Source organism: Zingiber officinale, chromosome 3A (assembly GCF_018446385.1).
Source record: "Zingiber officinale cultivar Zhangliang chromosome 3A, Zo_v1.1, whole genome shotgun sequence".
Classification (NCBI taxonomy): Eukaryota; Viridiplantae; Streptophyta; class Magnoliopsida; order Zingiberales; family Zingiberaceae; genus Zingiber; species Zingiber officinale.
In genome coordinates this window covers 97,390,124-97,462,212 of record NC_055990.1, presented here as the reverse complement: position 1 = coordinate 97,462,212, position 72,089 = coordinate 97,390,124, and the positions used below count along the sequence as shown (strand labels likewise).

Sequence of the window (72,089 nt, the reverse complement as noted above, 5' to 3'; positions counted from 1 at the left end):
GCGCACATAAGGTGTTTGGTTAAATGCCAAGCTAGTGCAAGTACAAGAAATTAATAGTTAAAGAAAGTATTTTACTTTAGAAATGCATGTACTGGACACAAGGTCCATGGGTGGGCTCCTAGATCGCCCCTAGGCTCCTAGACTGCCTAGTAGTACCTTGATAGGTTCGGGATTAGCTACCTTGGATCTTATTAAGGATGCGCACAAAGTGGTAGGCCCAAGCAAGTGATTATTATTTTCACTAGTTATGTAATATAACGTTTTCAAAATTCATTGTTTGCTTTAGTGGAAGCATCCCTATGGTTGAGAACCTGAGTTATAAAGCGCAGTATTGAGGAACTCTCTAATAAGCCAAGATTCTGGTTTTCATTACATTACCAGCATGTTTTTAAGTTGATGTTTTGCATGATAAACCTATTTAAAAATACATGTCATGCACATATTTTCAAATTATGCGTTTTAGCGTGAGTTACTGTCAAGTGCATGTTGTGTTTTCCCTAAGTAGTTTTAAAAGCATGTTTCCATTGTTGTATTTTCCTCAAGCAGTTTTTAAAGCCTGTTCTCTTTAAATGCATTGTTTTGTGAGTAGCTGGTACTTACTAAGCATCCACTTATAGATTTGCATTTCCTTATACTGCAGATAAAGGAAAAGGAGGCAGCAAGAGCAGTGTTTGTCTGCGTGTGTGTGACGGAACAATGGAAGGAGATCGGAGAACTTGTAATTGTGTGGAACATGTTAGAACTTGAGTATTTTCTTCTCTCCGCTTTACATAAAATACTGTCACTAATTGTTTAGGATGAATTTATTGGTTTGGCAGAATTTAGAGTGGCAAGGATAAGTGAAAAAGGAGAGAACAAACTCTTTTGGTAGAGCAAGGTGTGACCCTTCGCACGGCCCGTGGCACGACCGTGCGGGTTCACACGGCCTCCCACTGCCTGCTTTCGGCTAAGGTGACACGGCCGTGTGGAATCACACGGCTGTGCACCTCTTCCCCTCGGCCAAGGTGACACGGCCGTGTCGAGTTAGGATAGATCTATGGTGAGGAGGATGTAATAGGTAGGAATGCCGAAATTTACGATATACAGAAAAGGGTAATGTTAGTAGGTGACTTGGCAATGGATGAAGTCCTGGAGGCGCGATCTCTTGGCAAAGGAAGACCCGATAACAATGACAAGGCTGATGGAAGCTTCAGAAGGCAAGACGTGAAGGATGGGGAGGCATCAGAGGGATGCAAGCTGATGGAGGAGGCTAGAAGGCTAGGTCTAGGTTGGTTGGGCGAGGACGAGTGCTGAGTCAATGTACTCGGGGATTAAATCCTAGGATTAGGGTTTACTGTAGCGTTACTATAACAGTACTGTAGCAGTCGCCTGGTGTTTTCATCCGTCGACTGGTGCAGTTGACCGGGCAGTCGACTAGGAGCGAACAGAATGCTTCTGTTCGTTCGCTTAGTATGGAGCAGTCGACTGATGGAAGTATCAGTCGATTGGTATCGAGCCGTTGGGTTGTAACGGTCGAATCTCCACAGAAGGCAGTCGACTGATGGTTTTGGTAGTCGACTGGCAGGCGGAGTTTTCCAACTCGTGGCCTATATAGCCAAACATTGGAAGTTTGGTTATGGTTGACGAAAATAGAGGTGGTTAACCCCTATTAGAGTTTCCAAGGTCTTCTTGAGTGATCAAGAGCTTGTGCGAGTTTGTGGCGAGGTTTTTCCACCCGTGGTACTTGAGCTAGCCGGAGGTTTTCCGGGGAGTCATCCACCGACGACGGATCAGGATTGTCCACCTTACGGACAACCGTGAAGTAGGAGCTTTATCTCCGAACCACGTTAAATCAACGTGTTAGGTTTGTTTTCTCTTGTTAGTATTTGTTTTTGTATTCCACTGTGCATACTAACCATTGTAGGAAACAAACATTGGGTGAGTCGCTATTCCCCCCCCCCCCCCCCCCCTCTTCTAGCGGTGTCAAGGTCCCAACGCTTATTACCTCATTCGAGTAACTTTAAACTTCGCTATCATGCAAGCACTATGGCATCGTATTGCAATCCCATGGATGTCGGCTCCTCCCCTGTGCTTGTTCCTCCGTGCTGAAACTCTAATTAGCATATGCAAGTCCTCTTCACTTTCTACCCTTTTTCTTTCTTTTGTGTAGACTCTTTCTCCTCCTTCCATCTAGCTCCTCTACATTGAAACCGTGTTGAAACAGCATCAAAATGCAGTTGGTAAAGATAAATCTTCTTTCCCCTTTCCCCTTCTCCTTCGCCCCACTTCCAACATCAATTCCGTATTGACTGATACTGTTTTGAGCCAATCGTGATTTGAAACCATGCTCGACTCAATCTTTGATCTTATTTATATTTTATCTCATTTCAAACTAGATTGTGATTTGTGTTGCAATATCAATTTGACAAATAAGATTAAGTGGGTAAAAGGAGTTGAAAAAGATTTCTAGTTAGTACCTGGAATATCATATTCAAATGTACAAATAATAAATAGAATCGATTTAGGGTCAGGATCGGATCGTAGAATCGTACGATCCTACCAAAAACCCTTAAAATTTTATCATACATGATTAATAATTAGAAAAAATACCTAAAAAACTCATTTACATATAAATAAATAACTAATTTTGTATATATCTGCAATTATTTACACTCAACACATCAAATTACATTACTACATGTACAAATTTAAATTAACTTGTAATTTAACTATCATTCTCGCATAGTAATAATATTTATATTTTCATATCATAAAATGAAAGAATATAAAATATCTATTAACACAATAATAATAACACATACAATGTCAAAAATATTTCCTTGATTTATAAGATAATTCAATTTAAATGTCAACAAAGCATCTAACGTATATAACAGAAGCTATTGAATCCTTTGATTCAAATATGAATGTCGGAAATAATCTTCTAAAGACTGGTTGATGCCACACAATACTAGACAATAGACATCCAAAAACTTATTATTTTGAGAAAAATAAATGACAGAAAATTATTGATAAAAACTAACTCAAAAATAATTAAACATATATTTAAATAATTTAAAACTCTAATAAGATGAAAAAAGATAATGGTTAAGGATAAACTTTGAAATTTATTAAAGATCTCTGAACGAGCTTTAATTTGATATATTATAGGCCCCGTGGTTCAATCCGAGTCAAAAGTTATGACCTCTCAAAGCTTCCACCGATCCTACTCCGATTCTACTCCGATTCTGCTCCGATTCTACCGATTCTGCTCCGATCCTACCGATCCTGCTGCGATCCTACTGCAAAAACGATTCTGCACGATCCTGAATCGATTTTGGGTTTCCGGATCGTAGAATCGTACGATCCTACGATCCGGATCGCGATTTTGCAAACTATGGTCAAGTTAACTTTATTATTCGAAGAAAGGCAAAGTAAATTTGACAATTGGCAATTACATACATGTTGGGGCATCACAGATTGTTCACAATTAACTATAAGTTGTTGGGGCATAATAGATTGCTCTTTTCTGAATCCTACCTAACCAATCACTAGGCTAGATACTATTGATTTGTGCTCAGCCCAAAAGTTGTTTTTTTATCTTTTCCTCGAGTTGCGCCCATTTGGACCTCATATTGAGATTATTTAATTGTTGAAAAATTATCCATCTTTTGAAAATAGGATTGTTATAGTAGGAGTAACCATCTTGACAAATATGATGACAATTTTTTTGTGGTATGAGATAAATGTTTATGTACACCAAGTAAAGGGCTAGATGGTGAGGCTTATACTAGATTAGTGTAGGGAATAATAAATGAAGCTTGATGAATCTCACAAAGGGTTGAGAAATGTTTGCTGGACAGATGTTGGCAAGATCGAGATCCCACATAGGAATGGGAAAGTTGTAGGATCATAAGATCCTACAACTAAATCAAAACCAAAATGTTTTAGAAATTTATTTGGCATATATATGAACTTTTAAGTCTCAACATAGAATTAGTAAGAAAATTTTAATCACTATTATTCCAATGTCAGAAGCATTTATAAAATTAATCATATAGTAAACATATGAAAAGAGTAGAATATGATTCCAAGTGTTTTATCATTATATTTCAAGGAACAATTTCAATAGGGTAATGTTAACTATCTATCTAACGACAATAGTTAGAGTGAATTCTTCTACACAGGCTTTATGAAGAAATCTTATATAATTAAAAAAATTTCCTAATGCTATGACACAAAAGGTATTTTCTACACCAAATGTCTATCATTAAAATGTCTAATCGAATGGAAATATATTATCTAGATCAAATTGTATGTTCATAAAACCCTAGCCTAATACAGACATGGATTGCTTTGTTCAGTTTGGATCCTATGATCATAAGAACCGGACCACAATCTTAACTACGATGGCTGGATGAGTCTCATAGATGAAGATAATTGTGCCTACCATGACATAGTTAAAATTAAAGTGTTTTGGTATCAAATTATAAAAAAGAAAGTATGGCTCAATATATTGCAGTTTTAGTTTCTATAATTTCAGAAGAAAAATTAGAACATTGCAACTGATGTAAACGAGCTATCCATGAATTTGGCCCAAAATCAATTGAGAGGTTGACAGGAAGAATTTGACCCTAGTACTTGTGTGAAATTCAATTGTTTTCCAGACCATGATGGATCGGCTTATATAGATAACCGAGCTATTTTAAAAGTTTGATTAGGTCACTTGCATTCTTCTTCGAATGCTTATTCACTGATGTAGTTATCAATTTCACATCATTGGATGCCGGCAAATGCTGACATTGCCTTCTGTTCATGTATTGAATTGGTATTTTGTAGCAATTTACCTCATCCATAACATGAATATAAAGTGATGATGCAGTGCTTTGTGTTGATTTTAATAGTCTTAAATGCTAGCATCTCATTGTTTATTAATGTAAACATGCCTGGTTACTTAGTAGTTGTATAGTTGCTATTTGTCTTAGATTAACTTTCTGTCTTTTTTAAAGTTTATTTAGTACCTCAGTCTTCATAATACAAAATTAAATGGTGTATAACGGATTGCCTATTGGAGAATGCTCTTTTATGTTTGGGTTTTTATGGTTTTTTATGTTCATTCTTGGTTACAGTTTGGCATATTAGAATAGGTCAATGCTTGAGGCACCTTGAACGAGCACATTCTTAAGGTGTAGCCAGCATTGTGTTTTCTCGTGACGTTAGCTAGCTATTGAGTACGGTACAAGGTTCTTCTCACAATCAATTTTCAACCAATACCCATAATTTCTCTTAACATCCTACCATATCATTTTATCTTAAGGAATATTGCAACTGAGCATTTGCTTAGAGATTTTCTGAGTTATTTTTTATTTTTAACAGTGTACAGTAATGCTACTTAACTAATTAAATTTGAGCTAGAAAATAAAGCAATTTTCTCTGCTTGTTGATTTCTTCCAAAAGCTTTATTTAAGCTACCCTACATTGTAACTGCGAACAAAAACAAACGAAATGAAAAGAAGAGGTGGGGGGAGGCAAGGGCATGGAGGTGCAATCAGCAAGAGGGACAATAAAGAGTCCAATGTAGTCTTGAGGTTAGGCCCTAATTTTTACTTGGATATGTGCCACCTTGTGCTCAGATTGTCTACCTTTTGCCTTCCTCGGCATGAAGTGTGGAGGTTGTAGTAGAGCTACCTGAGAGAAGATGGAAGTCAAGGGTCCCCACTTTAATTTTATGCTAGTAAATTAAAAAGTAAAAGGATCCAAATAGATATGGGAGGAATTAACCGGTGAAAGTCAGCTGCTAGTAGCATTGTGAAACTTTGCCAGCTCTCTTGGTTATCGATCATTAATTTGTTCGCTTGTTTCTACCTATTTTGATGAGTGGATTCAATAAAGATAAAAGTATATTGATCACATGATTTAGCCATGAAGAAGGAAAAAAAGGTGTCATATAGTTGTCCAATAGTTGATATCATCCTTATGATGATACTTTATTATGCTGCTTTTACATTTGGTGTGGCTTCGATATATTAGCATAATATGCTGTACTTTTTTATACAGATTCTTCTCTTAGATGACAAATGTATGCAAAGATGCTCCTTATTTCGGACAATATGTTGCTTTTTCAATTTTTTTATTTGTACAATTCTTAAATAGAAGATGCCATGCTCTCTTAATTTACAAATATAATTTGGAGTTCATCTTTGCATCCATAACCATTTATTCATCTCTCAACCTTGTGATACAAGTCCGTAACTTTCTCATCAAGTAGATTAATGTATCACATTTTTTTTACTCCCTCTCAATATTTACCCAATCAATCTTTTTGCTACTGTTTTCAAGTGTTTTGAAATTATAAATCTGAATTTTTTTATTAAATATTTTTTTTTCATCTTAACTAACATATAGTCATTGTTCTTCTTCCATATATGTTTTCATAGATAATTTTTCCTTTTGAATTTCTATATGAGATTAAGTTTTAATAGATATTTACAATGTTGCTTCATCGTACTTTTGATTATACTTTTGAATAAATTGTATTGCTTTGGACTGGCTCTATTTGGAGCATGTTGCTGCCATCCTATAGTTTTAACTATAAATCCTTTGTTGACAGTTCATTTAATATTTTCATCTTAAATTTCTATACAGCCTTCATGTAACCTTTCACTTTTTCTTCAACATTTAACTCATTTGATATTGCTATTAGTTCTTTGACATCTCATTTATCTCTTAAATACCTTATTTAATTCTCACTCATGATGCTGTTTCTATAGACTCTTTAGATACAAATTCTTTTTCCTTTAGTAGTTGCATTCAGGATATCTATAACCCATTTTTTTAGAATGTGTCTTGCTTACTTTAATTTTGTGGTTAACAGCTAATAGACCTTATTAGTATCTTACTAGTATGATTATTTTCAACTACTTGTAACAATTCCTCACTACGCTTTTGTCAGCATAACACTAGTTTCTTTCTATCTCTTATTTTTGGTATTTTCCATGTGAAAAGGTAACTAATCTATGCTAAATTGAGACTAATTTAAGGACTACTGAAAATTATGGACAATGTTGTAAAGAATGAACATGCTAAGTCTTCACATAAACCAGTCTATCTTGTTGGAGAATTATTTGGTGGATGCTTGGCTCTTGCTGTTGCAGCTTGCAATCCTGATATTGACTTAGCACTGGTACTAATTAATCCAGGTTTATTCTAGCACTTAATATAATTAAGTTGTCCTCTTAATGTTCAATGATTGTAACTTTTTTATTCATTGAACAACATCTTTTGGCAAATCGCAATTGCAGCACATGTATATCAACCTGTCTGGATCGCCTCTGTGTATTGTTTTACAGAAGGTCCTCTGCCAAAAGGGGACCATTTATTGGTTATGCAAAGCAGTCCCCTTATTGCCTAGGCAACAATTTGGATCTCATTTTGGAACACTAGATTTCTTTTATCATTATAATTAACTATTTAACCTGTCGACTCTTGAAATATAGCTCTAATTACAAAAAACATGTATATAAACATACATTTCTGGGTGAAGTACTGTTCCTTAAAAGAAAACTCTTATTGCAAACCCATTTATATTTTTAACACTTTTGTCTTAGTCTTTGTTATGTAGGAGAAAACAACGCTTCTCTGATAGAATGTGCTCACTAAGTAATTAGAATTAGTTCTCATCTCTTTCCTTTACCAAAGTTTTTTGTTTGGCTTGTTTATAAATCTTAAATCAGTTAGTGTCTTTATCATTTTAAGAATTTTGTGTATTACTCTTCACTCACTATTTATCCTTTTCTTCCACGTCACACCTTTGCTTGTTTGTTCTAAATGTAAAGCTAAGTGGAGATCAAAATATGTTCTCAGAAAAGAAACAAAGCATTTGAAAATTCTAAGTCAAAGAAATAGTAAAAAAACAAATAAAATCAAGCAGACCCTCAAAACCTTCTAATCTCTACATTTGCATGTTAGACATATAATTTGACAGAAACTGTTAGCTTGAAGTGGTAATTTCTTCCTGACTGAGGATATTTATGCTTTTCATGTTTAAGAAACTTCAATAGCATAGTGAATTTTAAGCATCAGAAAAGAGTTGCTTATGTATCATCTGCGGGTGGTATCTTGCTGGACACCCCAACTCCTCATGAATTTTAAGCAGTTTTTGCACAAGCAAACGAAGTGTTTTCTCCAATACATGAACTACACCAAGCTTGAGTCTAGGATACCAAGTTTCTTCTGTTATGCTTTCTTAACATCAGAATTTTAATTCCAATGATGCATCGGGTTTCTGATAATTGATATATTTATACTTTCTTTTGCTAAGGTCATAATGGATGTGGAAAAAGTTCCATCTCCTGGGTTCTTGGAGGTCATGACCATTTGTAATATCCGCAAATCAATGATTAATTAAGAGGGTTCATTCAATTTAATTAAGAGTTTATTAATATAGATATATTTAAATTAATTAAGTTAACATATAATTATGGAATTTAGATTAATCAATAGGATATATTATATATAAAATGTATAATTAAATAAGAATAATATATATATATATATATATATATATAGAATTAATATATTATGTAACGTGTAGTAAATATAGAAATAAAATATAAATAATATATGATGTATAATATAAAATATATGATATAAATTATATGGTTAGAAACGTGTATATAAGAAATTATAATATGATATATGTAGGAATAATAAACGTGTAATGTAATATGTAATATAATATGTATATAAAAAATGTGTAGATAATAACTAAAACATTTAATATGAGAATTATATTACTATGTGTATATATGGATATATATATATGGGAAAATTTGATCCATATAAATAATATAGGAAATATAAAGTATATAGCATAAATAATGGAAATAGGAAAATTATAAGATATATATAGGAGATTTTAATTGTAGATATGGATATATCTTCAACGTGAAATTATATATATATACATGGATATATATAAATATGAAATTAGTATATGGATATAAATATGTATGAAATTAATGCAATTAATGACTTAGTATATAAAATGGAAGACGACAACCTTGGATGTTGCCGTCGGCCTTAAGAAGGTTCCCTGCCCCCTTTTGTTTCTCCACCAGTGCTAAAGCTTTAAGGGAAGACAAGGAGTTAGGAGCTAAGTACTTAAGGCATGTTCTCAACCATGTTATTGTTTTATTTAGCTTCTATATCTTGTGAATTTCAGGTACCTTAGATTGGGTTGATGTGTCACGCCCCGGGAGAGCTCCTGCTAGAGGAAATTCCGGCAGTATCTCTCCTGTATGGGTGACAATCTGAAATTTATCTACAAAGCCCTCAGGCCCCTCAATCCTCGACCAACACGGCTGGAACATATACAATAAATTAAATAAACATCCACGCAGTTTATATCATACAGCCTCCGGCTGACAATCAACACTTCACAACCATGTAGTTTAATTACAAAACAGCCTCCGACTGTCATCACAATACGAAAAAATGGAAAACAAATATCCAAACCTACCTCTTTTGTCGTCTGGCAGGCACGTAGCAAACCCCACCAAGCAAGCAGAAAGTCTAACTAGTCCAATGCCTTAAGAAAAATCATACAAAATCCAGGATGCAAAACCAATACAAGTCTGGAACATAGCTTCTAAGCAAATAAACAGGAAACCAAAAGACCAAAACGAAAATTCTTGAGACAAGGGGACTAGCAACTTGAACCTCCTGACGACCTCAACCTGAAATAGGAAAATAAAGCAACGGTGTGAGTTCAACGACTCAGCAGGTATCATGCTGACATGCATAGTACAATATAACTATTAATAATAATCATGCGATATAGTTTCCCGAACAATAATAGGAAATGTGAACTGAAAAGGCTGAAGAAACTGTACTCACCAGGACCTCCTATCCGGATATAAGGGTCGTCAGACCAGACACAAAATGTCTCCTGTATGCATGTCAATCATATGCAACCACAAAAAATACAACATACAAAATGCAGCAATCACAAACAATAAATGCAATCCATGCATATGATGTAAATGACATGGTCACCCCTGACGCCAGTCAGCCATCTCACATGCGATGGTGAGACCGAGTGGGTAGGGCTATACAACTGTGCACTCTGCCATCACTACTCCTAAGTGACCGAGTGGGCAGGATGCTGTCGGAGTACACCTATCCTCCTACCCTAAACAGAGTAGGGGAGCCTAAGCTCTCATCTCCCTGTATCATAGTCAAGGGGAGGGATCCCTGCCCGCTACACGCTGCAGTTATCGCTATCCATGAGCGGACCAGCGGAGCCCTGACAAAGCAAACTGCACATACCCTGCCTGATGTACCACTAACCTATGAGTGGTTGTGTGTGCAAATCATGTAACTAGTGATGTGCTCAACAAAAATGGAACCGACAATCGCTCAACATGCAATCATGCAAGATGGTGCATGACACTACAACATGTAAATCCTGACACCTTCATAATATATACAAAAAGGTAAAGAAATCCAACAAGGATCTAAGTATTATGAAACTAGGTACACATGTCAGGTATGTCTAATAACTAGTCCTATACACAATAAGACAATGTATGTCACTACTTATATGATCATAAGTATAGGGCAAGAACAAAAGAATATAAGTCTAAATGCATAACATATAATAACAAACAAAGGCATGCTTTAGGTATCAAGTAGTGACATACCAATGGTACCTAAAAAAATACAACCATTACTACTAGCTATAAATTACTACGCATATCATAATGACAATATCAAAAGAGATAAGTCAAAGGTACCCATGTAAAATATCGAAAAAGGGCAAATCACCATAAAGGAATTTTACGGAATTTTTAGAAATTTTCTGGGAATTTTTCGGAGCTTGTATGACGAGTTTAAGGGAATCAAATATTAGGCCCCGACAAAGCCAGTTTAGGCTACCCCATTTAAACGAGGAAAAGTTTGGTTTTTCTTTTTCCTTTTTATTTTCTTTTTCCTTCTCCCCACACGTCGTGCCCTAACCGTTCCTTTCCCAATCGGCGCCGCACGCGACGGTTTCTACTTCCTCGCGATTCCGTGGCCGAGGATTTTTGCATCTTCTTCTGCTTCTTTCCCTTCTTCTTCCCTCCCTCCGCTGCTGAGATCAGGACGCACCGCTCGCCCTTGTGCGCTGATGCCGCGTGATCTGTTTTCCAACAGCCCCCTTTCTTCCGTCTCGCTGAGCATCTCCTCTTCTCCCGATCGCGATCTTCTTCTTCCCCTAGTCGCAGACGACACCAGGACCCCCATAGTCGCAGACACCAGGAGATCGCCTGAAACCGAGCCTCTCCCTCTTCATGAGTTGCTGCTGCACCACCGGCGGGCCTCACCATGCCCTAGTTTTCTTCATGTCTTCTTCCCTGGACGATCGACGACTCTTCCCTCAGTCGATCCCTTCCCTTCAGCCGGGGTGCCCTCACGACCTCAAGCTACTCAGCGTGCCCCCTAGATCGCTGACGTCGATTGGGGCTTAGAGCACAGAGGTGAGGATCCGGATCTGGCGACAATCTCTGGAGGCGGCTAATCAAGCTAAGGTAGTGACGAGAAGTTTATGGATTCGAGGATCTTGTTTGATTTGGTTTTTCGGCTTGTGACCTTCCTGTTCTACACTAGGAGGAAGATCTTGGATCGGTTCTTGCTGTTTTCCCCTAATCAGAGCTTGGACTCCTTCCTTGCGGAGGAAATTTAGGGCTACTGGTTGGACGTAAGTGCCATACCTAGCTATGGATTTGGGCTTGATTCTCTGTTTGGGTGTTGATTGCTTGATCTCACCTTGATCCGGAATCACAGCAGATCGGCTCACTTTGTACCAGCAGGGGCTGAATGCTCTCGATCAATAAGCACGGCTGTGAAGTTACTTGTTCTTGTTCCAACAGCTGCTTACCTTGAATTCCAGCAGCAAACAACCCTTCACCAGCAGCAATCAACGGCTGTGAATACGGCTGTGAATTGAGGTAAGGAGTAGGGTAATGAAATGAATATTGTTTATGTGTTTGAATTAGGTATGAGGTAGACTTCATGATTAGTATAATTGATTTAGGTTTGGATTATTAATCTAATGGGTTGATTGGGGATTAGGTAACTAACCCTAATTAACCGTTGGATTAGGTAGGTTGAGGTTTAGGGTTTAGGGTTTATCCCTAAATTGTTCTTAAGGATTTTATTTAGCTATTCATTTGAGTTGTAGCTAAATAAAAATGTATATATATTGGTGATACAGGACTTTGACGCGAGACGAGCATCTCGACGTTGGATTTGGACCGGATTGGACCTTTCTATTGGAGGCGGGTACCTTGACTTATCTATTTTGATATGTCATGTTGATATGCTTAGTAATATTTAACAAGTTGTAATATTTATGTTTATTTTTGCATCGGTATGTCATTATCTATTACCTGAGCATGCTGTATTTATTTTCTGCTACATTCATGTTCCATTGATTATTATATATGACCTTAAGGTAATGACATACCATGCCTTATTATGTTTAGGACATTGATTTATTTTACCATACCTGACTTGTGTACCTAGATCATATTATTTGATCCATATATCTTTTGGTACCCATTTTGGTAGAGATGGATAGGATCAGGATATTTTTATGCTTAGTGGCATACATCATCTCGCATGATTGCATGCTGTGCGATTGTTGGCTCCATTATTGTTGAGCACATCGTCAGTTACATGGATCTGCACACACAACCACTCATGGGTTAGTGATTTTTATCAGGCAGGGTGTGTTGCAGCAGGTTGCTCTGTCAACGGCTCCGTTAGTCTACTCATGGGTAGTGTGACGCAGCGTAGTAGCAGGGCAGGGATCCCTCCTCTGGACTGGCTCAGGGAGTGTGACGTTGCTCTGTCAGAGCATTGAGCTTCCTCACTTATGATTTGGAGTAAGGAGGATAGGTGTACTCCGACAGCATCCCGTCCACTCGGTCACTCAAGAGCAGTGATGGCAGAGTGCACGGTTGTCACAGCCCTACCCACTCGATCTCACCATCTTGTGTGAGACGGTTGACTGGCGTCAGGGGTGACCAGGACATGTTGCATCATATGCACTGATTACATTTATTGCTTGAGTTTGCTGCACTTTATATGCTGCATATTTGGTGGATTCATATGTTTGACATGCATACAGGATTTATGGTATTCTCGGTCTGACGACCTTGTTATCCCTATACCCAGGTCCTGGTTAGTACAGATACTCCTGCTCCTTATAGTTTTGTATTTTTCATATGATATATATTTAGGAGACTGTACGTATATTTATTATTAGTTGTTATTTCTTACTATGCATGTCAGTAGTTACCCGCTGAGGAGTTGACTCACTCCGTTGATATTACTATTTTATGTTGAGGCTGTCCGGAGGATTTCCAGTCGCTAGTTCCCCCTCCAGATTGCGAGGATTTCGGTTTTGGATTTTTTCTGTGGTTTTCTTATTATGTTATCATCTATGTTTCTAGACTTGTATCTTTATGGCACTTTGGATCTTGTATGGTCCTTTATTATCGATGGGTTTTCATTTGGATGTATGCTGATGATTTGAGTTTTATGGGTGTAGTTGAGTAGGATATAAGATTTGAGTTTTATGGGTGTAGTTAAGTAAGATATTTGAGATGATTTCATTATCGTTGCTTAGGTTAGGGTTTACTATTATACTGCGTGGTTTTCACTTTTATTTTATTGTATGTTTCCGGCCGTATTGGCCGTGTATGGTTATGTTGTAGAAAAGTCTCAGATTGTCACCCGTATAACGGAGATGCTGTCGAAATTTCCTCTGGCAGGGACTCCCCCGAGGCGTGACAACTCACCTTAAAACGAAGATCGTATTGGAACAAATTCCACGTTGAGGCGCTCGCCTCGAATCAAAGTCCTGCAAATCACATAATGTATTTAGCTAATTACATACGAAGTAAATAGCTAAATAAACTCTCCACCTAATTAGAGCAACTCTCGTCGAACATGATTATGGATTAATCCATCAAAGTGGTTAGATTAAATTAAATCCTCAATTAACCATAGGCATACCATAAACTTTCTAGATTAAGGTTACCAATCATGAGCTTTCCCCCAAAGTAGTAATTGAATGGGTTCAAGTTAACTTTTGGAAATCCCTTTGCAAGAAAATTATCCTCTTGACATCCTAATAATAGCCAACCCAATCAATATATCACAACCGTATTCTAACTCCTAATCAATGTTAACACAGGACAAAAAAGCTTAGGTTAAAGTATTAATTACCTTCGGCTTCTCTTCCTACAGCTGATACGACTCACGACACTGATGAGGCGACCATGATTGGCTTGGCTGGGCACAGCTGATGAGGATGGTGGCAACTGGTGAGTTGAGCTACCGATAGAAGCAAACGACAGTAATGGTCGCGAGCTACTGTGGTGGCTGGAGCAGAGAAACGACGATGGTAGATTTAGGTTTAGTGCATACCTTAAATCTGGTCGATGGAAACCCTAAACCAGCGATGGAAAGGAGGGTTCACGCGACTTGGATCGAGCGGGAAAGGGAATTCCATAGGTGAACTCGAGCCAAAGTCGAATCTCCACTGCTCGGTGGCGATCCACTGGAGGAAAGGTAGGTCGGCGGTGAAGACCAAACTAGGGCAAAGTAGACAACGCTAGGGCACGGAAGAGGGAGGCGGTGGTGGCTTCGGCTTCCGACAAGTGCTTGGCATCCGCGATGAGAAGAGGAGGCGGTGTTGCGGCTTCAAGGTTGCAAGGGCGTCGTCGGTTGAGGAGAAGAGGAAGGAGATGATGCAAGGGAGAGGGCTAGTGGCTGGATCCGCGTCGGCGATGAAGAGGAGAAGGGAGAAGAAGGTTCGGCGTCGAGAGATGAGGGCACGAGAGAGAAGAAAAAGAAAAGAAATAGAAAATAACTTAGGTTAGATAATTAAACCTAAAGTTAAATTCCTCAATCAAGAACAAAAAAAATTATGTTATTGACTTATGGGCATTCATATTCAAGTAAAGTTATTGCATTTTCACTGACAAGGTGGATCCCCTTCCTTGTGTCCATAACTGGAGAAACCACTAAAGGTTCTACCACAAAGAGTTTCTTTAATGTTAAAGTGATGGTGCACTTTTTTTGTCACATTTACTGCTTTGACACTCTTCACCTTGCACAAATTATTTGTTGTTCTCATTAATTAAAATGCTTTTTCCATACCTATCTGACAATTTATTTGGGAAAGATTTACTCTTAAAAATTAGAAATCATCAACCATCTTATAGATTTGATTGAATGGCCATTACCTCAAATATCATCATTGAAGGGCTCAATTTAATAATTTTCCTTGCAACCTTATCCAATTAAGTTCATCTTAGAGGAAATATTTATTTTTAAAAACATTTCCTCGAATGGAGCAAAGAAGAAATGTTTAAAAATAAATAAATATTTCCTCGAAGATGAACTTAACTTGATGAGGTTGCAAGCCAAATTATTTTGTAGGGATATGTCCATGATGATTGATTAAACAATGGTACTTAATTGAACAATAGCTGTGATTTGGTTTCATGACTTATGGTCCATGTTAAATATTTAATTTAGTATTCTTTAATACTAAAAACATAGAGAAGTGCTCAGGTTATAGATTTCTGATTTTTTGTTTGGCTTGAGCTTTTGGAATAAGTGATTACCCAATTAATTTTAATGTGGTATTATTAGTGTTCAAATTCTGTGTCCACAAAAAAATCTTATCATGATGTGTTTGAGCCAATCAGTGAAGTATACTCATTTGTGTTGAGTGTTTAAACATATAGATGTATAATTAGTCATTCTCTTCGTAGCTTGAAATTTTGAGATAAGTGGTTATCCAATTAAGTTTAACATGATTTATGACTCGTGCTTGGTTAAAAACCTGAAGTGAGCCCAATTTGAGTTATTCTATTTGTTGGATTCTTCTACATGTCCCCTCCCCTTTTGATAAACAGGGTACTAGGGATGTCAATGGGCAGGGCGGGGGCGGGTTTGCCATTCCCATCTCTGCCCCGTTCTCATTTTTTTCGGGTTCGGGGATTCCCCGAACCCGAACCCACGGGGATCAAATCCCCATCCCCACCCCCATACCCGCCTCATTCCTAAATTTAATTTATATTATTATTATTATTTAATAATTATTATTAATGATAATATTAATATTAATATCAATATTAATAATATTATTATTAATAATATTTTCAAAAATTTTAATATTAATATTAACACTATTATTAATATTTTAAAAAAAATCATATTATTATTTATTAATATTAATAATAATAATATTCGGGGTGGGTTCGGGGATAGGGATAGTATTCCCATACCCGCCCCGAACTCGCCCCATTCCCGAAAAATCGAGGATCCCCATCCCCATTTCAGGTTTTCCCCGCGGGGACCCAAATCCGCGGGGAAAATTGTCATCCCTGCAGGGTACGAGGTTATTAGTAGCTGCTTTGCTTATTGGGTCTAGGACATGGATCTCTAACCATATTGCTTCTTTGAATGGTATGGTTACGGCAGCCCGGTGCACGAAGCTCCCGCCATACGGGGTCCCGGGGAGGATCCATTGTACGCAGCCTTACCCTGCTTTTTTGCAAAAGGCTGTTTCTAGGATTTGAACTCCTGACCTTTTCAAATCCTAGATGGTATGGTTATGTTACTTAACTTCTCAGTCCATAAACAAAAGTTCTCTTTATATTTGGAATTAATTTTACAGGACCACTGTAAAATATGCCCTAAAATAGGACAAATCAGCCTTTATTCAATGGTTGGTGTAAGTGTTTGCACCCATGTTAAGGTATATCTCTCACTTGTAACTATGTATTTCAAGTATTAAATTAATCTTTTAACAAATAATTTAGAGATTTTGTCTCATTCTCATTGATTATCTAGTAGCAATTGGTTGTAGCTTAACAATATGATAAAACAAGAAAAAATAAATTAAGTTGGTATATGTTATAAGAAACCAATGCATTATATAATTAGACAAATTAATCAATTAAAGTTAAGGTATCATGGTTAAAATGAAGAGCAAAGGAAATTATATTTAATGTTATTAAAATCTAAAAGTGAGTTAAAAATCTGGATATTGTGTCTAAATCAATTAGAGTTAAGGTATGATGGTTAAATTGAAGACCAACAAAAATTATATGTAATGCTATTAAAATTTAATAGTGAAAAATCACCCTTACTATTGAATTGAATGCTAGGATAGGTTCATATTGCTTATTTTAAATCTATTTAAAAGACTGGTTGTTGTTGCTGCTACTGTGTTTCATTATCATAGAATTGGATCTTTGAAAAAAAAAAAATTTGCATAACAACACTCCTAACTAGTATGTCTGTCTAAATTTTTTGTTACGCGTGTTGTATTATGTTTAAGTTGAAGTAATGGGATTTAAAGGTATAATTCTAGCATTGCAAATTTTTATTGCTTTCTAGAATTAGTTATTATTTCCGTGAATACGATTTTGTAATTGTAAGTTGGACCCCTGTAGTTAGGAGGCAAGTGAATGTGCTATATGTTTCTATAAAGGCAATATCTTGGTAATTTACAAACATTTGTGGGTTGTGTTAATAGCCTTAATACTTTTCATACTATCACATCTGAAAGTCACTTGTTAAGTGGATATATCCCATATGCTATAAAGTTGTTGTTTGGGTTTTAAGTTTTTAGTGTACTATTTAAGAAATGCAAATGATTCATTGACCATGTAATAGTACGGAGTATTCCCAGGAATTTGCTTTTTGCAATGGAATACTGATCAAACATTTTTCTATTTGATCTTCCATACTCATTGTTGTGGTATCATGGATCTTGTTATTATTATTATATTTCCGATCGAAGGATCGAGCTCCTCTCCTCGATCGCGATGGGATGGGTCTTTTGACACTTCTTTATTCATGATATTCTCGGGGTATTCTCGGTCTTTTCCTTATTATCCTCTCGTCCGAAGGATATACAACTTTTAGTATTCATGGCCTTCTGAGGGTATTCTTGGTTTTCTTCTTATTATTCTTCTGACCGAGTGATCAAGTTCCTCTCCTCTTCCCAATCGGGAAAGGATGGAATTTCTATTGTTTGTGGCATTCTCGTGGCTTCTTCAATCTTCCTATTGTTATCCTCTCAACTGAGGGATCGAGCCCCTCTCCCTCTTGGTATGAAAGAGACATCTGAATATTCTTGGTCTTCTTTGGATTCTTGGTATTCTTATAATTATCCTCTCGACCGAGGGATTTAGATTATAATAATCATTATTTAGGTATCTCGGGCATTTTTATTGACCATGGGATCATGATCCTCTCTCCGGTCGGATTATAATCAGTATTATGCTATTTTGGTCATTCTTATGCTTTATGGCGGTGGGATTGAACTATTCTCCTTGGACAGATTATAATCGGTATTTAAGGATTCTAGGCATTCTTATATTTATTATCTTCATGGCCTTGGGGATTTAGTTTTTCTCGTCGGTCAGATTATAATCAATATCCAGGTATTCTGGACATTCTTATTCTTTACTGTGGGAGTAAGCTTGTCTCCCCGATAGGATTATACTTAGGCATTCCAACAATCTTCTTATTATTATCTTCATGGTCGTGAGATCGAGTTTCTCTCCCTAATCGGATTATAATCGGATTATCTTCATGACCATGAGATCGAGCTCCTCTCCTCAGTCAGATTATAATCAGTATTCAGGTATTCCGGACATTCTTATTCTTGATCGTGAGATCGAGCTCCTTTCCCCAATTGAATTATAATCGGTTAAATTACTTAACGAGTTTAATTGAATCATGTTTTCTATGTTATAGATAAACTTCTTCCTCCTATTTTGCAAAATGACTCGGTTGATAGTCATTGTTTAATCTACTAATGCTTGTTTTATAGACTTGCTAGATACCAAAGTTAGCAAAGACCTATGAGATGGAATTGAATGATTAAAGGGTACTCAAAAGTAAATTTTCTAGTAGGTTATACTAGAAAATATAACATATGTAAGCTCCCAAATTATAGATAAATTTTGGACCCATTAATTGTAGGATTATTTGTAAATAAAAAAAGAAAGCACACTATAACATGTCTGACATGAATTTTGAAACTTCATCTTGTGAAGAACAATAGAACTTGAGCACAATATTACAATTTAATCAATTGTTACATTTCTTAAATTCAAAATCTGTTGATGTCTAATCAAAATTGATATTTCTAGCATCATTTGCTAGTCAAACATCGAAAGACAACTTTTATTCTTACTTTGAAGGTACTTCTTTCCACCCCCAGGGAGTAGCACTGATGGTGGGCACATGACATCTTTAGCGTAATGGTCAGGGGTCGATTCTCAGGAACCGACGACCTGGAGTTTAACCCACCATGCGCCTGACACCTATGTACCTGCATGTACCTCCCTCCATATCTGTGGGGCTGACACTAGGAGATTGTTAATGTAGCGGATCTACATTTTTGAATGTACTTCTTTCCATTTTTTACTTGCTCTTTTGCTAGGTACTTCATTTTCTCAGTGAAGGATATGGATGAATGGCCCCAAAATCTAGAAATTTTCACCATGATCAAGACCTAGTCCAATTAACAAAAAGACTTAGGCCTTGTGCTGAAGTGTTGTATATTATATTATTTGAGAACTATAAAGATGGTAATTCTATTCTTATTCCTTTAATTTTCTCAATTTATAATTTATATCTTTTCCATGATTCATGTTATTATTTGTTTTGTATTCTCATCTCTTGTCTCTTGTAGTTGTTTCCATTCTGAACGCGTTGCCTTTAGAAACTATAATTTCTCATGCAATGCTTCTAAAAGATGTTGCATATACTGCTACCAGGCATGTCTACTATGAGTTCTCCAATTTCCTCAACTTCAGTGACGGGTAATGATATCGAATACACACTTTATTTTGGTTTAGCTTCTTACTAGTCAGCTACGCAATGCACAATATATCTCTATGTTGACAAGTTCTCTTTTGGTTGAGTACTTTGACATAGGCATCTCACCTAGAGGCTTTGATTCAAATGTTCCTTGCATGATCCTTTAATTAATTGGCTAAATGATTTTGTTTTCTAATAAAGAGTTGTCTGGGCGGTTATATTATCATGTATTAACCTCTCATATAAAATTTATGTGCAAATATGACTTTCCAAAAATAATGGGTAGGTCACTAGGAGACGCAGTGCATGTGGAAGGGACTTGGAGAATGGGGAGAAGAAACCAACTGATCCTCAGTTGACTGGAATTGGTTGACTTCAACACTGGCATGGGAAGAATCAAATATCATGAAGACTCTAATCCATGAAAAGGTAATGGAAATTATGGTTAGAATTACATATCCCAAATAGTCTCCACTATATATGATATGAATTGTGAATCATATGATTTTGACAAATATAATAATTAATAAAGCCTTACCAAAATGTTTAGTGAAAATCACAAGAGTATTTGTTTGCCCCACAACTATATTTTGCCCTCTTGAAATGTGAATAATTCTCACCATTTTTTCATGCCGACAAGCCACCTTGTGAAAATAAAGAGTATTTACATCACCATCCTTGATCCATCTAGTTTTGGCCCATAGTGACAAATGGGCAGATTATTCCCGTGGAGGTAATCAAAATAGGTTTTGAGGCACTGATATTTAACATGCTCATGTGAAGTTCATGCACATAAGCTCCAATTGCTTCATATGATCAAAGCATTTGTCGAGTACTAGATTCCTCTAATATAGCATTCCACATTGCAACTCACATTTTCAGGTAGACTTGTAAACTATGGAGGTTGCAAACCCAACTGGATTCTGGGTGCCTCACCACCAAACAGGATGACTGTGTAGAGAGGACTCGCAACCTGATATATGGTGTATGAGTTCAAATTAGATGATGTTTCCTACATCTAATTCTCCCTGGGCTATATAACAGTCAAAACCCCTTGCACCATGTCTTCATTTATTAAGTTTATGTTGATAATGAGTAGCTCTGTAGCTCATTTTGGTTCTATATGTTTACAAAGACAATGAGGCCAAAGTCTTTTTTTGGATTGTTTGTTTATTCTGTTTTGTAAGATGACATCTATGCCACAATTGACTAGCAGTTAGGTTTTGGGTAAATGTTGAGGAGGGAGGTTGTTCTGAAACAATGCCAATAGCTGTGTCACTCTCCATAAACATGAGAATTGACATGCTTTTCTTTGCTCTTTTTTTCTACACATCTATTTTTCTTCTATTCTACAGAAAGGCTGCTACTGCCCATGTCAAGCTTCTCTATAATTCCATCAACATTACCACTTGAGAATATATGTTCTCCATGCTGCCCCGTCACATTTTGCTCAGGGGTTGGCTGCTTAACCCCATTCATGAAAGATTTTCCTTGCCCTCTGCCTGTTCTCAAGGATTTCTTTTTAGGTTTGCCAGTCCTAACTATATTTGTGTTTTCTACCTCCGCATCACCCTCTAGCTCTTCCTCTGATTCGTTACATATGCCTTGCGTTTGAACAGGAGCCACCACGTCATTTAGGTGCTCCCCAAACTGTTGTATCATCACTTAGTCAGTCTGATTGCTGTCATGCTGCTTCTGAGTTTCAGTTGCAATCAGCTTGCTGTAATGATGCTGCTGCTGGGTTCCAGAGTCAGTGTGTCTGCTGTTTGCCAAGGTTGTGTTTGCATTCCTCACCTCTCCATCTCCCTTTAGAGTTTGTTGTGCCACCTCTGCTACTACCAGCTCCAATCCTATAGGCTACATTGTTCAGCATGATGACCAAGCTGGCGACATTTGGTGCATATCTTCAATATAGATTCAAAGCACAGCTTCAATTTAATGTCTCGGCCATCCGGTAAGGTAGTAAGGTTGCTCTCAGGCAACGGTTTCGTAGTATCTATTTCAACTAGAACCATTGCATAGCTGATACTCTCCCTCATTTTGGTGAAACGATGGAAGGATTCCAATTTATGATGTCAATTGACTAACAATCAATTGGCAAATCATAGATTGGCATCCATAATGGTATTTGATTTTGGGCTTCCAGCTGAAAGGTAAAAAAGTACTGCTGCATGTTTTTCAAATAAAGGGGACAACCATGACCATCACCTTGTAAGACCTTGTCACCCTACTTTTTTTGTCTCAAATTTAAAGATCAAACATAGTGTGTGATGTGTTAACATCTTGTGTGGCACACACTCCATATGTCGACCGTCTCTTTTACGGCTTTCCATCCCAAAAAGCGCCCTAGGAAATGCCCGATGAGGCGGAATCCTAACATTTCCTCCATTGGCTCAACATCTACTAATGTAAGTTTGACACACTCTCTTTCTGGTTGCATCAGATGAAGGTTGTATCAATTGAACACAAATTGTTGTTGGTGAACAAGTCCGAGTCCGACCTCCTCTTTGGCTATGCATATATCCCTCTATTGGATCTACTGCCTCCGACATTGACGCTTGCTTCCCCTGCCTCCAACCATTAGCCAACTCTTTAGCTTGGGTTTTGTGGGTGAACAAACTTCGTTGTTGGCTTCCCATGTTCTTGCTGGTTTGATCAGTGCATTGCTTATCAATTATTGTTGATCGGTATGCCGGAGTTGGCTATTAATGTGTATGCACGTTTTTCGTATGCTCACAATTTTCACATATTAGTATTTTTTTTTAATATTTTTGCTCATGATTGAAATAACTGCTTTGTTACCCTGTTCAAAAATTGAATGTAATTTTATGATGAAAGACAATTTATGATTTTGTTTTTCTTGTGCTGCTATTTCTAAGGTTTTGGAATGCTTTGAACTCTATCTTGACAACTATTGTTTTTACCTTGTCTCCGCTTCTGTTGGCCTTCTTTTGATCAACTTATTTTGATCACAAATGACAAGTAACCCATATTTTAAGTTGTTTATGTGGTATTTTGTTTGTTGCCTCATCTAGATACAGAGAGACTATTCAACAAGTTTAGTCATTCCTCTTCTTTCAACTTGGTGTTAGAGCAAGACTCTAACATGATACCATGTGAACTATCGGTTTTCATTTTTTTCATTATAAGAAACAGACACATTGTTTCTTTTTGAGAATTTCTTTTGTTTTATGTTATTTTGGTACTTTGTCTAACACCTTAGCATCACTCATGATTTATTATATATCCGGAAATAAAATGTGCAATGGAATTGACACTCTTTTGTTTGTTACTTTCTTTTAGCATTATTACTTAAGGTTGCTCCCGTGAGCATTGTGCATGTGTAATTCTATGAGAATTTTGATACTTTTTAGCTATTTTTTTGTTTATGCATGGCTATTTTCTACTGCGAGTACTTTGGGGTTTTTTTTTTATACCTTCTCATTCGTGAATTTGTCCAAGTTATTAATAATCATATTATTATTTTTTTCACATAACACTATATTATGTAACAGTGCAGTGTTATAAATTTCAAAATAATATTTTTTCATAAATTTCTTGGGTTATTACACATTTTAGGTTACTGTTTAATGAAAGTTCATATTAGTTGTAATTGTGTGCTTGGTGACTGTAATTTACATGCAGTTTAGTAGAGCACCTTTTTTAGGTATTTTGTTACAATAATTGTCAGATAGTGCTAGGCCATGAGAGAATTTGATGCCATGATTCTATGCTCAAGTTGGATGGAATTGGGATGATAGTAATGTCTTGGTGATATTGACACAACTTAGTATGCAACCTATTGATATTTATAATCTTTTAGTTGGTTAATGTTCCTATGTTAAAATGCTCAAATGGTTTTTTTTTTTGTCTTGTTGGACATGTATTGGAATGCTGTCCACAATTGCTTTCTTTACGTGTTTACATCTGCATGTTGTCTTGAATTCAACACTAGTGGCATTTTAATTTCTCTTTCAGATGCTCGCATTTGTTTCCGAAGGATGATGATTCACTCTATGATGGATTTCTAGCAAGACATTTGGATGAGGTACATTTTATTATTACATATATTTTTTATAAACCTGATGTTGAGTGCTGACCATGTGAATCTATTAAACAACAATAATCAATTATTCCCAATCACTTGGAGTTAGCTAAATGCTATTTTGTTTGGTATTGAAGGCTATGCCACTATTAATATCGACAATTTTTTTTATCACTTTTATTGCAAAGAGAGTCTTCTTTGTTCCTCTTCTCACCTTCAACTCTAACTAATTCTGCTTGTCTAACTATCGTATGTATTGGTTCACTTTGAATACGTCCATCTTTATCAATGTCCTTTCATTTTACTAATCTGGTGATGCTACACTTTCGATTCTAGGTTGTATTTTTGATTCTTTCATCATTAACATTCTCACAGATTCATTTAACCATTATCCTCTATTAAAATCTTTCAAAGTACAAAAACATATATTCTTACATGTTAACAGATTTTCTACATATACTACCTGCTTTTTATTTAGTTAATCAATGAAATTTTTAGTCTTTCACTTCTTAATCTGTTGATCGAAAAAGCAGCATTCCTTTTTTGTTCCGTACTATTTTTTGTCTGATTTTTTGGGTATATTTTGGCTGTTCCTTTAAGATATTAAAATTGACATAGAAAATTTAGATGCTAGCAAAATATTTAGGTGAAATTATGGTTTTATACAGGTTAACAAGATTGGCAAAATTAATCTTGCTTCAACTGGTGAAGATCTAATGGATAATGAAAAGCAAGATGTTGCTATTGATCTATTTGCTTCTTTGGATACGGAGAGTTAAGCAATCAAAGAATGGGTGCGAAAAGTTGGAAATAACCAAAAACTTGGTTTATTAATGGGCTTCCTTTCTGTTGATGATTGGTAAATATGTTGTGCAGAGATGATGAATTTCTTGATAATTTTATTTTTTTCCCTAAATTGATATTTATATGGATATAAGCACATGTTCTTTCCGATACCACTTATTGAGACAAAGGTTTTTTTTTTTGCTATTGTTGTTGTTGTATAAGCACATGTTCTTTAGTATTTTTCTTTTGTATGTCAAAGATGCATTTTATTGGACATCTTTTATGCTGATTTGGTAAAATTTTGACAATACTGGTGTTTAACACTATAGGCATTAGGCAACACCCGACATTGCAGAACTGGGGTCATAATGTGTACCTTTATTTCAATGCCTGTACTACTTATAGACTAGGGTTAATATTTGAATTAGTCTTAACTTAGGTTTGTTTCACATAATCTTCATTTTGTTTCATGACACGAACTTCCAATTTTCATCTATCAATCTTCTTAAAATGTGAGTGTGGCATAGTATTATTCTCCACAGGAGTCGAATGGGATGGAGTTTACTAATGTGAGGATTTCTAATATCCTTGGATCTGTTGAGATAAGTGAAGCCAATCTTCCATAGATGGAGAGGATATGCAAAGTTGATTAGTCATTAGAGGGAGTTGTATCCTATTTATGTTCATTTGTTCCTATTTGTGCAATTGTTTGTATGTTTTATTCATCTGTTATCATGTATATAATTGTTTACAAAGCTGCAACTATATAAATTTATACTTTCTCTACTCCAACATGGACTTCCTACAAAGCTAAAACACGATCATCTCTTCACTACCACACAAGTAATTGTTGGAAATGTGAATGGAATAAAGAGATGGAAGAGAATAGAAGCTCCATTGTGAATAAGACTTTAGTCTCACATTGGGAATTTCAAGGTATATTGGTTGGTTTATATTGATTCACATGCATTGATGATGTAAACAAATGCATGGGAGAGACTCTTTCTTACGCATGGGTGAAAATCGAGGGCCCAGATTGCACTTAATCAAGTTGACTCGTGTGCGAGCACGACCTACGCGTGTCGAATGCCAGACCAGTCGAGGCAAAATTTGCCCAAGTAGAACAACCAACATTTTGCCACATAAGTCTTTTTGCTGCTTATTTAAGTGTGTAACGGATGTATTAAATTAAAAATTAATGCTAAATTTAAATGACCGAGTGAAATGTTGGCATTTCACAACTCGGCTAGTAATGATCATTAATCGATCATTAAACATTGCTTATTAGTCTGAGATCCTATATAAGGTGGCCACAATCATAGGCAAAAGACATAACAAAAAGTTGAAGTTCTCCAACTACGTTCCCCCTCCTCTGTCGTGCATATCTTGCTCGACAAAGTACCCTTGATAGCAGTTGGGTACCTCTTAGTTCGTCATGACCACCAGTGCTTGGTGTGTATCACGATTAACTGTTGTAAACTGGGAACTGAGAAAACCTCGAAGCACAACCAGAGGTGGGGCGAATCTATTTCAATGAAACTGCGTTCGTCGCAGGCCTTGACCACACGTATGCTCGGCCGCTTTGCCCACTCAGGACGCTGTGTCGCTCATGCTATTCTGCGTTTCCCCACTCGGCTGCTATACCCGGTGGGCTACTCTGCCCGACCGGCCACTAGGCCTGATCTACTGCTCGATCGCACTACTCGGTCTGCTTCTCTGCCTAATCGGCCACTCAGTTTGATCAACCTAATTTGCTGATAACTGTACTACTCTGTCGGCTTCTCGACCCGGTCGGCTACTCGGCCTAATCAACTTTATCTGCTGCTCTGCCTGTTGGGCGTTACAGGAGACGAAGGGAAACGGAGTCCTTTCGTCTCTCTCGTTGCTGCAAACTGCTGCAAACGCCAAGGAGACGAAGGGGCATCCTTTCCCCTTCGTCTTCCTTAGTCTTCTTATAAAGGTGCGTCCAAGCCTTTGAGAAGAGGACGAGGGTGCAGAGGTTTTGAAAGGTGATCAAAGAGGAGCGCAGCGAAGTGTGAGGTGATCAGCGAGCAAAGGAGAACGTCCAGAGGCTGGGATTTGGCTTGTGAACTTTGAAGTGCTTTCCGGTTGCCCCGTGATCGTGCTTCCGACAGCGGCAGCCTCTTCGTCAATCGGCGTCTTCAATTGCGATTTCTTCGGTAGATCACTGTGAGTGGTTACCGCTTTCGTTTCGTTTTTGTTTCATGCTCTCAAAAAGATACAACAATGGTATCACAACATATATTTGAAAGCATGAAATTCGACGCGGAAAAGCTCGTATTTTTTCTTCTTCTGTCGCGAAGAAGAAGATGAACAATGAATACTATTCATCAATTGAATCGATTCAAAATCGCACAGAATTCTTCGATCGATTCATGGATCGATTGAAGAGAAATAAAAAACGCGAACAGCGTAGTTGAATCGATTCATGAATCGATTGAAGTGCACAATTTATTTCTTTAATAGTTGAATCAATTCAATTCCAAGTTTGAATCGATTAAAGATCGAAGGAAAAAGGCATGAACAGTAGTGTTTTCGAAGCATAGTGTTGCATGTGCATGTAAGTTTTTTTTTTTCCTTCACATATATAAACCGTGGATGTTTAAATTTTAATTAAATATATTTATTAATTATTTAAATACATAAGGAAATGTATTTATTAATTAATAAATAAATATTTAATTAATTTATTGTTCAATTTACTGAAATTGGAACCAGACCAACTTGTCCGATCAAACCCAGGTCTGGTTTAAATTATTAGTTGATTTAAGCAGACCAGTTTGATTCAATGATACCTAAAGCTGGTTCAAATTATTTGTTGGTTTAACCAGCTCGGTTTATTATTGAATTAATTAGGGTGATCTTGATTATAGAAGTTGGGTTGATCAAATATGACCGGATTAATTCTGTTGTGTCAGATTTGATCATAAAAAAAATTAGATTTGTTCTAATGGGTCAGACTTGGATGAATCAAACGGACCTAAGTTTGATCAATAAGTCTGAAATTGACTCAAATGAGCTTAAACAATAACAAAACATAGGTTAAAAATCCCTGTCCAATTAGATTAGTTCTAATGAGGACAATAGAATAAGTTTAACATCCGGACTTCTGATTGACTGGTCTAATGGGTCAGTCAACTTAAACTCCTGAAAATCGAGAAGATATATTTTTCTTGATTTATAATGATGGTATGTCTGTATAAATTTAATTAAACTGGTTTTGTACTGGTTAGTCTATTTTGTACTGACTTATTTAAATTCAATTTTTCAGATGGCACGGACGATTACCATATTGACTTGTCGCGAAGTGCGGCGAAACCAGCTCCGAGAGGAGATTTAGGAGATAGAGTATAAGTCTGCTTATGGAATCGACGGACATGTTAGACGACTTGATAGACTATTTTGGAAACTTGAGCAAGAAGAGTTTCCAGTCCTAGACAGTTATAGGATCTGGACATTGATGCATTCATTGCTAGAGTATTCTAGGGTAATAGCAGACTATGTATGGGGACGTTATGAAGGACGCGTCACATATTCAGTACTGTATAAGGAACTACTTCATTATATGGGTGAAGAAGAGCTTGAAGAGTCTAAAGAGGACCAGGAAATGCTCGAGGAAGATCCAGAAATGGATCTGATGGAGAATCCTGAAGCTGCCCCATCTGAGATTATCCCAAATGAGTCCAGGTTAATAGGGATAATGTTGGCTGCTACACTAGTGTTTGTCCTAGTGGGAGTAGTGTTGGCCTATCTAGTTTTTTAGTGTTCTGTTTACTATCGTTATGTACGAACAGTATTAACTCATTTAGTTTTGAGTCGTGTAATAATTTCTGTCGTTATGTACGAACAGAATTATATAATGAAAAGTTATGTTATATATTAACAAACTTGGAAATGATTAGTTCATTTCATGACATGATTAGTTCATGTGAATATGATTCGTTCATATATCCATATGATTAGTTCATATAAAAATGATTAGTTCATTTTAATAATGATTCGTTCATTAGATGGGATATATGTAATATGATTGATCAATGTTGATTAGATTAGAACATACAAATGATGAGTGGAAACAATGTTATCACATGATTTTGTAAACTAATTCTAATTTACACTGAGTCAATAAATAATTGCATATATATGAATTACACTAAAATAATGAATAATGTGTTTATTTATGTAGATCGTGGCAACTAAAAACATCATAGCTGAACTCAATAAGGGTGAGAAATTATATGGGGATAACTACAAAATCTGGCACCTCAAGATACAATACGTTCTTAAGGAACAAGAAGTTCTAGAGGTTGTAAATTAAATCATGGAGGAACCGATTGATGGTTCTACAGTATAGCATAGACGTGACCTTGATGCCTATAAGGCATGGAAAAGGAAGGACTCCATTGCTAAGGGTATATTGATTAGTTCAATGGTGGATGACCTGGTATTTGAGTATGAGCCATTACCATTTGCTCATGCTGTCTGGGTAGCCCTTAGAGAGAAGTACAGTGGAGTCAGTCTGAGTAAGCTCCGTCAGCTAACTATCAAGTTTGATAGCTGTAAAAAGCACTCGAATGTTACCATGGCCCAACATCTCAGGGAGATGGGTAACATGATTTGAGAGTTTAAGACTGCTGGTTATGCGTTGACCGATGAACAACAAGTTCAAGTAGTTATCCGTTCCCTTCCTGATTCTTGGGAAACAATGAAATAGGATCTGACCCACAGTGAGAGTATCTAGACGTTCACCGATGTCTCACGCCATGTTGAACTTGAGGCGGAGAGGATTGAATCCGCAAGGATTTCTGGTCAAGCTTTTGCAGCTGAAGGTTCTAGTTCCAAGAATAAGAAAAGATGGTTTAAGAAAGGAAAGGGAAAAGGAAAGGAGGCAAGTGTTGTTGCTGTTAAAAACCAAATCAAGAAGAAAGGAAAGAGATATGGACAAAGACCTATGAGTAAGTTGACTTGCTTCAATTGTGGCAAGAAGGGTCATTTTGCTCGGGAGTGTGCTGAGCCTAAAAAGGTAGATCCAACTTTGTCTTCTTTCCACGAGCGATATGTTGCAAGTACAATGTTGTTAGCTGATTCGTATCCTTTGTGGATTGTAGATTTCGGAGCAACGAACCACGTAGCACGATCGAGCTACATATGTGGAGTGCCGTCGGGTACCAGCTGATAACAAATGGATATATGTAGGAAACAATGCAAGAATTGATGTCAAAGGAATTGACACTTGCAAGCTCAACCTATGTGGTGGAGGCACTTTGTTTCTACATGATGTCCTGTATGCTCCCCTGAGATTCGACTGAATCTAATTCTATCATTTGTCTTCTTAATTTAGGTTACAATGTAAATTTTTATAGCCATCGTGTGGTACTTCAAATTAACTCTGTGTTAATTGGATATGGTTATGTAACAAATGGTTTTATGGTTCTTGATGTAGAACCAAATAATAATGGTGGTTGTTTTTCAAACATTGCTCTTACTAGTAATGCTGATGTTAATGATGAAATTTGACATGCTAGATTGGGACATATAGGACAAGAACGAATGAATATATTAGCTAAGGAGGGCCTTTTAGGCACTCATGCTAAGATTAACTTGTCTATATGTGAGCATTGTCTTGCTGGAAAGACGACAAGGAAACCATTTGGTAAGGCTATTAGAGTTGAATCACCATTGCAATTAATTCATTCGGATATTTGTGGTCCGATGAATATGAAGGCTAGAAATGGAAGTTCTTATTTCATTATATTTATTGATGACTTCACGCGTTTTGGTCATGTGTATTTGATTTCTCACAAATCTGAAGCATTGGATTGCTTTATTTGTTACTTGAATGAAGTTGAGAATCAATTGGAACGTAAGGTTAAAACCTTGCGCACTGACCGTGGAGGTGAATATTTGTCTGATCAGTTCAAGACAATGTGTAATGAGAAAGGGATTATTAGATAGCTAACTATCCCTAGAACTCCACAGCAAAATGGGGTTGCTAAAAGAAGAAATAGGACTCTTCTTGAAATGGTTAGGTCTATGATGGTGCAGGCTAATTTTCCAATCTCCTATTGGAGAGATGCATTATTAGTTGCTGCCTATATACTTAACAAAGTGCCTTCAAAGTAAGTTTCATCTACCCCACATGAACGTGAACAGGCAGAAAGCCGGATTTAAGTAATCTGGCTCGGTTCTTGACCGAGGCCCCTCATAAGCTTGTTGAGGATGTTGATGTTCACACCATCAGTACAGTGGAGGCATGGACCCATTCTGAGTTCCTTTGCTGAAATTACATCCTCAACTATCTTACTGACTCATTGTACACTGTGTATAGCATAAAAAGAATGGCTAAGGAGCTGTGGGAGTCCCTCGAAAAGAAGTACAAGACGGAGGATGCAGGGGCCAAGAAATTTATTATGGGCTAATTCTTGGACTACAACATGGTTTGACTCTAAGACGGTGATCAACCAAGTCTAGGAGCTTCAGGTGATCTTGCATGAGATTCACTCAGAAGGAATGGTTTTGAGTGAAACTTCCAGGTGGCTACTATCATTGAGAAGTTGCCTCCAGGCTGGAAGGACTTCAAGAATTACCTGAAGCACAAGCGGAAGGAGATGAATGTGGAGGAACTCATTGTTAAACTTCACATCGAAGAAGCCAGCAAGAGTTCATAGATAAAGTTGTTCTCTCAGGCTACTGTGAAAACCAATATGGTCAAGCACAGTTAAAACTTAAAACGAAAGAACCCCAAGACTTCTAAGATGGGACCCAGAGGAGGCATAAGCAAGAAATTCTCTAGGAAGTGCTTCAATTGTGATCAAGTCGGTCACAAATCTTTGGAATGTAGAAAGCTGAAGAAGCAGGAGGCAAACCTGAACGAGGGACCAGAAATGGATGACCTTTGCGTTGTTGTCTCCGAACTGAACCTAGTTGGATCGAACCCACGGCAATGGTGGATTGTTACTGGAGCTACCAGACATGTCTACTGCAATAATGAGTTGCTCCACAACTTTAAAGAAGTCAAAGGTGGGGACAAGTTGTTCATGGGGAACTCAGTAACCTTGGACATCATAGGCCAAGGAAAAGTGGTGCTGAAGATGACCTCAGGTAAGGACCTTACTCTAAATAATGTGTTGTATATTCCGGAGATTCAGAAGAATCTAGTGTCCAGATCACTGTTAAGCAAGCATGACTTTCGCATTATTTTTGAGTCAGACATAGTTGTACTATCCAAGAATGAAATGTTAGTAAGAAGGGGCTATGTATCTGATGGGCTATTCAAGCTCAATGTAATGGTCATTAGCCTAAGATAAATAAAGATGAAAGTTCTTCCACTTATATGCTTGAGTCTTCATATTTGTGGCAAGACATGTTAACTACGATGTGTTGTGTAGATTAATAAACATGCAAAGCATATCTACATTCTACCTTGACCCAAACCACAAGTGTGAAACTTGTGTTAAAGCGAAAATGACTAGGTCATCCTTTCAACATGTTAAGAGAAACAACGAACCACTCGAGCTAATTCACACCGACGTATGCGATCTCAAAGGTATAGCAACACGTGGTGGAAATAAATACTTCATCACTTTTATAATGATAACACAAAATATTATTATGTGTATCTTCTCAAAAGTAAGGTTGATAAGGGCAGTTATTTCTTATACCCTAATGCTATAATAGGAACTGGCTCATAAATTATACTACTGCAAATTGCTTTACATTAGAAGTTCTCAAATACAACTCCAGTTAATATTAATTAACCTAAATTTCTTATTAGAATCTCTCATATAATAGATATTTTTTTTATCATTGCTCAGATGCAAGATGAATTGATGGTTTATATTTAAAAAAAATTAAATGCTATCATAAATTTACTATCTTAGAGAAGTTAGATTTAGTCTAAAATGAGGGGCAACAAAGGTTAAGATAGAATGAACAAAGGTCAAAGATGATCAGTATATAGTCATACAAGATGAAGGCATTGGAACTCGAAGGTGTAAGGGATAGGAAGCCATATACAGATATAACTAGTAACATACCTTCACATAGAGTTCAATAGAAGGATGAAGTCCATATAACTAGCCCCATAACATTATTTAATGATAATGATTTCTTTGGTCTCCCTACTGTAATTAGTGTGGTGATTGTGTAACCAACTATCACACTACATTATTGTTTTGATTTTTGATTATTTTGAGTTTGCTGTGATTTATTGATTTATAGTGTTTTCAACTCAGTGGTAGTAGTCTCCTTTAAATACAAATCATAAAATCTACATTTTAAAGACAACTAATAAGAACTCTACCAAGGCAGAGAAAGTATCTTCTATTTTTCAGAAAATGGTCTTATATAAAATGCTTCAACCTTCACTGGAATTGCTTTCAGAAAGAATCTTTTGCATCAAATACCTTCTTTCATTAATTTTACTGTTACAACTTGTGCATATTGCATGAACATCTGATGTGATGTGAATCTGTCACCCAAGTCATAATTTTTAGACAATAGAGTTATAGATTTACAGATGTTGTTATTCATTTGTTATTAGGTATCGGCACATCACAATGTTCAATGGCGATGAGTACTTTCTTTTTACAAAAAGAATAAACTATTTACCTAGAGAATCCTATTTCCTTGATGTTGGATCTTGGATCTCAATTTTCACTTGCATCATTGCAGGTCTATTATTATTATCCATTTTCTGCTCTTTCTGATCCGGTTAAACTCTACAATGATCTTAGATGGAACATTAGTAGACCCCAAGGTTTTGAAGCAGTGATGCGTGTTAGATGTAGCTGGGTAAACTTGATTCTGCATTTAAAATTTCCTTACAACCTCTACCATGTTTGCTAGAAATTTTCCATAACCACAACTATTGCCTAAATGTTTTATTTTAATAGGGTCTTGAAGTTCAAGAATACTCTGGAAAATTTTGCAAAAGTGTTCCTAGTGATATTGATCTTCCTGGTGAATATTATCTTTCTAACTTATGTTAGCTAATTTCTATTTTTTATTACGTTAATGATTCTCCTAAAGCTACAACAACATCAAGCTAAATTCTGCTTTTGAGCATGATGATAAAAGTACTAGATTTGTTTCTAGAAACAATATGGCACATGGAATAATAACTACTATTTCTGATGAAGCATACATGTATAAAGCTCTGAACCATATTGCAATAATCTGTTGGACATTTGTCTGTTCTGTTCTTGTTTTTCATCGGTATTAACAAAACAGAAGAAGCTATATCTATAATAGTTAAACCAGATTTCCCAAAACATTGAAAAAAATTATAATGTTTTAAATTTTTTAAGCCCATATCAACTAACTGCATCAGATGTGTGCCCAACTAAGTTACCACCACAATTCGTGCATGTTAAGCATGCATTTTTAAAGCATTAAGTTATAATAGACCTATGCCAAATTGATAGTGAGGAATCCTTCCATATTTGTGTCACATTGCAATCCAAGAATTGATAAGCTATATGTTTGATAGCCAAATTTGGGTACAAGTGTCAAATAGGTGTGTGGATCATTGTATCTAGAATTGGAGTATCTTATACTGACTATCTTAACATTCAAGGCATTGATTATTTTATTTCTGTGTTATTTATCATTGCTCTATTCAAGCCTTTCTTATCCGAACAAAACCATAACGGTCACATTTAAACATGAGGGCAAGCTCTAGGTGAATTCAGAATGTACATTTCAGGTTTGTGGTAGAACCTACATGAATACTAGGATTAATTGGTGTATCTCCCAAGTCCTGACCTACTTTTGTTAATGATGTCTTGCTACTAAAGACATGATAACTTCTAATACTTATAGTATCACTCGGTCATGTTATTTCTGCAGTGTGCACTTCTTTATACCACTGTGTATGGGCAACGAAGGATTTGCGTTATTAATCTCTCCCTTACTTGCACTGATAATATCAGCAGTTTGCAGCAGTTTGTGCCAATCCACTAATTTGGATGCTCAGTTTACTTGTTTGCTCAAGCAAGGTAAAGTTCTACTATCAATAATCTTCACTAGTGCCTCTTGCTTACTGGAATTATGCAATAAAACATGCTATAATTTTGTTAATTCTGAAGTTTATAAGTGTATGTTTTTGCTTGTTTAGTTTTGAAACTGCAAGTCTACTGTATAAAATATATAATATTTAATTCAGATTTTGCTAAATATTTTGCATTTGTAAATATATATACTGAAAGTGCAAGTCTACTATGCTTGCAGCTGCATGCAGCATCCCTGTGAGCCCTCTTTCTCAAGTAAGGCAACAAATCACTAATATCTGTATCAACATCCTGCATTCCCATAGAAAATTTTGTGCAACAATATCACTATTTGCAAGGATGAAGTCTATGTCGACATCCATTGAATCGAAAAGGAACTTGGTAATGCAAAGTTATCTAGATACTTTTGCTATCTTGCGTACACGTAGATATTATTTTTGATTCGAGCTTTTGATGTTTCATGGGATTTTGACTTTTTTATAACTAATTTTGAAGGATTATGACTTTTATTCCTTATTTTTAGTGATCCATTGTAAAATACGGCATCCAAATAATAATAAAATAATAAGGTTATTTGAGGAATAATCTTAACGAAATTTTTAGGAATTTTTCTGAGATTTAATCGGAGCTTGTATGACATATGTTAAGGGGATAAATTATTGGGCTAGGGGAAAGCCTTTTTAAGCTATCCTATTTGAACGAGGAAATGTTTGATTTTTTTTTAATTTCTTTTCTTTTTCTTTTCTTTTTCTCTCTTTTCCTTTGTTTCTTACCGTGCCCTAAGCCCGACGCCGACCCCTTTTTTCCTCCTCCTCCACGGTTTCTTCTTCCCGAGCCTCCTCATCTCCCCCAAACCGACGGCGCCGCATCGCGTCGCTTCCTCTTCTTTCTCGTGATTAAAGCATTGGCCAAAGGGAAACCGGGCACATCTCCTTCTCGATTTTCTTCTCTTCTCCTCTCCTCTCCTTCCCAACGCACTACCTCTGCCCTAAGCGTCTTCACCGCGAACTGCCAAATTGCACCGACGTTGTGCAATCCATCGCCAGCCGAGCCCTAGATCCGTTCGACCCGCGTCGTCACCAGCCGAGCCCTAGATCTGTCCGACTCGCGTTGTCGCCACTGTGTGCTGACAGCCGGCGTCGCCGTTCATCCACCCGAGCAGCCGACGTCGAGGTCCCTTCTTTTTCTTCTCCCGTCTCCCTCACTGTGGTCACATCTTTGTTGCTACCCCTAGCCCTAAATCTGATCTCTGTCCACGAGCAGGGAGTTGTTCCCAGCCGGCCCCTTTTTGTGCTACTCCGATCAGGAGTCCTCGGAGAGTCACCTCCTGATCACCTTGGTTCATCACTGCCTTTCCTTTGCGCGAGGTCGAGTTGGTGATGTTGCAGCCACCTGTTGAGTGAGAGTCGCTGTTGGAGTAGCGAATAGCCATTGGAGAAGGAGAAGGAGGCAGGGAGGGCTGCAGGTTCAGTCAGTAGCATTACTGCTCTGCTGAATTTAGGCTGGCAAGTGCTGAGTTGGAGTACTTGACAGTGGGCAGTAGTTTTGCCTAATTCTTACTGTAACTTCTGACTTCTCTAATCGAGAGTCAACAGAGGTATTTCTAGATTTGAATGAGTTACTAGAATTGATTTAAATTTAGCTTGATATGAATTGTTGGAGGTAAATCCCTTATTTTGTCTTAACGATACAAATTTATTAAAGGATTGGGTTTAGTCCAAATGATGGCACGACTAGAGTTAATGGAGATAACCCTAGTTGATTGATGGATTAGATTTAGTTGGGGATTTGGGCTAGCTAATTAATTTATAAGTAATTAGCTAAATCTGTATATCATGTATTATAGGACTTTGATTCGAGACCAGTGTCTCGACGTGGGATCTTTCAGATACGATCTCCATTTTTTAGGCGGGTACCTTGACTTATCTTTTAGATATTGTCATTTGATATGCATAGTGAATTTTAATGAGTAGTAATAATTATGTTATATCTGCATCGGTATGTCATTGCTTGATTCCTTCAGCATGCTTATTTATTATCTGTTTTGCATCCATTACCCTCTTGATTATTTATGCTCATAGAGGTAGTGACATACCATGCCTTGTGATATACCGGACTAGACATTTACCATATTTGATACATGTACCTAGATCTTCTTGTTTGAGCCATTTTTTTTTTGTACATGTTTTATGGAGGTAGATATGGTTAGGATTTTCATGCTTAGTGTCGCGCACCATCTCGCATGATTGCATGCTGAGCGATTGTCGACTCCATTATTGTTGAGCACATCGCCAGTTACATAGATCTGCACACACAACCACTCATTGGTTAGTGGTTTTTATTCTGGCAGGGTGGGTTGCAGCAGGTTGCTTTGTCAGTGCTCCGCTGATCCACTCATGGGTAGCGTAACGCAGCGTGGTAGCAGAACAGGGATCCCTCCTCTGGACTGTCTCAGGGAGATGAGAGCGTCACAGTCCTACCCACTCGGTCTCACCATCGTATGTGAGATGGCTGACTAGCGTCAGGGGTGACCATGACATGTCATTTGCATCATATGCATGATTGCATTTATTGCTTGTGTCTGCTGCACTTTGTTTGCTGCATATTTAGTGGATGCATATGATTGACATGCATACAGGAGATATGACATTTTCGGTCTGACGACCTTATTATTATGATAGGAGGTCCTGGTGAGTACAGCTTCTCCCATTTCCTTCCGTTTTGCATTTTTCATTATTATTCTAGGAAACTGTACGCATAATTATTACTATTAGTTATTTCCTACTATGCATGTCAGCTTGGTATCTACTGAGTGTTGGACTCACCCCGTTGATATATTTTCTATTTCAGGTTGCAGCTGTGATGAGGTTCCAGTCGCTAGTTCCCACTAGGTGTCGAGGTGGTTTTATATTATCGGACTTGTGTTTCCTTGTTAGCGAACTACATACTTGTGATGTATGTGTTTTACACTTTGGATTTTATATCGTGCTCGGGTATGATGCCCATGCTTCCGTTGTGAAGGTTTTCCGTTGTGTTGTGTTTTCCTCGTTGTAGAGTAGGTTTTTACCATTATAACTGCGTGGTTGTGTCAGCCGGAGGCTGAATTATATAAACTACGTGGAATGCTTATCTTATTTCATTATATATGTTCCGATCGTGTTGGCCGAGATTTATGAGCCCTGAGGGCTTTGTAGTCAGTTCCAGATTGTCATCCGTACAGGGGAGATGCTATCGAAATTTCCTCTGGCAGGGACTCCCCCGGGGCATGACATCCATATCATGTTTTTCCAACAAGACCATAGTATCCTTGAACTTTTTTTCTTTTGTTAGTTAATTAGGGAGGCATACTGTAATCTCTATCATAGTTACTATATTTTACTAGTGTATGTTATTGCTAACTTTGTTATATTTGGTAATGCAAGACAAATATCCTTATTCTCTTTCTTAACCAAGATGTCAATCTTCTTCTGCCCTATGTTCTTCAACAAAATTGAATGACCATTCTCAAGATTCAAGACAATCTTGTGATTCCCCACCAAGGGTCATCTTCCCAAGTTCTTCATCCTCAGTCTCGAGTGACTCATCCTTTAGCCCTATTCAGAGATTGGTACCTTTATTATTTGAGGTAAATCTTCCATTACATTTTTTTTTTATTGTGATTCTAGTTATACTTTTTGTTGTCGTAATCTTGGTAGTTTTTTCTATATCCGATTAGAGTTATTCTAGGTTTGTTTTGGCATTGGCTATTTATTTTCCTTTGAGATTTGAATGTAAGTTTTTATATTTTCATTTGATTGGGGAATTGGACAGTTGATATGTAGCTTGTTTCTTCTTAATCAGGGGTCCTAGATTTTTTTGGGGATGTGATCTTTCGTCGGAGACATAATATAGGTAATGTAATCCCCCTTATAAATCTGCCATGAATTTGATTTTTTTTTTTTTTTGGATCCATTGCTATTCATCGAAGGAATTGAAATTATTTTCCCTTCCATTGTGATGTTATTTCCCCAATTAGGTTGCCGTAGGAGGTGTTGGTTTTGTGTCTTATCATTTTAGTCTTGTATATATTTCTTGAAATCTCATCGACCAAGTTATGCAGAAAATTAGGTAAAGAACTTGGCATGCCTATTTATTTACAATAGCAAGAGGTAGATTTTATTTCTAGAACGAATCAAGAAATTGCCCAAAATGTTAGGGTCCTCTAAGTGAATCAAAACTCTTACTACCATTGTCATAGCGCTCCTTATGTAGTTCTGCTTATTTTTGGTTGTTTCGCTAAAATTTTCTAGTTAATAACAAGATAACATCTTTTGAATGTTTTAGAGTTTATCCATTTATACCTAATTCTAATATTTTTTTTTCTTTGCGAAAAAAGTAGTTCGGCGAATTTAAAGAATGTTTACCCATCATAGATTAAAAACCATACCTTTTTGTAATAGTGATGGAGATGTAGTACAAAAGCTAGACTATATGTCTAGTAATGATAAGGGTTGCATATAGAAGAATGTAATACTTTACAACAAAGTGTGTTTATGATTGAAGAATGATAAACCGAAGTTCACATCATCATCATCATCATCATCAACTAGTGTCATAACTTCCTACATAACGGTCATCACTAACCCAAAATGTGACTCATTAGCATTTCTCAAATATGCATGTGAATGTTTTTTTAGCTTGGCCAATCTATCCCATGAAAAAAATTCCTTCATCTCTTGAGCATCTTGATCCTACTATCTTTGTTTTTGAATATGATTCCTTTATGAGCCAACCATAGTCAATTTTGACTAACCGCGTTTAATATTAAATTTCCTTCTTATTAAATTTCTCCGCCTCCAATCATTTTGGACCTTATGGCTAAGCTTAAGAAGATGGCTTGAAGATGTAGTTGCTCACCATATCAAGCATAATTAGACAAGAACATTTGACCTTGTTTTGAAACGTCCCTTACTCCTTACTCAAGACCTCCAAAACTAAAATACCTCATTTATTATTGTCAACATGCATCACATATGAACCTCACAATTTAACATATACTTTTCAAATGGAAATTCATAAGACTCTAACAACATGCACAAAGTCTCCAACTCATATCAACATAACAAATCAGGAAACAAAATTTATTAACATGCTCCTAGGGACCCTCGGACAGTGTGCTTTGTATTCCATCTCATCTTCTTGGCTACTCCACCTCCACATCCCCTATCACATCTATGGTGCCATTTTCTCCACCTGCATCATTTACAATGTGAGTCCACAGACCCCGCAAGTATATCTTCCACAAGTAGGTATGTGATAGGCATAAAAAGCAAGAATTTTAAAACTAGAAAATATAGGACTTGAACTTGCTTCGGCAATAAAACCAACTCAAGCATTTCTTACTAAGATTTAAATTCAAAGGAAAATATCAAACATGGTATAGCCTACACGGTAAGGAAACTCCAACATAACCAACTAAGAGTATACATGGTGCATTTGTGGCAACCCTTATTAGAGCACATTCATTCGGTCCATGATCATGAACTTTTAAAGGAACAGTCTAGGATATTATATATTCGCATACCTAAAGCCAATATCCCTTGAATCAATTTCTTTTTTCTTTTTTTTTTTATTTGGAAGGCCCTCCCCGGAGCTCATCCGAGGGCACCTATCTCGTACTATCACCATACAAGCACCTAAACCCCAGTACATTGGACATAACGTACTTCTTTCACACCATGCAAGCATATATGCATATTACTTAGTCAAACCTTATGGCATAAACATGATATCTCTACATGTGGTCATAGTTCTATCATACCAGGTTTCACAAGTTACATGTATAGTAATTAAGCCTATTTTCATAAGAAGAGCTACTTAAACTCCAAACACCTCATGAAAAGCTTCGGCATTTTGAGGTGGCAAGGAGAAACAACCACTAATGAAATATGAGCAGTGGTATAGCAAGAATTCTGATAGGAAAGAAAACTAAAACCGAATTGCAAATCCCACAATTTACATGCATAGTAATTAAGCCTATTTTCATAAGAAGAGCTACTTAAAACACCAAACATTTCATGAACAGCTTCGGCATTTCGAGATAGCAAGGAGAAACTACCACTAATGAAATCTGAATAGAGGTATAGCAAGTTTTCTGTTATGAAAGTAAACTAAAATTGAATTGCAATCCCACCCTCTTTGTTCCACATTTTCATCTATCATGAAGTAACGAACAAGATCTCCGATTCGAATCACAATCTCCCAAATCAAACCCCCACTTTTAGATCTACCCAAGAACACAAAATTGACCTGTCTTGAAGAAACAAGATAGATACAAGATGGTTCGCAACCTACTTAATCTATCCCGAGGAAATCCAGAGTTATAACAAAAAACAAGAACACAACAAATCACAAATCACCTTCTACATCTTACTAAAACTCATCAAGACAAGAAAAACAAATTCTCATTTCAATCGTATGTATTGAAGCAAAAGGAATCTGGAGCAAAACACAGAAAATCGAGCAAAAATCCCTAGCGCGGAATAGGAGAACATCCAAACCCTTATTCTTGCCTACCTAAAGAAAACCCTATCCCATACCTACAAAGGGGAAAGCTACTTGCCTTCCCTTTTTGGTGTCGTTGACCAACTGGCAGTGCTAAAGTTCGCCACTGGCTCCGCGAACTACTCCGACAAAGTGGCGGCGTCGGATCGATGGCGATGGGCGGCGCCACGTCAATGGAGAGTGGTAACGGGGAATTGGTAGAAGGTGAGCGGCGGAAGGGTTAGACGAATAAGACCTAGGGTCTAATATAATCCTTAGAATTATATACTCAATCAACTCCCAACTTGATTGGGTGTTCAAACTAGATATGTCCCCCTAAAACATGTCATACGAGTTCTTTTAAAATCCAAAAAATATTCTATAAATTCCTAAAAAATTTTATAAGTTATTTTCTTTTAATTAACATCCATTATTTTATTTCCATCTGACTCGTGAGACCTTACATGTTTTCACAAAATGAATACCAAAAGAGAGTGGTTCCACTGCTTGTTAAAATTATATAATAATTGAATTATAAATGTTCCCATTAAAGACCAACACCAAGTAATAGAATCTTCCTTGTTAAGAATCATTTGGATTGAACTATTTCTAGATCAACAATAAAATCAAGTTCTTTTCTAGAGAATTGTCCATGTAGCTCAACCTCCATATTTTAATTTTTTATAATTTTATTCTTAGTATTGCATTTATCATAGAAGTATTTGATTTACGCTTTAGTAGTAGATTCTTATGTCATGTATCCTCCTAAGCCTGATATTTGTCAGATTATTGACTTATATTTTGCTGAAAGAAATAAAACTATTATTTCACTTTGTGTAAACTCTTCTAGATATAGCACCTTTTATAGTTTGGGCAAGAATCATTCTAATATGTTTTGCAAGACTAAACATGGTTTGAAATTTTATACCATGTTGGGGTGAATGATTGAAATGTATGATTCCGATAAAATCGCCGAAACTCGATACAACTTAGCATCATGGCTTAAAATCTCAAGTCGATACTCTAATGCTCCAATATTGAGTTTCAATGATTTAATAGAATGATATGATTTGACAATTTCGCCCAACATGATACAATTTTTTAAATCATGCTCTGCATAGACAATGTCTCCTTCCTATGCTTCATCTTCTTCCTTCTTCAATTCTAATCCATTATCGACATAATGCATCAAAATATCGACACAATACTAAAACAATATTATTTTAGTGAAAAATCAAAACTTCAACACGACTCAAGATTTTGAACCTTAATTGGAATTAAGTACTAAATATCAAACTCTTTAAATCGTTTGGATCAACCAATCTTCACCGCCAGTGACTAAGATTAGTTACATGTGTAACTCAATATAAAGAACTCTTAAACTTCCAAGATTTTTTAGTTGAGTCACCAAGTTCCATCTTAAGACAACAAATTCTGGAAATATGAACATGAGTTTGTGTGTCCATAAGAATCTTTTTCTCATCTATCAACCTTATGCATCACCTAAGTAGGTAAAAAATATATGCTAGATTGATGTAAAATTAAACTGCTGAAGACACTTTTAATAATTGTTAATATACTTCTATTTCTTGTTGACAGTTGCTTCCCTTGATAGTGATGTAATGTTGTTGTTAGTCTTTAAATACGTGATTGCTTGTATTCTCTACTAAAAGCGCAAATATTTTATAGGAAATTCTTGAACTCGAGTTGTATACACATCTAAAACAAGTGCTTAATGACTTGTCCCTTTATCCAAGTAGGCAAGTGTGGGTTTTCCATAGTTTATCCATTAGCCCACTAAAACAAGAGAATGAACTAGGACAATATTTCTTTTGGATCAGCCTTGACAAACGAGGAAGATAAAAAAAAAATACTTTGTTAACAATAATAAAATAAGATAAAATTTATTTAAATATAGATGATGATATAGTAGGAGCAGATAGAGTCCAATGACATAGAAGGATCCATATAACCAACTTCACTTAGTGGGATAACAGTTGATTGTTGTTGTTGTATTAGCCTTGACAAGAAACAATGTATCGTCAACCAGTTGAATTACCAAAGGAGGTTGCTACTAACTAGCAAAAAATAAAATAAAATAAAATAAAATAAAAATTAAATGATGCTCCTTATGTTTACCATGTTTAAGGATCTTTGTAAACTCATTGTGGGCAATGTGAATAAATGAAGAGAAAAGAGTTTGTGTGCATAATGTGTCAAAAAACAATTATAAAGGTTTTTTTTAAAAAAAAATCTATCTTCAATACAACTTCTTTATTATTCTTTTGACACTAATTTATTATTTCAATTATAGTCATAAAGCTATGCTTCTACACCTTAAGGAAAGCAAAGCAATTAGGAGGCACTATATCACTAATTAATTGTTGAAGTCTAAGTGCCAACACTTTAGAGATGACTTTAATAATACATTTTCTACTGCAATTGGGTATGATTTCACTCCACATTTTATGTAAGTTTAGTAAGTCCATGAATAGTAGCTTCAGTCTCGGCATGAGTGAACGACTCAACCAATGAAAAAAAAGAAACATTTTTATGATATTTCAATCTCCTGTATGTAAAACAACTAAGGGATTAAATTGTCTTTATATAATTCTTTTAAAATGATTTGTAGAACCATCAAGTATATACCTTTGATCAGTTTCCATTAGATCTTCAATTTGCAATTAGGTAATAGAGGGTTTAATATTATTACTATGAGTTATACAATGAAGATATGAAGCATTTTCACCAACTTCCCAAGTGCACTTATCAAATCTCCATCTGATTGTAGTTGCCTAGTTTAGCCCATATGATCATTTTAAGTCAACATTGATTTGACAAGTGTTTCATTCAAAGAATTGACCATATCTGTTAGCTATTTTATCAGATTCCTTTGAGGGGTATCCCTCATCAAGTCACCTATTAAGTTGAGAGAAACCTATATCCACTTATATTATCTTTCCAAGTAAGCTATCCTTTGTAATGGATTTAAATTTCTAAAAATTTTAATTTTCGTTAAAGTATATCATAGTTCCTCGTATAGCAATATTCTAGTGTTTAGTTACTACATTTCTTTTTATTTCAATTTCCTTATTGATGCAACTATGTGAAGTATTTCACAACCTACTTGTCAAATTCCTTCTCTTCCAAGTATAATCAGATAGCTAGTTTAATGGTTCAGACTTTGGAATTTGGAAGAAATGTGTCATGATATTTATAGTGAAAAAACCCCGTCATTTTCATGAAAGCTAGTATGCTCATTGCTTTAAATACTATGTTAGATTTAGATAACAAAAGATGCTAATCTGGAAAGTTTACAATAGTTTGAATATTTCTATTCTTTGTTCACTAGTTTTGTGCTTTGACACCATTATGTTGTTTGTTTCATCTTGCAATTCTCATATAATTTTGGTACTCTTTGGCAAGCATTTATTTTGGTTCACATAATTAGCTTTGATGGTTTTAGCATCAACTCTTGTTATGCAGGTTGTTTGACCTCTTAATCAAGTTCTTTGTTCTATTGCTGGTCAAGATATTGTTCACATGAATGACAATGATAATGTTAACTCCGACGATTTTAAAAACACTATACTATTGATGAGTTTGAGTTTTAGAACCTAGGAAATCTAGAGGACAATGGGAAACTAGGGCTACAATTATGATGCAAACCTCTAAAAATGCTCTTACTGTTAGAGTGGTCACATTATTTGCAAGTTGAACAAGAAATCAGAGAATTTTTGGCAATTTATTTAACTAGACATGTTCTAGAATAAGTTTTGTCCTAACATCATTCATCCTAAGATTTTTAGTCTGGTTTCTTTTTATTAAAGTAAATTTCTTGTTAACAATTTTGGTATTGTCTCTGCAGAACACAACGACAAAGGAAAATGAAACCCTTTTAGCCATCATAACAGCTTATGTACAGGGCGAGGATGTAGCCGCTAGAGGAAGAATGTTACTATACACTTTTGTTAACAATGTTGACAGTTTTCAGAATGTGGAATTATTAAGTAAAATAGAAAGTCAATTTTCATTAACAAAATAAAACTTTACTTTCTGAACTTGGTGTAATTTTGTTTTTAGTTTTACTGTTTTTTTGTCTGACAGATTTTCGAGGTTTACTTGAAAGAGTTAAAGGGTGTTGTGTCTGCCATAGCTTCTCTCCAAGGTCATTTGTTGGTTTCATCTGGCCCTAAGATCTCCTTGCACAAATGGACTGGTACTGAGTTGAATGTTATCGCTTTCTATGATGCTCCTCTTTATGTAATGGAATAGAAAACATTGTAAGTATGCTTTCTTTTTAGACTGGAACCTAACTATATCAGAAAGCTCGTAGGCATTTGTTTCTGTTCCAAAATTTTGGTACAAAATTGCTTGAGTCATATAAACTTTATATTTAGTATTCTGTCTTCAGTTTTCTGTACCTCTATCATTTAAGTTGGGTTATTGTTATTTCTGATTATTACAATGTCTATCTGCTATCATTATTCCTCGAATTATGACCCATTTTTGAAGAACTAATTAAAACTCGCAGGATTCATCTCCCTTTTAATTTTTATTGCATGGGCTATAGAAATGTGATCATTGCGATTCATGAAAAATATGAATTTTGCAGGTCAAAAATTTTATCTAGTGGGAGATATTCACAAAAAGCATCTATTTTTAAATTGGAAAGAGCAGGGTGCTCATTATTAGCCAAGGATTTGCTTCTCTTGATTGTTATGCAACTAAGTTTCTGATAGATGGAAGTACATTGAGCCTTGTAGTTTCATATGATAAAAAAAATATTCAGGTAAGGTGCTCGCTCAACTAGTGCTAGTAGTATGTTGGATATTTGATTAACATTGTTAACTAACTAGGCACTTCCCTTTTTCCATAGCTTTTTTGTTTGTAATGCAACATAAGTGCAATTTGAACATGTATATGATAATTTCCTAATTAAATTTTTTACTATTCTGCTAGTCAGACATACTTACGAGCGTGTTCACTGGTATATGACTCCTATCAAAGACATCTATGATGTGCATGTGTTTGTTGTATATTTTTCACAGAACTTGTAGTCAAGCACCTGAGCTTGTTCAATGCTTTAATATTCTGTTGCAGATATTCTATAATGCTCCAATAACATTAGGGTTGGAAAGGGCAGAAGCTTTTGTCTAGAGTTGAATTTCATGCTGGGCCCACGTGACAAAATTCTTGAAGCTGTAGATGCTCTCCATCTCTTCTAATCAAACCAATATAACTCCTGGTCATGACAAGACCAACTGGTTCACCCTTCTATTCAGTACACTAGATGTGAGCATTGGTTGTATTGCACCATTGGATGAACCATTCCACAGACTTCAAACCCTGCAAAAAAAAAAAACTAGTAGATGTTCCCCATACATGTGGCCTGAATCCAAAATCATTTCAGTAGTTCCATTCAAATGGAAAGGCACATCGTCCTATCCAGATAATATGGTTGATTGTGAGCTTCTTTCCTAGTAAGGATTCTTTTCTTCATGCTTATGATGAGAATAACTGGTAAATTAGTTTCAAAGATGTTAGGTAACTATGGCTACTTTTTATATGAAAATTAGTGCTGCTCAAAGTTCCTTTTTCTTGTGTTTTGATGATGGCTTGTTAATCTATAATTTTTCAGGTATAGATTTATTTGATTGATGTATAGATAATATTTTCTTTCAGATCAGATTTCTATTCAAGTAACGTACATGATTAGGGTTGACAAAAATCTCTTGAAACATGTAGGAAAGCAATTTTGTTACCTAATTATTCTTATCAAATTAAGTTTTAAGAGTAAATGCTATTTATTACCCATGAGAAAGCAATTGCAGTGTATAATATATACAAGGAAATAACATTTTGATGAGCCTTATTTAGCAACACAGCTTGGAGATTGGGAAATAGGATTAGGAAGGAGTTTGTGTTGTTTCTGATTGGGTAGTGTTGAGTGCCCGAGTTACATGCCATGTTCTATAGGCAGCAAATTGTTCCTTATAGAAATGAGTGGATAAAATTGTTGATTTGGAGCTGCAAATTAGCCATAGATTTGGTTTGGTGTGATTCTTACTTGCCATTCTAAATGTTGTACAATCTTTTCCCATTTATAGGTACGAAATGCTGCCACTAGACAAATGGATTATCACGACTCGTTCACAAATTCTTTTAAATTTAAGTGATCTTTCACTTGGCACAAGTTTCTTGTGATTGAATGTGCATTTTAAATTTTTGAGAACTTCTCTTGCATCAATCTAATGTAATGAACTAACTTTTCCGATGGGATACTTTGCCCAGTGGCATGCTAAAAGGAGGACAACTTAGTATTCTAACTGATCAAGTGTAATTTGACAACGAGCCCCAGTGATCAAGAATGTTTTATTGTGGACCACTACTATCAGACCCGATACTTTTGAGTATACTGCCAGGGTAATATGCTAAAATGCTATTGCCATGTGTGTAAGTCTGAGTAAGGTGCATTTTCTTTGGATAGAAATACTTATCAAATACATTTATTTGTTTAGGATAAGTCAGTTGATGTTCGCTAGGGTGTGGAGTCATGTATTGTTGAAGTTCTTAGAGTCTATGGACACAAGGCATTATGTGAACCTTTTTAAAAACATTTGTTCTAATTTTCTTGATGACAATGATGACATGGAATATCACCACATTTTTCCTTCTAATTTTGCATACTACCAAATGTATGAAGGATGTGAAGGGACCTACTTTGACAATTGTACTTGAGTGTAAGGCATCTAGAGTGATTGAAGGTATTTTTCCAGACTTCATATCTCTTAAAAACCCAACCTCAACTCTATTTGATTTCTATCCTACTTTGTTGCCTTCAGAATTTTCAGATTCTACAAGAGTGATTGTGTTGGTGATTCTACTTCTAAGTCTACTAGAAGAATGGAAAGCTAGTATCAAATGTTGGCAATGAGTGTAGACCTAGCTATAAGATGACTTCAATGGTGTGCTCTTCTCTCTAGTTGTAAGATAACTTTAAAGCAGACTATGCTTACTTTTGATATTATTTGAAATCTATCCTACTTTGTTGCCTTAAGAATTTTCAAATTCTACAGGAGTGATTGCTCTAGTGGTCTGACTTCCAAGTCTACCATGAAGAGTGGAAAGCTAGTATCAAATGTTGGCAATGAGTGTAGACCTGGTAGTAAGATGACATCAATGGTGTGATTTTCTCCCTAGTTGTAAGATAACTTTAAAGTAGACAATGCTTACTTTTGATATTATTGTTTTGCTAAGGAAATGTTCCGACAAGGACTTTCAAACCTGACCCCTTTTGTTCTATACAAGATGTTGTCCGGTCACAACCTTTATTTAACATTAGAGACTCCAATAAAGTTTAATAAGGGAAAATTATTTATATTTGTGCTAATAATTCTAGCATGTATTCATTGCTTAAAATTTTCTTTCTGAATACTTTGCAGGAAGATAGGGAGAAACTTATTCCTCGAAGATTTAAATTTGAGGAGGTAGGAGCTGGAGGTTTGTTTCTCAAAAGATCTGAAGTTATTTTTATTTATTCTTTTGACATTGGAGCTTGCATAAGACCACCCTAGTGATGGAAGAAAATGTTTGATAAGAAATTCCTATTGACATTGGATATATTTATATATTATAAGCTAAAAAACTTGAAGAAGTAATTAAAATTGTAATATGACATTGTGATCTACTTTAGTTCTTTGACCTCTTAAACAAGAGTAAATCCATCCATATCTTTGCAGCACTCTTGAAGGAGAGCCTTGGCGCAATGGTAAAGTTGTTATCGTGTGACCTAGAGGTCATGGGTTTGAGTTTCGTAAATAGCCTCTTGCAAAGTAAGGTAAGGCTGCATACAATAGGCACTTCCTCGGGACCCCTTATTTGGAGGAGCTTTGTGCACTGGGTTACCCTTACTATCTTTGCAATACTCTTCCTTTCCTTATTTCCTTCCTCACCACAAGTAGACATGTTCTTAGCGAAGAAGAGGAAAGGAATGATTTGTGGGTTTTATAAATGTTTGCGTAGAGAAAATGGCAAAAATGACTAGTAGCCAGTAACCCAGTGGTGTCTAGCTATTGGGTCATAGTACTGTTATAACTAGGGGTGTAAACGAATCGAATCGAGCTGAATATGCAGAAAATTTAAGGCTCGAATTCAGCTCGAAATAGGTATCAAGCTCGATTCGAAGCTCGAAAAATTCAAAATGTTTGGTTCGAGTTCGGTTCGAATTAGGGCTCGGGTTCAAGTTCAGCTCAAAATATTCGAATATGTTTGCGAACTATTCGAATAATTGCTCGAAAATAGGTTCGAAAGGCTTGAAATTTATTTATTTAATATATATTCAACTTATATTAATAAATATTAAGACTTGCGAGCGGCTCGAACAATATAATTTGGGCTTGTGTTCGGCTCGAAAAAAAGTTCAAACATGTTCAAGTTCGGCTCGAATTCAATAGATTCGAATATGAATTGAATATTTTTCGAGCCGGCTCGAAAAGCTCGTGAGCCAGCTTGATTCGTTTGCAGCCCTAGTTATAACCACAAAATTTCACCTATCTAACTCTGCATGTGCCATTATTCTGGATAAGTATATCTCACTACAAGTACAATGTCCTATTTTTCTTCTCATCCATCTATAATTTACTTATTTTCATTTTCATTTTTTATTGTTTGATATTGTTCTTACAACGTTTATCTATCAATTGATTCGTCATTTAATTCAATACTTCATTGTTCATAAGATGGAAAATTTGTTGAGCAGAAAATAGATGAAACTACTGTAAACAATGTCTTGGAGAAGTCTCTTTACGGAAATAGGTACATGTATAAAAACTGATTTGAGAGCGAAAGACTCTCAAACCGAATGTCAAAAGATACATCATAGTTAGGAATTTATCCTCTCAGTCGAGGTAAAACTCCATCATCAACATACAATTCACTTACTTGCTCATGCACCCAATATAACATACACCATCACAACATGAGCAAAATCAAACCAAACACCTAATCTTACACTCACACAACACCATGAATGAATTACAAATGGTGAGCACGTGTTGTGGAAAACAAATCCATGTCAAAAAGCAAAACCAAGGTGTGAAGCAAATGAACCTCAGCCATATCAAGTCACGGACAGATGCAAAACCAAGGTACGAAGCAATTGAAACTCAGCCATATCAAGTCACGGGCAGAAGCAAACTAAGGTGTGAAGCAATAGCAGGAACAGTGGGTTCACATCCGTCCACAGATTAAGCCATCTTGTACACCTTGGATTAGAAGAGACGGTGAACTTCAAATAATAAGCATCATAGATCGTGATCGACAAGCAAAGCATCTCATCATAAATCGTCGCCCCACTTTTAGCAAGTGATCAGCTATCAACGGATTTACCATGTCTTTACCGCGAGCCGTTTGCTGCGGACTAGGTAGATCCTTATGGTGGATCTACGAACCCTTTTGAGCTTTTTGGCAAAACCCCAACCATCAACGGATTTGGTGTTGTCCTTACCGCGAGCCGTTTGCTGCGGACTAGATAGATCATTATGGTGGATCTATTCACCCTCTTGGATTTTTTGGCAAAACCCCAGCCATCAACAGATTTGGTCATGTCTTTACCGCGAGCCGTTTGCTGCGGACTAGATAGATCATTATGGTGGATCTATACACCCTCACAGACTTTTTGGCAAAGTCCCAGCCATCAACAAATTTGGTCATGTCTTTACCGCGAGCCGTTTGCTGCGAACTAGATAGATCAATTAGGATGGATCTATTCACCACTATTCTCTTCCATGTCTTATATAAAAATAAAAACAAATAAAAGACATGCATTAAATTCTAACAAACCAATCAAAAATCGCCACTTTTAAATTAGCCAAGCATGCAACGTTAAAGATCTGTGCAAGTCCACCTTTGCACCAATTTAATATTTTCCAACATAAAATCCATGCAATAGGTGAAAATAAAATTAGACATGCATACCTTTGCCATCAGCAACACAATCCAGCATTTGGCAGAAACCGAACACTAGGCAAACTTCGGACAACAAGAAAAATTCGAACATTAAGCACAGTGAAATCCAACACCTTCCAACAGCCGCCTTCATACTACAACTAATGAGTTCTAAGGAGGTTGCAAGTCCACAAATCTATGGGTATGTATTTGTACCTTCCGAAATAATCAATCCACATCCGGTGCAATGCCTTGGTACCGACATTTATTTCTAGCTTCCCAAATGTAATAGATTGAGCTAGAGATTCGAACTTATACCAAGTGGTACAAGTATTTGCCCTTCAACCAGTATGGAAGGAGTATGCACTTTTTTGTGTGACTATCTTCTTGCTATTATGTTATATATTTTCCTTTATTAAGTTTTTTTTACTAATTTTTTGTTGAATTTTCTATGGCATGGATAACCTTAGCAAGGAAAAGAAGTTGTACGTTAGTTTATTTCTTTATATGGGGAAAAGCTGCCAACATTAGGTTCCTTCTAGAGTGTGTTGTTACATATTTCATTGTGTAGGTTGATTCAATCAATTACAAGTTATTCTTGTAAGAAATACAACTTCACTAGAAACAAAATCATTGTGTTGTCATGCTCAACTGGTCTCTACCAACTTAGTTTTAAGTATGTCTATAATTCTTCTATGTTCATGTTGGATGCATTAGGTTTTCATATTCATTGTGTAATTGATTGCATGGATCTTTTCACTATTAAGCAAACTAAGGGTCCTATATTCCTTTTGTGAAAGTTGTCTCTTTATTTATTCTAGACTAAAATAAGTGAATAATCACTTATTCAAATTAATTGACACTTCTCATCTTGTTCACATATCTTTGTCAAATTGGATATGCCCCCATTCATTAAGGCTACTTATGCATGACGGGTGTTGCACTAGTAATTTCATAGCTGACTCACAAAACAATAATCATTCATAATATCATGATATACTCTGATTAGTGTAACCATCATGTTGTGCTTGTGTTCTTTTTTGAGAGAGTATCTCTTATGTTGTTAAGGTGGAAGTGTGACCTTTTCTAGCAAAGTGTTTTTTTTATAATGAATATGTGTCTTCTGTAAGTTATTTTGTTATCTTTGGCCAATCTTTAAATGCAACTTTTTCTTATGCAAAGAACATATGCCCTATTAGATTTGTAATGTTTTTTAATTGAAGTACTTACATTAGAGTTTCTGGAACTGTGTTCATGATCTTGGTTTAGATTAACAATGAATATTTTGTTTCAGTATCATTATGCTTTTGTTGCCTTTTCTTGTTGTTAATCTGACATTACAATTCTTTCCCCATATGCAGGCTCACAAGGAAAATGTTATTTGTCCTAACAAACACCGATCAGATTTTGAGAAATTCTATAAGAATCGTCTTCTATATATTGGTGGTCAAATGCCTTGAAAATGGTGTCTTTAGATCAGATATTCATGTCCTAGCATATTTTATTTCTTTCCTTTTGTTGCAAGTTTCAAATTCTTCACTATAGGGATCATCTTTGGTTGTTAAGTATTATTGATTGTCAAGTCTTGCCAATTTGAGTGGGTTTTTTCTTTTAGTGCAAGTTTATATTGAATATGTGAAATCTAGAATTAGACCTTTATTTTATTGCATCTTTAAAGGTAAAGCTTTTCTAGCATTGCTTGTACTACAATTATGAAGGGTATAATTATATTACATTAACATGTATATTAATGAAGTTGTTTTCCTAATGTACAGGACTGTGATTATTGTACAATTGTGGCTCCCTTTCCTTGCTTGCTTGAGAAGTAAGCTATCTGGTTCATCATTTCCTCTTACGCAATCTATATTTTTGGGCACGCATTCTTGTACATATGTACTTGTTTATTGTTGTGGTTAAAACTTAAGACGTCAATAGTTGAGTTGATTGCCCATCTAGAATTCTCACGGCAATAAATTAAAAATGGGAGATCAAGCCGCCTTATTACTTTATTTTTATTATGTAAGATACTATTTAGGTAAACCATTAGCTTATATTCATTGTACAAAGTAGTTATATTTTTCGCCAAGAAATGGACGTCTGTGGGTGTTGAAGGCAAGATGGCCATTTGGTTTTAGATGCTTTTTATGAATTATCAATTTTTTTTTGTCTTTTGTCTCTTATACGATTTATAGATACATATAATCTTTAATCAAAAAAATAGTTTGAATGACTGGATAATTACAAAAATAGATGGTTGAGAGAGTTGGATAAGTATCATAATAAATATGCTAAATATTGTAATACATCAATTTAAAAATTAAATAAGTATGACATTCAAATTTATTTTGATAGTATTTGTGATGATGGTGTGAATTTAACATGAAAACTCGGCTTCAAGTAATTGATAAACCTAAATCTACAAGTAATTAATTTCAATGGAAGTTGATTCATTTTCGAAAGTTATTTAAATTTTTTTAGTTCAAGTCCAAGACCCATTTTTTACAAGTGTTAATACTCCAGTTTTATTTTTACTTATGTATGCACATAGCTGATCTAGCTAAATAAAATTTACACACATGGATGATTTTCCTTTTATAAAGTTGTTATTTGATTTTTAACTGATTAGATTAAATATAATATTAGATCCATTGGTTTTTTGAGTTGGACCTTAAATGAAACTCCATTTATATATGAGAATGCATTAACTTTCTTATTTTTTATGAAATATGATATCCAGTAGATCAGTGCTCCTTTTTGTGAAGTATGCTTTGAGTAGCATTTATTATTCTCATTATGATGATATGTTTGTTTATGTAGTTTGATTGCTTTTTATGGAATTTAGTGGATCTAAGTACTGTTGGATCGTAGAAGTCGCTAGAGGGGGGATAGCGATCGAAAATTCGAAGCGAGCATGCAGCGGAAAAATAAAAATCACAATGCTAACACGAACCAGTTTTACTTGGTTTGGAGCCTTCATCGACTCCTACTACAAGGGCCGCACTCGTCGAGTGCTTTCATTGGGCAATTCACTAGCAGTTCGAAAATTGATTACAAAGTTAAGTACAAGAATAAAGATGAAATACCGACAACAGAAAAACAATAAGCTCGAATCGTAGGTTGTCGGAGCAGCCTCGCAGCGTCACAGGAGCAGTGCGTAATGGAGCAATCATAGGAAGAAGTTGTTATTCTCAACTCTGGAGGAGGCCTTCTTTTATAGAGGTGCTCCGAGCGCCCAGATTCCTTCCGAGCACTCAGACCGTGACGTAGACCCGGCCAATCAACGCGCTCCATATCTGCAACGAGATAAGTTTTGCCTTCCAGGCGTCCGGACCAGTTCCGAGCGCCCGGACCAACTCCGGGCGTCCGGACCAGTTCCGAGCGCCTGGGCCACCATTTTCCAGAAATTCCTTTTCCTGAAAGAAAATGTTAGTCCAAGGCAAAATAAAGATTAAACTACCCTGCAAACAAAAGTTAGCACAAATATAGTAAAACAGAGTAATAATTAGATTTCGTCTCACCGAGACCGGAATCTAGTCACAATCTTAACTTAGATTCCCGAAATGGTTCTAAGTTGGATCGACGCCTAAGTTCCCTAACTGGGAATGCGTCCTCACCAAGTGACTTCCCTTCAGTGACTTACCTTAGCTTACCTGCCAGACATCAGCTCAGTCCGTCGACCTCTCTGGACTTCGTATCAGCTATCAAGTCAACCTGTCGACCTAGCTGGACTTCATGTCAGACATCCGGTCAGCCCGTCAACCTGTCTGGACTTCGTGCCAGCTATCCGGTCAGCCTGTCGACTTGTTTGGACTTTGTGCCAACTATCCGGTCGGCCCGTCGACCTAGCTGGGCTTCTCCTGCACACTTCGTCAAGGTGTTAGATCACAACGAAACTAACTTAACCTACTTTGTCATTTATCACAATCTGAGTTAGACCGTCAGTGCTAACCGCACCAACAAGTACTTCTTGGAGGAGGATATTGGCAATGAGTTTGATTAGGGAGTTCAGTTTTTTGTTGGTTGTATAAGTTATAAAGTTTGGACATCTTGTGTGATGGATGCATATGCTTATGATTCCCAACAGTATTCCCCTACTATTTTATTGTTTTCCAATTCGAGGTCAACCTTTGCATTTAAGTTAACATTGATCGAGATGGAGCTTTTGGTGTCACGTTCCTGATGTAAATCTGTGAGGTTGTTTGTATAGTTGAGAATGCAATTTCAGTAGTAAGCTCAATCTTTAGCTCACTTATCTACGAGGGAAGGAAACAACTAAGGAAAGAAAAATAAAATCTAGGAACACATTAGTGAATTTTTTTTTATAGCTTTTGTTCCCTTCTTGTGAAGGAAAGAAATAGAGTGCCCCTTTGCTCCATTTCATGAAGGGAATCAATGAGGGAGAGCAACCAAAGTTTCAAAATTTATTTGTTAAAAAATATAAATCAAATATAGAATTGGGAGCGAAACAATCCTGATTCTTTTTGGTTGGATTGTGTCCATTGCATGTGAATAGTTCATGTTTATCCAAATTAACTGGAAGAAAATTTGGGTTGAACTGGATAAAGAATTTCATATTCCTTACTTCCTGTCTTCTATTTCTGCCAAAGAAAACATTGGCAAAGGACTGACGGATAAATCCTTCTGCCAATTGCTTATTTTCCTTTGTGTTTCCTACACTCATGAGAGACACAACCTTGGGGCCTTAAGTTTGCAAGGAAAGCTTATTACTGTGATATTTTTGTCCATTCTATTCTTTTTTTATTTCTAATAGATGGAAAAAACACACACGATCTTCTTCACCAGTTGAGTATAAATTAGGCAATATAAAACAACATAAATAATTATTGAGAAAGATTAACAGTGGAGGTTTCGAAATCATATACCACATATAGAGCCTTCATTTACTGCCCATACCTTAACACCATTGTATAAATAATAATGCCAAATAGCATGTCAAAAAGTACGACTATATGAGTTTTTTTAATTACTATATAGTATATAAAATAAGTAAATCAAATCCATATATGCAAACAAATATAATGTCTAATCACTTAACAATTAAATTAATTATCCTAACCAATGTGGGCATAGATAATATATATAACACTAGATACATAATACATAACAATTAATGCTAATCAATTGGCAAATCCATACAAGATATGTAGATGAATTCCTAAAAATACACATGCCATTAGATTTTATTTTGCAATTTTATTGAATCAATCTGCAGTAATTTGGATATGTTGAAATGGGAGAAAAATTATTGAGATAATATTAATATGCTCAGATATGACATCCTAAATAAGTCAGCGTTGTAGCTAAACCATAATGGTTGGGTCTAACATAACTTGATAATAATCAATCATTTGGACTTTGACAAGCTTTGTTGCATAATCCTTATGTCGCCATAAGTAGATACAGTATAGGTCATCCCCTCACTAGATAAGATTATGACTCTATACATAGACTTTTATAATATTTGTAACAGTAAACGTATTGTTTAGGTGCATGCATGCCCAGATACATCTATAGAAGGGTGTTTCTGACAATTAACATTACTACTTCTTCTGACATGATTATTGTATCCAAATCTCTGATGATTTTTCTTGTAATATTTTGTTGCCCAGGTTACACACAGTTTCCTCTTCCAACAGATATATTCGATACATGGCGCAAATGTGCTTTTGGTTAAGTTACTTTTAAGTTCCAAGCATTTTTTTTATAAGTAAAAAAAATATATATCAAAGCAAGACCAAGGTACAATACCCAAAAATTAGTAGCGGCTCATCTTTGACATAATGTTAGATAAAAAATACTCCCAAACTCCAACAATCATGAATTTGTGCATTTTAAAAAAATTTCTCACTCTTTGACTATCCCTCATCAAAGATGCAAATGTTCCTAGATCTCCATGCAAAGTGTATCAAAGCCGACATCACAAGGTGTCTGGCTTTAGTCAAGAGACGACCTCCTTTGAAGACATGCCTAAAGACTTAGAGCATCCACATGCAACATTTGGGTTACTCAAGATTATCGTAGCATCAAGGATGTCGGTGGGCTGCCATGGCAAAATTTGGGTTATGTGGCAAAATTTTGATGTTGCATTTAAATTTATCAATTTAATTTAATTTTGAGTAACAGAGTGTGATTGCATCAATTTGGTATCAATGCCAATCTTATTTGCCTAGTTTTGCTCAATAAAGTCAAATAGTCTAAACCGTTCAACATGTCGTTTGGATAAATTATAGAAACTTAATATAGGTAATCTATTCTATGTAATTGTATTAATAATGTCAATGAGTGTGTACATTATAGACCCCTTGACATGCCACAAAACTTATTAAGATAAATTGAAATAATATTTATTATTTTTTTTGTAGCTTTTAACATCAACATTGTACTGTTGCAGGTAGAACATAAAATCCGAAATTTGGCATATAGTTGTGTTCTATTCTTCTTCTTTTTTTTATCTCTTTCATCGTACCACTCCAATTCTCCATTAGTGTTGTAGGTTGAAACATCAACACAATACTGAAATATTATGGTTCTAGCGAAAGTCTGAAACTCTCGACACAGCTATTATTAGATTGACTTGATGTAGTCCTTGGGCATCATATAGTATAGCCAAGATGGAGGATATATACGATTAAAAAATTTGTGTTTTGGCTGCCAAATATTGTCTAGATCTTCATTTACATAATTGTACTCTCTCTTAAATTGCAATTGCATAGTAATATGAGGTAAATGAATACTTCTATTTACTTCATCTGTTTAGCTTTGCTTGAAGCTTTTAGATTCATTAAAACTGACAAAAGTTTATTTTAATAAGCCAAAATTGAATTCTTGATTTGAATGAAACTGTACCTTTTCTTCTTATATGCATTTGCATCATTATTCCTACCCAGTTTTGTTGCCTATTCTATTTTTTTTAAAAATTTTATTTACTCACATTTTATTGGATTCTTTTTTTTTTTTCTAAATCATTAGTTTCAATGATAAAATAAGTGATGTAGTTTTAGGTGGATCACCATTTGATCATCCACTTCAGCAAGGGTTTGTTATTTATCATTGGAAGTAACTCTTGCTTAACTTTGCATTTCCTTCTCAATTTATTATTTTTACATTGTTGTTTTATAGCTATAACTATAACTATGCCAGTTCCAGTGCTAGTGTTGGTGGTCATGCTAGCCAAGTTAGTCCATTCAAATTGGTTAACTTATGCTACAACTGATGCTAGGTGCTTCAAAACTGATTTTGATACATGAACATTCCTTAGTAGGATTGTCCTCAATTTGAAATACTAGTCCATTGGACATCAAGCTCACAAACTTGCTAACTTTGGTATCGTTAACAAAGGAAGTTTAACAAAGTAGCCACCTAATGAGGCTCTTGAATTTTCTTCTAGTCAACATGAAATGGGTTAATCCCCCCATTTGTCTTAGTTAGCATGAACTAACTAATTGAAATTTCACTTCATTAGGAAAGAAAAAGGGCAACCTAATGCACGAAGCTCCCGCCAATGTGAGGTATTGGCAGTCTCAGGGAAGGATGTATTGTACGTAGTCTTATCTTGCGTTGCTAAAGGTTGTTTTAGCTACTTGAACCCATGACCTCTTGGTCATATTGCAATAACTTCATTAGGAAATAGTTCAGTAAAATAACATTTTAATTACCTATTCTCCTTGCATAGTATAATCCCTAAATCTGCAATAGTTTGTTTGAATTTATTGAGAAAAATAGTATTTCAATGAATTGGAACCTCAAAAACCCAATTAGCATTGACTACCATGACAGTATTGACTTTAATCAACTTGAAGAACCCATTTGGACTTATTACCTATTCTTAGCTAGATATCAAAGATATGTTAGTTGGAGAAACAATATATTTTTGAGTTTTCACTTTACCTTAATTAGTAAATACTAAATACTACTATTGTTTTGTACCTTTGAACTTTGGTACAAAGTAACGAATGTATCAGTAGGTGTTGTTTGAGAAGTTCAATTGAAGAGTAATATCACAAGGTTAATCCATGAAAAAATGTTAATTATAAACTATATGGATAGTTTCTATCTTGAAACCTCCATTTATTTTTTGCCTTAAGCATATACATGTTGTACAAATATGATATTATTTTTTTCCCTTTTAAGCCTAATGGATGTGACCATGGTGACAAATCTATCTCGGATGATATGCTGTCATCTTCTACAGATCACATAGTTTCCTTCTTTATTTATTGATATCGTATGTGTTTGAAATCTCACTTTTAGTAGGCTTCCTTGTTCCTTCCAACCTTTCATTGCTTGAGGTTGATACTTGGGTAGGACTAACTTGGGAACTATGCAATGCAATAAATAATAGGATGAGAAGGATAATGCCAAACTTGAAGGGTAGCCTAGATGCTGACATCCTTGTATTTCTATGTGAAGGGACTCCTTGTTTTCTTCTAAGGTTTTTTTATGGTTCATGTTTTGTTCCAAGGTTGCATCCTTTAAAGAGTTGTCACTGGTTCTGATATCCTGTTTCTTAAGAAATGACAAAGGTTTATCAGATTTCAAGATAAATCTAAGGCTCTATAAATAATTTGATGAAGTCAACTTTTGCTCTGACTATTATGTTTATAATACTCATGACTTGTAATTACTAAGTTACTTTTATATTTTTGTAAGTATTTGATCCAACTAATGATGTTGCTTTATTTTTGAAGGTTGGATTAGCTGCTATCCTAAAGGGCTTTGTCCTAACATGTCAAGATGGAACAACATAGCTCTCTATGTCCTTGCACTAAGTATAGTAACATGATATGTTAACTTTATGTTCTATAATGTGCAAAATTCCTGATTAAATAGTTTTTTTTATAAATGTTTTCAGTTTCAAGCATAGTTTTAAGCATGGCCAGTATCAATGTTTGTACAGAGTAGTATGGCTGTAAGTATAATGCACTTGCTGAGCATTATGTCTTATGTCCAAGTCTGATTGATTCGGTACATGACTAGAGTATTCCAATTGAAGCAATTAATTAAATCTTGTTTGGGGTTTTATTTTTATTTTTGTCTTTTATGTTGTTTTGTTTTCTTAGGACATGCTTTCTTCTTTTTGTCTTGTGTCTTACTCTCTCTAATTTTTGTGTATCTCCCTCCTCTTCCATCTTTTATTCCTTTGGTGTTGAATTGGCATAACTACCAATTTAGTGTCAGTACATACTGTATCAACCTAACACCAACCTTTATCTAGCATGAAATGATACTTTGAACATATGCTTTGATCTTGAAAATTTAAACTGCCTTCTTTGGTGCAACAGTGCTCCAGATTTACAATGACAACATGTACATTTCGCATGAACTAATATCATCTCATTATATGGTTGATACAAAAGGATACATGGTTCTATACAACGTACCATGGTCCTATACATGGTTCCACATATTACGTTTATAACATTTTCTTTCTTGATATTTTTGGTCTCACATTGATCATATATGTACTATCCATCTGCAAAGAATCTTGTAATGTGAAAATAGTTTCAATAATGTTTTTCTTCCCCAAGTGAAGATTGCCACAAAATTTTGACTAAATGCCCACCAACCTTTATTGCAACACTCCAGTTTGCATCTAATACCGCTTAAATATTGTAGTTTTCTGATGCTTGAGGATAATGGATTCATCATGGTCTAAGGTAGAAACTACTCGGGTTCTCCAGGAAGGAGAAAGAAAAACTATTTTTGTGAGAAGGAAGTGTTGATCGAATGATACTTTGAGAGGGGAGGGAGATGATTGTTGGAAGATGGTGGTAAAGGGCAGGGATGCGCCTTTCATAGAGAAGGGTCGTGAGGGGCTGTTGTGATTAGATAAGGGGCAGTGCTGGGTGGTGGTGGGTGGCAACTTGGTGATAGTGGCGGCTTCAATTTGGTGAGGAAGGGCAGTAGTAGCCATTGTGGGCAGCGCCCACATTGTGGCTCAAGGAAGGGAAGGCGGAGACAACCCTCCCATGCCTCCTTTTTATTTATATGTTATATGTATTATAATAGTCTGGATTATGGTTGATCACTGAAAATAACATAGTAATACAGCAGTTGATACAGTAGATTTGCTCTAGGTTTAAAGTTCTGGTACTGAGATCCATTTCATTCTTAGCTCAAAAAGGTTTGGTACTTGTGCCCATATGGTTAGCTGACAACATGGTCCCCTGATGCCATAATCAATTGAATTTTTTTTATCATGCACCCAAATAGTCAATTTCCTTCTCCACATGAACATGAGAAAGATTTATTTCTAACCAAATGCAGTGTATTGGTTCTTAGGAAATGATACAGAATTATTCTAGGATCTTCATATGAACAACAAGAATAACGGTTGAGAATTGTATTTCTAATTTTCATTTATATTGTAGTTTCCAAATTGCTCTTAATGTTATTCTGAAAACCCATATGAAGAAAAGCAAGTTCACTTTAGGATGCTATCATGAGCATAATCCTGCTTCTAAAATTTCTAGATCTAATACTCAAGCTGTATGGACAAGTATTCTTTAGCACTTACATGAATTTTTGGAAAAAGTCATGTATGAAATTATCTTAGACTTTTCGTGGATAACTATGGTTGTCTTCTGATGAAGACTTTATTTAGTCATTAAAATTTTCTAGATATTCTTACTCTAACATAAGCGAGTCTATTAATTTTTTATTTATTCCTTCTGTAATGATGCTCTTCTTTGCCCATGATCTAATGGGGATGGAATTGTTTTTCTTCATTCTATACTAAATCCTTCAAAGTTTTGTATGTATGATGCTTACTGATTGTCTAAATTTAAATTTAACATTCAACATCTCAAATATAATCTAATAGTAAGTTTCTATAATAATCAAATATTAATATAAATATGTTTTAATTAATTCCTCAGTATAAGTTATCAAGACATTTCTCCTTCATTCTTTGAAGATGTAACTAAGACTACTTCCATCAAGAAAGCTCTTCTAGTTACACTAGCTTCTGTTCATTATGCAGGAGGAATACTAATGCTTCTGGGCTTTGGTGACATTGATCCCATACAATTTTACTAGAATCGATCTCTCTGACATATACATTGCAATTTTTCATTCCTATGCTTCATATGCAAATCAAACAAGAAAGAGATAGACCAAAGAAGACTTCATTAGCTACGATAAAATAAGATAAAATTTATTTAAATATACACGATAATATAGTAGGAGATAGATCCCCATGGTGTAAAAGCATTCATATAGCGGACCCACCTAGTGGGATAATGCTTGGATGTTGTTGTATGCTTCATTTTGTTGATGTATAATTCTTCACATGTTTCATTCCCACTTGTTATTTGGCATTGGTTTACAATTTTTTTAATATGCCTTTGCTCAATTTTATACAACAAACTAAGATACACGTATATCTTGGCACTTCACTGTTCTGACTCATTTTTTCTGAGCTTTTCATATGAATCAGCTATAATATGCCTATTCTCATTGATGCAGTGTTGATATGAATCACCTAGAAAGGGATCTAAAATTTCTTGTGGTAATTTGATCTTTTCCTTTTGTATGATTTTATGCCTTGTAGATGCATTTATAACAAAATGCTTATGTTACTAGATGTAGAATTGTATGAAGAGAAAAATAAAATACATATATTCATCTCTACATAATTTACAAAGATTCCAACTAAAATAGGAGGATGCAGGAGACACTAGAAACGGAGGATCACAAACAAAAGGAAAATAAAAATCTCTCTCAATCACAGATTGATCTCTCTTTTCCTTCTATGTTACTTTCCTTATCTATCAAATCAAATTAGAATATTCTTTAATACTGTCAACACTCCTCCTCAAGTTGGTGCAAAGGTATCTATCGTGCCCAACTTGTTGACTTGAAATTCAAATGTCGATTTCAACAAGCCCTTGATCAACACATCTTCCACTTGCTGTAAAGTTGGCAAAAATGGAGTACAAATTATTCCCTTATCGAGTTTTTCCTTTATAAAGTGTTGGTCAATCTCAACATGCTTTATTTTGTCATATTGAACTAGATTTTGAACAATGCTGATCACCGCCTTGTTATCATAGTATAGCTTCATAGGAAGGTTAATTGCCTTAGTAAGATCTCCTAGGACCTTCTTAATTCAAAGAACCTTACAGACACCTTGAGCCATAGATCTAAACTCTACCTGGGCATTGCTTCTAGCAACTACACTTAGTTTCTTGCTTCTCCAAGAAACTAAATCGCCCCAAAGAAATGTACAGTATCTAAAGTTGACCTCCTATCAGTGATTGATCCTGTCAAATCAGCATCAGTATACACCTCAATCCCTCTCTTGTCATTTTTTTCTAAAGAAGAGTCCTTTTCTTGGAGTCCCTTTCAAATATAAGAGAATTCGATATGCAGCTTCAATGTGCTCTTTAAATGGAGAGTGCATAAATTGACTCACGATACTCACAGCAAAAGCAATATCAAGTTATGTGTGTGACAAGTAAATCAACCTTCTAACCAGTCTTTGGTACCTTCCTGCATCTGCAGGAGCTCCTTGTTTGACTTCTCCAAGCTTAACATTAATATCTATTAGAGTTTATGATAGTTTGCAGCCACTCATTCTAGTTTCTTTTAAAAGATCTAGAATATACTTCCATTGTGAAACCACAATACCCTTCTTGGATCTGACAACTTCCATTCCCAGAAAATATTTTAGCTAGCCCAAGTCTTTAATTTCAAACTCTTTGGCTAAGCTTTGCTTCAATTTGCTCATTTCTTCAGCATTATCACCGGTCAATATTATGTCATCTACGTAGACAATCAACACTGGAATCTTATTCTTAGTGGATCTTTTAGTAAATAGAGTATGATCAGATTGGCCCTGAGTATATCCTTGACCTTTAACAAACCTTATAAACTTGTCAAACCAAGCTCTGGGACTGTTTGAGTTCATATATAGACCTTCTTAGCTTGCACACTTTACTTCCAAATTTCTCAATGAATCCGGGTGGAGGTTCCATATAAACCTCCTCTTCTAGGTTTCCATTTACAAATGCATTCTTCACATCTAGTTGATTCAATGGCCAATCAAGGTTAGCAGCTATAGATAGAAGTATTCGTACTGTGTTTAACTTAGCAATTGAAGAAGAAGTCTCGGAGTAGTCTACTCCATAAGTTTGAGGACCAGGCGGGTCTTGTACCTCTCCAAGGATCCATCTGAGTTGTATTTCACAGTAAATACCCACTTACAACCAACAATTGTCTTCCCATTAGGTAGGTCCACTTTCTCCCAAGTAGTTCTTCTCCAAAGCTCTCATCTCCTCAAGAATAGCTTCTCTCCACTTAGGAACATTCAGGGCTTCCTGGATGCTGTTAGGAATGGATAGACAATTGTGAAATAAATGTACAACAGGAAGGTGAAATATTTTCATAAGCCACAAAATTTGGCAGTGGATATTTTGAACAAGATCTAACACCTTTCCTAAGAGCAATAGGAAGATCTAGTTGACTAGAAGAGTTAGACTCAAAGTTACATGGAAGATCAAGGCCTTGTGAATCATGAATTTCATGATTGAACCTCTGATTGGATTTTTGAGGATGCTGGGGACTAGGGCCTTCCTTTTTCTTTGAATAGACAAACCTTTATATTGTTTCACATCTATTTCTGAGCTTGTTCATTTTGAGATGGCATTATCACAAAGTGTTCTTGTTTGTTGGTAGATTCAATATTTTCCACATTTTTCTACCTCTTTTACTTTTAGTGATCGGGCATCATTAGGAACAAGTGCAAAGGTTAAGTCAGATTTATCAACGCATTCATCTTCATTAGTTTTGTTCTCCCTCTGAAGATGAGAGTTCTGATATGAAGTTCCTTCAAGGAAGGTGATATCCATAGAGACAAATATCTTTTTCGAAACTGGATCAAAGCATTTATAACCTTTTTGATTGGTGGGGTATCCTGCAAATATGCATTTATGTGCTTTTGGATCATGTTTTGATTTTCTACTATCAAAATTATGAGCAAATGCAACAATTCCAAAGATTTTCAAAGGGATGTTTGTCAATAACCAAGAATCGATAAAGCATTATGTGAAAACCTGGATTGGAGTTCTAAATGCCAAATATCGGGTTGGCATTCGATTAACTAAATAGGTTGTTGTCAGAACAACTTCCCCTCCAAAGATACTTAGGGACCTTAGTTGTAAAACTCAAGGCTCTAGCAACTTCAAGGAGATGTTTATTTTTTCTTTCAGCAACCTCATTTTATTGGGGTGTATAATTACATGAACTTTGGTGCACAATTCCTTTCTCAGCAAAAAAAAAAAATCTCCAACACATTGTTAAAGAATTTCATTCCATTATCACTTCATAAAATTTTAATTTGAGTATGAAATTGAGTTTGAACCATGTTATAGAAAATTTTAAACATCATTGTAGCCTCAGATTTTTCTTTTTGCAAAAAAACCCATGTGACCCTAGTATGGTCATCAATGAAAGTAATGTACCAACGTTTTCCAAAAACGGTGATCACTCTAGAAGGATCCCAAATATCACTATGAATCATAGTAAAAGGTGTTGATTTTTTGTACGGCTGGGATTGAAAAATAGATCGATGATATTTTGCTAATTCACATGACTCACATTGAAAAACTTACAACATAAATAGCTTAGGAAACAACCGCTTTAAATATTGAAAACTAGGATACCCCAGTGTTGGTGCGGGTCGACCGGCTAGAGAGGGTTGAGTTACCTAAAACACTTAAAATAATACCTTTCTCGATCTTTGGACTCAGGTTAGCAACAATAGCAAATAAAATTAAACAGAAATAGCAACTTTAAATAAAATAGTAAGAGGCATCAGAATTTACTTGGTTACAACCTAGCTGGTTGTTAATCCAAGACAAATGACAGCTCTTAAGAATCTCCTTTACTGAAAGCGGAGAAACCTTTTACACTCGTTTAATAGCTCAGACTATTACTAGGAAAGCAATACAGAAGTTGTTCCATCTTTCCTAAGTTCAGGGGTCTTTTTATAGCCCCTGGAAAAACTTATCCTCATGCTGAATGCGCCTTCCATAGGTCTAGAAGGCGCCTCCAGTGTGGCAAAGGATAAAACTTTATCCTTTCCGCCAACAGCCAGATTGCCCGGTCGAAGGCACCTTCCATAGCTGGTTGAAGGCGCCTTCAGCCATTGAAGGCGGCTTCTTCCTGAAGGTCGCGGAGGCGCCTTCAACTCCTGTTGAAGGTGCCTCTAGCAAGTCTATAGCTCCACTCTAGCTCTTCCGCTGCTCCGATCACCTGGGTGATTTCGACCAACGGAATAGGGCTCACCTGAACCCAATTTTCGACCTTCTCCTCGAGCAGGCTTCCGCTCCGGCTTCTCGTCTCTCGGACGTCACGCACATCCTTCTCGTCCATCGGCCTACTCTTCAGCAGCGTCTCGTCCCTCGGACGCACCGAGTCCGTCGACTCTCTCCCGTGTCATCCTTCTCGCTAGCCGCGTCTTCCGCTTGACTTCCTGTGCTCCTAAGCTCCTGCACACTTAGACACAGGGATCAGAACATAACAGGACATAACCTAACTTGGTTGATCACACCAAAAATAACCTTGGGGTCCCAACACCCAGTCTATAATGTCATAACAAAATTTCACTATTATTGAAAACTAGACCCTTCATTAAGGAGGTAAAGCCCATCATCCTGTTTAGTATCCCCAATCATCTTCTCCGAGGTTAAATCCTGAAATTCACAACTTGAGGGACAAAAATTAGCTCAACAATTGTGATCGTGGGTGAATTTACTGATGGATAGAAGATTGTATGAAAGGTTAGGAACATGTAAAACATTTTTCAATGTTATAGTTTGAGAAATAGGTACTGGTCCTTTTCCTGCAATAGTAGCAAAGGAATTGAAAAGACCCTAAGTTTTTTTTTTTACATCATAAAACATTTCAAATAATAAGAAAACTTTCGTTATTGATAAACCAGTCATACATTCTGAGAATCTAGATAGAAACTATTTTATTCTCTCTAAAACATAAATGCTGTTTATTTATTCTTAATGCGGAATCAGAGGGTCCTCGGGAGTGTACTGCCCAACCCAGTCTAGTCAAGGATCCAAGCCTCCAACGCCGTTCATATCTACTCCTACCACAAACTCAAAACCTTGTGAATTTAACTCAGCACCTCCAAACCATGACAGAAAAATCTTCTTATCTAATTGCATATATCATTAAATCTACCTTTATTTGGAATTGTTGTTAAACATTCAAGCAAACAGGCATATAAGCATATTTTCATAAAACATTATACTATGGGTTTCATCAACATTATTATAAGTATCCTTCATACATTACGTTATAGGCATTTCCCTTTAGCATTTATCATAAATCATTTTTAGGTGAAGACGCGTTAACCATCTTTTATCCTTTGTTCGATTGATCAATCTGTTTAACCATGGTACCAGGTGGCGGGGCGTCAACAACTCTCGTCACTGGGCCGTGGCCAAATACAGAAATCTGATATTGGGGTCCCTCTGGGGCCTTGGCCCTTCTGGAAATTTTCATTAATCCTCATCATCATAGTTTTTTTTAGCAAAATTACCATTCATTACAATCAACTACTTAAGCAACATACAGAATCCACATGCGGCCATAGTTTTATCAATACCAGACTTCGCAACTTACATCCATAGTAGTTAAGCCTAATTCCTTAAGAAGGGCTACTTGAACTCCACAAGATTCATGAACAACCTGAATGTTATGAGACATCATAGAGTGACAAACACTAACGGAATCCGGACCGAGGTATAGCAAGTTTCCTATTTGAAGGTCATTTAAAACTGGATTCGGTTCCACCCTCATAGCTCCGTCATTACTAGAATTCACTACACTCTTGTCAATTTCCATGGTTGAATCTATTAGGTGAAGCAACCTGCCCCGCTATCAATTCTTTATCTGAGTCTATGCTATGTAGTTCATGCAACCTAAGGATTTCATGTGGCCAAGAATACATCTTAACACTCCAGAAGGGTGGCTCAAGCACTCTAGACGTTATGACCATGCAATTTACTAGCATGCCTATATTAAGAAACTAGGATCACTTAATAGACATTAATTTGGAAGGAACCAGGCAAGATTCACTTGACTCCATGGTCATGCAATTCTAGTGAAAAGCAACACAAAGATTAGCTAATACCTTGGGCATGCAGTGTTAATACCATACCTAAATTAAGAAGCTAGAATCACTTAACAGTCCTACAAATATAAAAGAAACAAGCAAGATTCAATTAATACTACGGTCATGCAGTTTTAGTAATGGGCAGAATAAGGATTAAATTATACCATGGCCATGCAAAAATTCTAGAAGAAGACAAGAGAAAAATAATCACTTAACACAACACCTACTCCCTTTCCCTCGTCACTGCTCGAGGAAAACCAAAAACTTCACCAACGATCACCCAAATCCATTACTCTCCACTCATTCTGACCAATAACTGAGACCCACCACATTTCCAGAACACAACACTGATACCCTCCATCCAACCCTGCCACCCTGAGCAGAAAACACCTCAGCACTATAACATCTAACCCAGTCCATTCCCAGCACCCAGAATTTGTCCACCACAAAGCAACTAGCTTGAGGAAATCTTGAACCTCACCCTCCTAGGCCAATCAAATTTCAAAAATCCCTAGAAGAGCAAAGCAAGAAAATAAATAATAACAATAATCGATTCAATCGGCCTACTGATGGAATCCACTTCGTCGCAACCAATCTATTGCAAGGGAGCAAAACAACTCTAAAAATCATCTCCAACACTCAAATCCCGGAACAGGCTACAAACGATCAATTCCTTGCATATAATACCGACACAACCATCAAAAACCCTCTGTTGTCCAGCCCGATATAATGCTCATCCCTACCTGCTGTGGAAAGCCTAGAGATCCCTCAAACTTGTTGCGTATATGAGTTCAAAAGAGCTGGAAAAGTACTAGAAACTACTGCGAAAACAAGATTAAACAAAAGGAAAAGAAAACACAGACTTAATCAAGTGGAAGAAGAGGGTTCTAAGAGGTGCCTTATGTTCAGAGGCCTGATGTTGGCGTAGGAGGCGACGACGAACAATGGTGAGACGCCCATTTTCTTTCCTTCCGTGGAGACCTCCCTCCTCTTCCTTTTCTTCCGCCGAAACCCCTCACCTCTCTCTTTTTTTTTTACCGCCCACCCCTTATAAGAATCAATCCCTAGGGTTATGTCCATTCCTTACCAATTGGGCTAAGCCCATGTGCCCATTAATTGATTATTAGCAATTTAGCCCCCCTTAAGAAAAATAAAGAGTGTATTTCCATGTCCCCCCTTGGATTTATGTTTTTTTATAAAAACATTGGACTCTACAAGAATCATATGCAATTTTGACCTTTTTATTCCCTGCGCTTGGTGTATATGAAGAGAAATATTACAAAATACTAGTCATATGATCAGTGACACCTGAATCTAAGATCCATAAGCCATTAGATTTGGTACATACAATGGTACCGACGGGAACAATATCTGACTGAGTAAGGGCACATGAAGAGTTAGAATTTCCTAAGAATTGGGACTAGAATAGTTTTTGTAAGTGCTTCATTTATTCCTCAGTGAAGGGAAAAAATTCTGAGGAAGATTGCTGCTTTGGATCTGAAAGGTTCACATGAAGGGCACGACTTTCTCCCCCTAATTTGTTATCGCTTCCATTTGCTGGTTTTCCATGTAGCTTCCAACAGTTTTCACGAGTGTGCCACGATTTTCTGCAATAATCACACCAAGGTCTTTGCTTTCCTGGTCTATTTCCTTAAAATTCTGCACCACGAACTGCAAGAGCGGGCCCCTCCATTTCCAGTTTTGATTCAGGAATGTTTTTAGCATCACATGGCTTCTTGCTTCTTCTCTGCGTACTTCTAAAAAAACTTCTCTTAGAGGGGGCAAGGGCTTTCATCCCAAGATATGCCCTCGAACCTCATCAAGTTCTTTGTTCAAACCAGCCAGAAACACAAATACCCGACCTCTTTCTATCTTCTTCTTATAGCGAGCACTATCGCTTGGATTGTCCTAATCTATTAGCTTCCCACACATCTCGAGCTGTGGGTAGGAATATAAATGGCTTTCCAATCACAGGATCCATAGAGTTGATTAACCAAGCAGTGACCATAGAATTTTGAGACCGCCAATGCTTGAATCTTGGATCCTTTGTGGTTAGGGGATTGATTTCACCATTCAGATATCCAGTTTTCCTTTGTCCTCTATTGCCGACCGCATTGTCTGAGACCACTCAAGGTAATTTTTGTCATTCAGTTTATAAAGGCTAATCTGGAGAGAGCCAATAGAGTTGTCAGGAAGAAAACCAGCCATCGGTTATGCATTTGCCTCCAAAGGCATCACCTCACACCTAGTATCCGAAGATGTTGAGCCAGAGCCCACCATGGCTGCCTTAAAATTCATCCTTACGTCTTATTACTCTGATACTATGTAGAATTGTATGAAGAGAACAAGAACATACATATATATTCATCTCTACATAATTTACAAAGAGTTCAACTAAAATAGGAGGATGCAGGAGACACTAGAAAAGGAAGATCACAAACAAAAGAAAAATACAAATCTCTCTCAATCACAGATTGACCTCTCCTTTCCTTCTATGTTACTTTCCTAATCTATCAAATCATATCAAATCAAATTAAATTAGAATATTCTTTAATACCGTCAACACTAGAAGGCAAAGTTGATTAGTTTTTTTTGTTTTACATAGTTACTTTGTTTGGCAAGGGTATGCAAACTCTGACTCAAATTGTTTTAGGCATCATTTTTTTAATCACAGCATCACATATGTAGTCATATTACTTTTATCTCAGATTGGTTCAAAATGGCTCACCAATACTAAATTGGGTTTACTCCATTTGACTAGACATTTTAAGAATATACTAGACATGAAGAAGATGACTAATATTATTAAAGTTTAAATTAATGCAAATAAAATGTATTGACAAAATAAGAAAGTAAGAGATGATACAACTTGTCAAAGAATGTTATTTGCTGGATTATGATATAAAATAAGTCAATTGTAAAGCTTTGAGGGGTAATGAATTGTCTTAACCAATGAGTCGCCTAATAATTGTAACTCATGCATCATGACTTAGACAAAGAGATGAGAATGTGATTGCTATCAGGAATTCAATCATGATTAAACTTAAGATTGAAGATACCAATTGTGCATAATAAATCTTGAAGCTTCCATAAGCACTACATGTTTTTCATATTGCTAATATTATTTTCATTTTGTTATTTATTACCTACTATATACAAAGAATGCACTTAAAAAAATATACTTTTGATGCAATTTATTAATATGTTTAATAATCATTATATATGTGATTGCATAGTCATCTATCTTCACATCATAAAAGAAGTGGGCACTCCTTCTACCACCATTGTTTCCTTACTCAACTCTCACAATTAAACAAATTGAGCAAGTTCAAATTGAGGTAACATGAAATATATTAGCCCGAAAGCACCATGAAGATAAACAAAAGTCCACATGCCACTGGATTAGCACCAATGAATAAAATCTCTTTGTGCTTCAGGCCTGTAGTAGCAAAAAAAGAAATGTGCTAAATTATCGACAGAAGTGGAAATTGTAACAGTTAAGAAATTTGCAACCTTCTAAATTTTTTTTTATTTTATTTCTCCTATATTCTGATTCTGGTCCTTTATTACCTCATAGATTATTATTATCAACACGAGTCATAACTTTTCTAAATTTGTGATAACTACCAATATCGAAATATCATTTGCATTTACTTTCTTCTTAATCTTGCGGTGTTAGTTTTTTTCAAAAATTTAAACACTCTTCACATACTTAAGC

The 72,089-nt window shown here is 36.0% G+C and overlaps 1 protein-coding gene across 7 annotated transcripts; it reads left to right on the top strand.

The window, feature by feature from the left end:
* The first annotated feature begins 13,435 nt into the window (after positions 1-13,435).
* On the top strand, positions 13,436-62,420 carry LOC122052111. 7 transcript variants are annotated; one of them, XR_006131864.1, is made up of 22 exons: positions 16,206-19,886; positions 20,171-20,313; positions 21,240-21,410; positions 21,504-21,838; positions 23,863-23,932; positions 24,598-24,788; positions 33,410-33,529; positions 33,631-33,697; positions 34,586-34,734; positions 34,967-35,127; positions 37,597-38,047; positions 38,200-38,371; positions 38,587-38,637; positions 45,137-45,278; positions 45,376-45,551; positions 45,884-48,035; positions 48,114-48,256; positions 48,348-48,453; positions 48,714-53,041; positions 59,925-60,005; positions 60,089-60,145; positions 62,219-62,420. XR_006131864.1 is itself a non-coding variant. In XM_042613523.1 (4 exons), exons 1-4 carry the CDS (start codon positions 19,538-19,540, stop codon positions 24,706-24,708), a joined length of 426 nt encoding a protein of 141 aa, XP_042469457.1. In that variant the 5' UTR covers positions 13,436-19,537; the 3' UTR covers positions 24,709-24,919. The 7 variants fall into 7 exon arrangements, 1 of the variants encoding a protein (XP_042469457.1); XR_006131865.1 differs by lacking the exon at positions 34,967-35,127; XR_006131866.1 differs by lacking the exon at positions 38,200-38,371 and having other exon boundaries at positions 37,597-37,645.
* The last annotated feature ends 9,669 nt before the right edge of the window (positions 62,421-72,089 follow it).

Excerpts from the sequence above, each read along its gene's own strand:
- LOC122052111 (XM_042613523.1), top strand. The coding sequence starts at position 19,538 with ATGGCCCCAAAATCTAGAAATTTTCACCATGATCAAGACCTAGTCCAA. Across the intron at positions 19,653-19,756 it reads ATTTGAGAACTATAAAGATG|TTGTTTCCATTCTGAACGCG; the intron begins GTAATTCTATTC and ends TGTCTCTTGTAG. Across the intron at positions 19,887-23,862 it reads TTCCTCAACTTCAGTGACGG|ATGCTCGCATTTGTTTCCGA; the intron begins GTAATGATATCG and ends TTTCTCTTTCAG.